Source organism: Panicum virgatum, chromosome 6N (genome assembly GCF_016808335.1).
Source record: "Panicum virgatum strain AP13 chromosome 6N, P.virgatum_v5, whole genome shotgun sequence".
NCBI classification, from domain to species: domain Eukaryota; kingdom Viridiplantae; phylum Streptophyta; class Magnoliopsida; order Poales; family Poaceae; genus Panicum; species Panicum virgatum.
This window is the reverse complement of record NC_053150.1, coordinates 48,373,536-48,441,944: the sequence shown is the minus strand read 5'-3', so window position 1 is coordinate 48,441,944 and position 68,409 is coordinate 48,373,536. Positions and strand designations below refer to the sequence as shown.

At 45.8% G+C, this 68,409-nt stretch overlaps 8 protein-coding genes and 1 long non-coding RNA gene across 13 annotated transcripts; 4 read left to right on the top strand and 5 right to left on the bottom strand.

The window, feature by feature from the left end:
* Nucleotides 1-3,642: 3,642 nt before the first annotated feature.
* LOC120679279 (histone H3.v1-like) lies at nt 3,643-5,349 on the top strand. Its single transcript, XM_039960823.1, has 2 exons — nt 3,643-4,294; nt 4,761-5,349. Exons 1-2 carry the CDS (start codon nt 3,879-3,881, stop codon nt 5,200-5,202), a joined length of 858 nt encoding a protein of 285 aa, XP_039816757.1. The 5' UTR covers nt 3,643-3,878; the 3' UTR covers nt 5,203-5,349.
* A 1,788-nt stretch (nt 5,350-7,137) lies between these two features.
* On the top strand, nt 7,138-7,868 carry LOC120678261 (LOB domain-containing protein 24-like). The gene is made up of 2 exons (XM_039959400.1): nt 7,138-7,371; nt 7,494-7,868. Exons 1-2 carry the CDS (start codon nt 7,138-7,140, stop codon nt 7,866-7,868), a joined length of 609 nt encoding a protein of 202 aa, XP_039815334.1.
* A 6,321-nt stretch (nt 7,869-14,189) lies between these two features.
* Nucleotides 14,190-16,034, top strand: LOC120678260 (putative cyclin-dependent kinase F-2). Its single transcript, XM_039959399.1, has 3 exons — nt 14,190-14,417; nt 15,292-15,537; nt 15,585-16,034. Exons 1-3 carry the CDS (start codon nt 14,190-14,192, stop codon nt 16,032-16,034), a joined length of 924 nt encoding a protein of 307 aa, XP_039815333.1.
* A 7,211-nt stretch (nt 16,035-23,245) lies between these two features.
* On the bottom strand, nt 23,246-35,393 carry LOC120679466 (calcium-transporting ATPase 5, plasma membrane-type-like). The gene is made up of 35 exons (XM_039961062.1): nt 35,231-35,393; nt 34,881-35,117; nt 33,987-34,103; nt 33,861-33,903; nt 33,115-33,230; nt 32,897-33,028; nt 32,317-32,406; nt 32,117-32,186; nt 31,961-32,031; nt 31,772-31,855; nt 31,615-31,692; nt 31,457-31,528; nt 31,209-31,292; nt 31,043-31,125; nt 30,861-30,969; nt 30,710-30,765; nt 30,602-30,644; nt 30,434-30,517; nt 30,057-30,194; nt 29,598-29,663; nt 29,422-29,517; nt 28,543-28,653; nt 28,276-28,440; nt 27,802-27,861; nt 27,150-27,314; nt 26,922-27,038; nt 26,719-26,817; nt 26,227-26,364; nt 25,548-25,648; nt 25,404-25,449; nt 25,192-25,326; nt 24,307-24,414; nt 24,132-24,223; nt 23,797-23,891; nt 23,246-23,711 (listed from the first exon to the last, which is right to left on the bottom strand). Exons 2-35 carry the CDS (start codon nt 35,034-35,036, stop codon nt 23,686-23,688), a joined length of 3,246 nt encoding a protein of 1,081 aa, XP_039816996.1. The 5' UTR covers nt 35,037-35,117; nt 35,231-35,393; the 3' UTR covers nt 23,246-23,685.
* A 1,769-nt stretch (nt 35,394-37,162) lies between these two features.
* On the bottom strand, nt 37,163-44,957 carry LOC120679467 (serrate RNA effector molecule-like). Its single transcript, XM_039961063.1, has 12 exons — nt 44,586-44,957; nt 43,279-43,346; nt 42,848-42,902; nt 42,661-42,735; nt 42,388-42,462; nt 42,257-42,304; nt 42,055-42,123; nt 41,120-41,908; nt 40,990-41,038; nt 40,692-40,909; nt 40,414-40,617; nt 37,163-37,491 (listed from the first exon to the last, which is right to left on the bottom strand). The coding sequence occupies exons 1-12, from the start codon at nt 44,792-44,794 to the stop codon at nt 37,431-37,433; spliced, it is 1,920 nt and encodes a 639-aa protein (XP_039816997.1). The 5' UTR covers nt 44,795-44,957; the 3' UTR covers nt 37,163-37,430.
* Nucleotides 44,958-46,529: 1,572 nt separating this feature from the next.
* On the bottom strand, nt 46,530-49,464 carry LOC120678711. Its single transcript, XM_039960016.1, has 9 exons — nt 49,159-49,464; nt 48,613-48,816; nt 48,421-48,523; nt 48,257-48,336; nt 48,097-48,174; nt 47,630-47,721; nt 47,343-47,454; nt 47,097-47,222; nt 46,530-46,990 (listed from the first exon to the last, which is right to left on the bottom strand). Exons 1-9 carry the CDS (start codon nt 49,345-49,347, stop codon nt 46,889-46,891), a joined length of 1,086 nt encoding a protein of 361 aa, XP_039815950.1. The 5' UTR covers nt 49,348-49,464; the 3' UTR covers nt 46,530-46,888.
* A 263-nt stretch (nt 49,465-49,727) lies between these two features.
* On the bottom strand, nt 49,728-52,826 carry LOC120678712 (eEF1A lysine and N-terminal methyltransferase-like). The gene is made up of 9 exons (XM_039960017.1): nt 52,505-52,826; nt 51,182-51,295; nt 51,015-51,083; nt 50,889-50,908; nt 50,764-50,816; nt 50,656-50,686; nt 50,494-50,572; nt 50,170-50,303; nt 49,728-50,066 (listed from the first exon to the last, which is right to left on the bottom strand). Exons 1-9 carry the CDS (start codon nt 52,680-52,682, stop codon nt 50,016-50,018), a joined length of 729 nt encoding a protein of 242 aa, XP_039815951.1. The 5' UTR covers nt 52,683-52,826; the 3' UTR covers nt 49,728-50,015.
* Nucleotides 52,827-53,891: 1,065 nt separating this feature from the next.
* On the bottom strand, nt 53,892-56,409 carry LOC120679427. 5 transcript variants are annotated; one of them, XM_039961011.1, is made up of 3 exons: nt 56,075-56,409; nt 55,877-55,991; nt 53,892-54,844 (listed from the first exon to the last, which is right to left on the bottom strand). In XM_039961011.1, exons 2-3 carry the CDS (start codon nt 55,947-55,949, stop codon nt 54,156-54,158), a joined length of 762 nt encoding a protein of 253 aa, XP_039816945.1. In that variant the 5' UTR covers nt 55,950-55,991; nt 56,075-56,409; the 3' UTR covers nt 53,892-54,155. The 5 variants fall into 5 exon arrangements, with proteins under 5 accessions (XP_039816945.1, XP_039816947.1, XP_039816946.1 ...); XM_039961013.1 differs by having other exon boundaries at nt 55,877-55,987; XM_039961012.1 differs by having other exon boundaries at nt 56,094-56,409.
* A 5,677-nt stretch (nt 56,410-62,086) lies between these two features.
* Nucleotides 62,087-62,455, top strand: LOC120679867. Its single transcript, XR_005677366.1, has 3 exons — nt 62,087-62,134; nt 62,200-62,310; nt 62,394-62,455. It is a non-coding gene; the product is annotated as an uncharacterized LOC120679867 (long non-coding RNA).
* Nucleotides 62,456-68,409: the final 5,954 nt, after the last annotated feature.

The following is a 68,409-nucleotide window of genomic DNA, read 5'->3' as shown; positions in this document are numbered from 1 at the left end:
CATCCGTCCGATCCGTCAAGTTGCGTACGTAGTACTCCCTCAGTATCAAAATAGATGACATCATTGATCTTTGTTTCTGAGTTTGACCACTCATTTTATTCAAAAAAATTATGCAAACACACGAAATATGAATCATGCTTAAAATAGTTTAGATGATGAACTAGGTCATACATAAGATTTCTGAAACTTATTAAAAATTTTAAATAAGACTTACTGTCAAATTTGGGATCAAAAGTCAACGACGTTATCTATTTTGATACGGAGGAAGTATATATGTAGACCTAGCTAAGCTAGCAGTCCAAAGCCTTAAGCCTACCGTGGATACATCTGTATATTCTGTATGGGCAGCAATGCCACGGTGTCTGCCGTCGCCGACGTGCCTTTATTTTTCGTCAGGTCTCCACCTTTTCACCCATGCAGGTGTTTACCAAACAAAATCTGGTTTTCTATATATTATGCAGGTGTGTATTTACACCGGATGTTTAAAAGATGGATAAGATGTTAGTTTGCAATACTACTTAATGGACATTAACAAAGTGGTTGACCCTTTCTAAGCGCCGGTTTGTTATTACATTGGAAGAACAAAGTTTTAATTTGTACCGATATGATGCCTTTTTTATGTAACAGCGTCATTACATTTTTCTAATTAACGGTCTATATAAACATATTGCGATATTGTCCATGCCTAATAGTAACTTGTAAATTGTCTGCCACTTTACTTTGTCCTAATCAGTTAAAACCTCTCTAACTTGACCGGGTTTATATTAGACAAAATAGTAACATCTACAATATAAATTAGTTCTTTTATATCAAATCCATCATGAAATATGTATTCACCGTATTCAGCGTTGTCTGCTTTCGGCTTATTTCAACTTATTCTCTCTCATAGAGCACTATTAAATCAGCCGGTTTTTTCACCAGCTAAATAGATACATTGATTGTGTATTTATTTATTTGGTATTTGAAAATTAATATTTTCTTCTAAAAATGTAGAGGTAACTTCAAATAAAATTAAAGTGACCAATATTTAGAATGAATTGAAGCGAGTAGAGTAGTAGTATATATGGAGTCGGTGAGCAGGAAACCCAGCTCGATCTGCGGCGCTGATGAAGATGCAAATGTCTCCATCTACATCATTCCAAGAACAGAGAAGGACAACAACGACAATAACATTGTTATATAACCCCTCCATATATATGATATGCCGCGCCAAGGACACGGCAATTATAATACTGTCTCGACGGGATTTTCTTCCAGATCTCCGTACGTGCCAACAACATTAGGCATGGCGCACCAACTAATTAATTAACCAGAGCATCATGTAATGCACGGCCGCGCCGGCTCACTGCAGCGTTATATTTTACCAGCTACTAGCAATCCAAAAGGGCTACGTCGATTTTGATTGGGAGCTTAATTAATTATTAGACGACCAAGACCTAAGCACTCTCGCAGAGATAATAATTCTAAGAACCAGCAGCTCGATCTGGTCAAACATAGACAACATACATGGTGCATGGAGATGCGAGGATTATTAGGCGCTTCCTGATCGGTCATTATCGCTAATGATCCATGACGATCTATGGATTCGATCTCCTAGTCATCATAGCTATAGTAGTCATACTATAAAATCTCCTAGTTATAGCTATAGTAGTCATACTATAAAATTGTAATTTTCTGGAACTACGCACTAGGGGTGCAAATTGGTGACTTTGGATGCACCTCAAACTCTTCTTAATTTAAATATTTGTGCTAATTTTTAAAATAAGATTCAATTTTGAAGAAGTAGCATAAATATTTGAACTAAATAGAATTTGAGTTGGACTAAGAGTCACCAATTTACAATTCTACCATGCACCGGGCCCGGTAATTGCCTAGGTGTTTCTTAATCTAGCTGCTAGTTGGTGTACTGCTTAGTATTTGCTTGCTAGTAGATAGCTATGCCAAAGTTTACTTTGAACTTTGACTAATTTCTATTAGGGCGGGCGGGTTTACTTTGAGCCTCACGCAGTGCGTTGGAGAGGGAAGGAAAGGAGGCCAAACGGTTCTTTGAATCCTTTTTCCTCCTCGGTTAGAGTATAAAAATTGATCCGCGTCGTTCACCGTTACCGGTAGTACCATGTTTACCATTTGTCCGTACAATGCCACGTGCTCTGTCCACGGGTTGCAATGCATACGAGATGGTACAACTATAGCGGCATATTTAGTGCATTAATAATATTGTATACTCCCTCCATATTGGTAAAGGAAGTCGTTTAGGACAGTGACACGGTTCCAAAACACAACTTTGACCTCTTATTTTTTAGAAAAAATATTTATAGAAAAATAATATACATAAAATTTTATGAAAGTATTTTTCAAGACAAATCTATTCATATAATTTTCACATTTGTAAACTTAACAATTTAAAAGTTATTGATGATTTATATTCCCAATGTTTGACTCAAACCTTGTCCAAAATGACTTCCTTTACCAATACGGAGGGAGTACTATGATAGTCTTCGCCATTCAGCAGACCCGCATTTCATTGGTTCAGATGATTCCCTTGCAGCCTAGTGGTTATAAGAGCACCTGAGGTTCTCAGTTCGACTTTCATTGGAAGCGAATATTTTGGGATTTAACGGCGTTGTGCATTCAGTGGTAGCCGACGTTTCCGTCGACAGCGAGGCGCCTGTGGTGACTTCATCAATCTCCAGGATTTGCCGGCTCGATCTTCGAAGATGCTCATAAGAGTAGGGTTTGTGTAAGTGTGTTCATAGGGGTGTGAGTGTGCGTGCGTTGTGAGTGTCTGAGTTGTACCGTATAATTTAAAAATATATATCATACTAGGCTCATACGATATCATGAAATTTCAGAGAAAACAGTGGCAAATTTACCAAATTTTAGAAGTTGGAACCCTTCGTACTCGTAGATTTTTTTGTTGTCCTACAATTCTAAGGATAGCATATATCTCGTATATATCGAAATGGAAAGCGCAGCCACCACACCTGCCGATACAAAAACCGGAAACCACCTTGCCTCGTGTAGTAGCCAGCGATACCGGGGGATCGCTCATTCCCCACGCCGGAGCAAACGGCGGCGATGGATGGAAACCGGGGAATCCGAGCGCCGGCCAGGCGTCCGGAAACCTGCCCCCGCCGTCGCTGTCTCCTCTCCTCCCTCCCTCGTCAGGTCGCACGCCACCACCGCACACGTCCTCCCGGGCTCGCCACAGCCACGGACGCAGTGGACCAGCCACGTCACGCGTACTGTACTCGAACCACGTACTGATACGGCGCGGCTCGTACTGTACATCGTATTCCTACTTGTCGTTTCGCGGGCGGGTGGGCCACACCGTGCCATATACGGAGCATGTGCCACAAGTAGAAAACTTTCGAATTTAATGCTGGCTCGGGCTCCACCTGGCGCACCGGTCCATCTCGCCTTTCCCCTGGGCCGAGCCCACGGGGCCGTGCCGGGCCGGTTCGCCCCGCCCACCACCGGTGCGGGGCCCGCGCGGCAGCGGCGGCGGGGCCGACAGGGACGCGCCACCTCATCGCCCCACCGCACGCAGCCGCGTCAGGCCCGCGCGACCGCCTGGACTAGGTGCATTGCACCTCACCGCCGGTCTCTCTCTCTCTCATCCGGCGAGTATAGAATTCACCTCGGTGGTCAGGTCCAGCTCCTTATCCTGTCCCCTTTCCCTTCCCTCCCCATCTCTCTCTCTCCCTCTCGCTCGCTCGCGCACCGAGATTTCTTGTCCTGTGCTACCAGCCTGGTTCCGCGCGGCGTCGCTTCTTCCTGCCGCCGATCGATCCGGGGCGCCGGAGTCCGAGATTCGCCGGACCCTTGGCGGGTGGGCTGGTTGGTTGATTTGATTACTGTGTTGGTTGGTTGCGGTTATGTCCACGGCGGTGGCGGCGGGGATCCCGCCGGCGCACGGCGGCTTCCGGGGCTCGGAGAAGGGGAAGCCGGATCCGGAGGACGCGGACAGGAGGAGGAGGAGGAATACTAATGGATTCTTTGCGGAGGATGAGGATGAGGAAGAGGAGGAGGAGGAGCAGGGGGTTGGTGAGGCGGCGGTGAGGAGGAGGGAGGAAGAAGAAGAAGAAGAAGAAGAAGAAGAAGAAGAGGAGGAGGTGGTACTGTCTGAGAGCTCGTCGATCGGGGCGGCGTCATCGGACAGCTCGTCCATCGGGGAGAACTCGGCGTCGGACAAGGAGGACGACGGGGACGAGGAGGTGGAGAGCAAGGCGGAGGGGCTCGGCATGATGGGCCTCGGCACGCTCGAGTCCTTGGAGGATGCCCTGCCCATCAAGTAAGCTGCTAATCCCCTTCCTCTTTCGTCTTGATCTACTCACTGATTCTGTTACCTTCACTAGTAGAGAAAGCTAGAAATGGCTGCTCCTACAGTTGCTGACGGATAAAATCGATTTTTTTATCTTAAAAGTCTATTTTGAGCGGTTACTGTTCTTCTAGTGGAATTATCAAGGTTTAGATCCCATTAATGATAGTGTTAGCCTGAAAAAAAGTGTTTTTTCCCCATCCTAGGTTGCACCATCCGTGGTCAAACTTAGCATCTTGTTGCTATGTTCGTACTGATAAAGCTTATGGATTTGGTGTGTCAGCTACAAATCCAATACTCCTTTTGTATTAGCAAGCAATGCATCGCTCCGAATTTTTGATGCCATGCCGAGCTACCTCGATCGACCGAATTCCTTTTGCTCGAACTGTGAACTGACCTGACTGAAGACTGAATCTGCGTGTGATGGGTGAACCCGCAGGCGTGGTCTCTCCAACTTCTACGCGGGCAAGTCCAAGTCGTTCACGAGCCTGGCGGAGGCCGCGGCGACGGCGGCCGCCAAGGAGATCGCCAAGCCGGAGAACCCGTTCAACAAGCGCCGCCGCGTGCTGGCGGCGTGGAACCGGCGGCGCGCGTCGTGCAGCGCGCTGGCCACGGCGTACCTCCCGCCGCTCCTCGCCCCCGACCACGCCGTCGTGGAGGAGGACGACGAGGAGGGCGCGGACGACGACGACGACGACGAGGGGGATCAGCTGCCGGGCACCGGGCTGAGGAGCAGGAGGCCGCCGACGTTCCCGTCCCCGCGGCTGAGCGTGCACGCCACCGGCGGCCAGATGGGGAGGAACCCGCACGCGAGCTCGTTTAGGTCCCCGAGGTCCTTCTCCATGACCGACCTCCAGAACGCGGGCTACGACTACAACTAGCAGCTAAGATTGGAGCAGCTTCTTCTTCCTCCTCCTCTCTTGATCTTTAGGCGTGAGAGATGTTGTTACTGCTACTGGTGCCACTGCCACTACTACTATAAAATCGAGATATATATATAAGAAGAAACTCCATTCCTTGTGCTTGTTTGTTGCCAGTCCGGCTGTTGAATGCCGATGAGCCCTCGTTGCTGATCGAATCTCGCATGAACATTGCTCTGAACCAGCACCAAGATTCTGCAGAACAAGCGGCATGATGTTTGCTTGCTCGCCTTGTCGTTAGGAGCGAGCAATCATGCTTGCTGAGCAAAACAGAATATTTCAAGGGATGATGGCGATGAGTGGTTCGCTCCTCTCCTGTAGCTGATGATGCTGTTGGTGCCTTGGTGGTGTGTGGGTTGTGTGGCCTTGTGGGAGCAGACAAACGGTGGGTGATGAGTCCTAGGCCTAATCTGATGGCCTGATCTCAGCCATCCGTATTAGTAGCACCAATGCACCATCCATCCAGTTGTTGGGAGGAAAAAAAAACTTTTTTCCCTTTATTATACCATAATAATTTAGCTAATCAGCTGAATTTAAACAAATGAAATGCACGAGGCAACGACGAAACTAAGCATGGAGCACGAGGAAAGCTGGAAAGGGTTCTTTTCTCAGGAGGTAGCTTTCGCTCGAAAAGAAGGCCCCAAGCTGCCAAGCATATACAGTAGTACCAATCAAACAAGCAAGCTTCATAAATGGAACATGGCAGGTAGCTTCATTTCCACAAAAGCAGAAGCTAAAAAAGAGATCGACCTCGCAACAGCGAGCCACCACGTAAAAGAGTTGTTTTTCCACAACGCGTGAGCGAAGGAAAGCCGGGAGGATCCCCCAGATCGCGGCCGCCGGCCTCGCTTCGTTTCCCGCGGCGAGCCTGCTGATGGAGGCATGGAGCATCCTATGCCTGTACGCCAAACTGTTTCTTTTTTGCTAATGGCGAGTGCTAATCTGGTGTGAGTTGTATATCTGGGTTTGGTGTGTGGGCAAGTGTGTGTGGATTAGATAAGAAATTTCTTTACAGTACGTAGCACTATGCATTTAGGGGAGAGAGAGAGTAGAGAGAGATGGGGATAAGGTGTGGGCCAGGAGAGAGAGAGTGAGAGGAAAGCAGCGTTGATAATCTATCTTATCTTGTTTGGCCAAAATATATATATTTTTAAACACTTAGGAACATTGGAGAGTCATATAAAAATTTTGGGTATCCATGCTGACCGGACTTCGCGTAGACGAGACTGACTGAGAAGTCTCAGAACGCGTCATACCAAGATTTACACATATCATCTCACACGCACACACACGCACCACCTCGGTACCCGGTGAGGCACGCACTATCCGGTGAGACACGCGGGTTGCGATTCCCAGGAATCAAACCCGCGCCCGGCCACACGCTCACCTGGCGAGCGAACCAAAATTCGGCATTCTTACGGCGGGCGAGCTGGGCGAGGAGGACTGACTGGCCGCACGCTCACCTGACTAGCAGCCTGGCTCGGGGGCCCACCTGCCAGCCTATCTTTCCAGCCACGGCGAGGAAAAAAAGAACAATCTGCAACCAAAGGTGGGATAAGTAAAAACAAGACTTACCGGGCCAACGATGTGCTCTTAATCTGACGTAGAAAAGCACCCGGGCCGAGGCCTAACCAATCTTTTAGGCCCATGTAATGGAGAGTCGTTTCGGTTTTCGAAGAGTTGGCCGTTGAGCTTTCCCATTTGAGCGCCCTCCTGAATTGGCAGCACGCGTAGCCGTTGAGCTTCCCATTCCCGGCCACGAGCCGGCCGGCGGCGAGCATATATAGCCGCGAGATCGCCCGTATCTCCTCCAAATCTTCACGTAGATCCGCAGAGATCTTAGCAACCCCTGGCGGCGAGATCCTTCGCGATCTGCGCTAGGTCCGATCCTCGATCATGTCGTCCTCCGCCGGCGGCAATATGGAAGAAGAAGCAGTGGAGCACCAGCAGCAGCAGCTGGACTACGGCGGCGGGAGCAACAACCCGCGGAGGTGCGCCGCGTGCAAGTACCTGCGGCGGCGGTGCGCCCCCGACTGCGTGCTCGCGCCCTACTTCCCGGCGTCGCAGCCCCGGCGGTACGCCGACGTGCACGCCGTCTTCGGCACCAGCAACGTCACCAGGCTGCTCCAGGTAGTCATTGGCTAGCTACTACTTGTCTACTTCTAGTTGATCATCGTGTCATGAGAGAGAGCTAGGTAGCTTAACGGAATGTGCGGGCGCCATTTCTGTGCGCTGCTGCTGTGCTTGTGCAGGGCCTGCCGGTGCAGGAGCGGCGGCGGGCGGCGGACACGATGGCGACGGAGGCGCGGTGGCGGGTGCAGGACCCGGTGTACGGCTGCACGGGGGTCATTGACCGCCTGCAGCAGGAGATCCGCGCCGTGCAGCACGAGCTCGCCACGACGCGGGCGCAGCTCGCCGTGTACGCGCGCGCCGCGCCGCCGGCGCAGGGAACGCAGCTGATGATGATGCCGTCTCTTTCTCCTCCTCCTCCACAGCAGCCTCTACTTGTACCAGCTGCTGCGGTGACGGGGAGTGCCGCCGTCCGTGGGGTAGCCGTGCACGATGACGACAACGGGGCGCCGTTGATGGACCCCGACGAGTTCCTCGACCTCGACGGCCGGCTCTGACTCTGAGCTGAGGATGATCGATCAGGAGTGCCCTAGCTTGTAGCTTCATTGCATTGGGTCGGTTTTTTTCTTTCAAATCAAATCGAAATACCAAATACGTGACAGCAATTGTCTGGAGGTGCATGCAGCCATGCAAGTCCATGTATAGCACGTCACTGAATTTGAATGGCTTGACATATATAAATAGTAGATGGAATGACTGCAGGGATCAAAATTTAAAAGTGGTTGTCGACACTTTCTACCTGATCAGCTAAAATTTCCACACAAAAAAATATGACAGCAGCCATCTCTTTCAGTATATGTCCTCTTTCCGTTCTTTTATTAATTACCATTCACAAAACTTAAAGAACACACGTCATGATCTAAGAATCCATTTTGCAAAAAAAGGAAACAAAAACTCTGTTCCAGCCACGATCAAACATAATTATTTTCATCTACAAATGTGTGGTTAAATGACTGTATCGACTTGGTCGAGTGAGCTTAATGGCCGCAATTTACACTTCCCTAAGGATGGCCTTACTTAAATATTTTTTTTTCAAATGAGTAAAATGCACCTGAGGTCATCACACTGCCTGAAGTTTGACGGACAGAGGCGTCGTTGCCCTCGCCCCTCCGACAACGCTCATCGCTAGTTTCGACGCCAGACGTCCACAGCCAACTCGGTCTCCCCTTCTTGCCCGCCCCTCCATTAGCGCTGCATGCCTTCACGGACGGAGAGCAGAAACATCAGACTTGATGATAAAGCAATCGTGAAGCGCTTACAAGCCTTGAAACATCGGAGGATGAATCATCCTCGGATAGCTCCCCGCACTCGGTGCTTGTACAGTATGTTCATCTAATCATCTACTTACCAATGCCTAATATTTCCATACAGTTGCGACTCATGAGCTGATATATTGTAAAGAGTAAAATGCACTGCGGGTCCTTAAACTAGTTGAGCCGTTCTATTCAGGTCCATGAACTTTGAAAATGCATTTTTAGGTCCAGAATCTATTTAAGTGAGTCACTTGAGATCCAAAACGCCTCCGACCGTCTACGTGGACGGCCAACTCGGATCCAAGATGGACTCAGATCCAACGTGGACCGCCTCTCTCTCTCTTCCTCCCCATCCCCTCCTCCGGTGTCCTTCCGTGCCACCACCCCTCCTCTGCTCCCTCCCTCCTCTGCCCCGCGTCGGCCTCCGTGCCCCGCGCCCATGCTCGGCTCGCTCGCCGCACTCCGCCGCCGCCCCGCCACACTCCGCCGCCACAGGGGAGGGAAGCACGTCCGCCGCGGCCGCTCTGCCTTGGCTCGCCACGGCCGCCCAGATTCGCCAGCGGGGGATGCAGGGGATAGGGCGACGCAGCTCGGCGATGGAGGGAGCAGGGGAAGCCGGCGGTGAGAAGGCAGCGGGCGGCGACGACCTCCAGGGGCACCCGCGAGGAGGAGGAGGGCCGCGCCGCCGCGCGCAGGCAGGCCGCACCACATGCAGGGGAGGGAGGAGGGGCAGCCGCCCTACACGCCAGTGCCGCCGCCGCAGCTGCGCGCCGCCGCCGCAGCCACAGCCGCAGATCCACGAGGACGCCGCGACAAGGCCCGCCATCCACGCCGCTCAGGGGCCGCTCTCCTCCGCCGCGTCGTGCGGAGCCGCAGGGCACGCTGCGCGAGGGCCGCCTAGAAGGGGCCTCTACCGCGGACTGGAACCCAGGGAGCTCCCCGCCGCCGCCTGCGACGTTGCCCCGCGCGCGGCCGACCGTCCTGGCCCGCTCCGCCGCTCCGACCTGCCGCGCGTCGGCCCGCCGCCGCCGAAGCACGCCGGCCGGAGAGGGGGAGCCGGATCCGACAGCGCGCCGATCCGCCATGGCCGGCCGAGCTCCGCCGCGCGCAGATCCGCCATGGCCTTGCTCGCCCGCCGCAGCTCCGCGCCGGCGAGGTAGAGGAGTACGTGGTCGCCGGGGCGTCGGGCAGGAGGGCCCCTCCGCCGCCAGCCTCACCTCGCCGGGGCTCCGGCCCCTCCGCCGCGGCTCACTTCGCCGGGGCTCCGGTCCCTCCGCCGCGGCTCGCCTCGCTGGCGGCGCAGGGGGGAGAGGAGCGCGGTGCAGGGGGAGAACGGGGAGAGAGAGAGAAAGAGAGAGAGAAAGAGAGAGAGCGCCTAGTCAGCATGCCACATCAGCGCTAGCTGCCCACATGGATGCGTATGGACCTACGGTGAACGACTTAAAAAGTTTAGGGACCCAGAAATGCACTTTCGGAGTTTATGGACCTAAACAGAACATGTCAACTAGTTTAAGGACCCCAGTGCATTTTACTCTATTGTAAATTTATGCATATTCGATGATTATGTTTTTTTAGGAAAAAAAATCCAATTTACTCCCTTCATGTATAGCCAAAATCTGAATAACCCCATAAACTATAACTTGGTTCAATTTACCCCCTAAAGTATGCCATTTAGTTCATTTTACCCCATAATACAATTTGTCTTTTTGTTTCTCCGTAGACAAGTCAAATTTTAATTTCAAATTTTGTAGGGTAGTAGTGGACATCACAATGCATATTAAAAAATTTGCTATACTTTTTCATCACTATTTTTAATATAATTTTGAACTTCAATGATTAATTTAATTAACATATTTAAATAATGATAAAAAATGATGATGTATTTTTTCTAACATGTGTTATGATATGTACTATCATCTTGTAAAATTTCAACTTAAAACTCCACCTATGTATGGAGAAATAAAAAAAAACAAATTGTATTAGACGGTAATTTGAACTAAATGACATAGTTTAGGCGTAAAATGAACCAAATGATAGTTTAGGGGATTATCCAGACTTTGACTATAGTTGGTGGAGTAATTTAGACTTTTTCTTTTTTTTAATACAAATGAGTAGTGGTAGGTTTGGAATAGCTAGGTAGATTTTAATCCTGGCTCCCCTACTGCACTTAGGCTACCAGTGGATTACTTTCAAAGGACTACAAATTCTCAAAGGAGCACCATGCAAAGATGGCAGCTAGCTTCGTGGTTAATTAGGACCTCAAACTATAGAACCAAGTATCAAAGTCCATGAAAATGTTTGAGGTAATATGCCTAGCTAACGTTAAACAGTCATCAAGAGCTGCATAAACATTAATTAGTTTATCTTTTCCGACATCATTTTTTATTTTAGACTTGAACTTGGCATCTATGCAAATACATCTCCCCATCACTACATGTCACTATTTTACGTTGCGCATGTGTAGATTAGCGCACGTCTTCCACAAAGCTTGCATCCTATCTCCCCCGGCCAATTTCTCTTAACTGCTCTGCAGATTGAATACTTCTGCCACAAGAAGATTCTCATTTTCAGGGGATGTTCAGCAGCCCAAATAATAATCTCCGCCGTTCATGTATTTGTATATCCAGGGAAGGTCAATTCTCTGTATAATGATGCTGTGGAGAACTCTCCAGTTTTTTCAAAGACCCACCAGACTGTATATGATCTTTTTCAGAGTTCTGCCTTCTATCATATTGGGAAGCTCTGTCAGGCCGGCCCTTCCCTTACAGAAGCCGAAGGTGGCCTCCAAAACAAAAACAAAAAACAAGGGGTAGCACAAATGCAAATTACTACACAATATCAAGAAGCTAAAGTGTTCATTAATTGGCAAAGGTAAACGGAGCATAACATTTGTCTCTAGAGATTTTGTTGCAAAATTCTGTTTATAGATATTCAGAAAATTCCCTTTTTCTAATACTTTTTTGTTCCTAAAAAAATAAAGTGAAACATTACCAACGGCCTTCGTGTGTCACCTCCGTCCTGACATCCTCCACCGTTGTTGGAACGGTTTCTGTCCCGCGATTTTCCGCGCATTTGATCCAAGCAGCCATACCCGTCGCCCCACTTCCCATGGTCAACTTTCACTTCCTCTGGCCGCCCCTCCCTTCCAGCCTTGAGCGCGGTCACATCAGTGCACAGTGTTTCCATGGTCAAATATGGACTCCGTAGAGGCGCTGCTGCTGTTGCACGGCTGGTCGCCGAGGAGGAGACGATCCGTTCGTAACGTGAACAACTACTTCTACTTCGATGATCGACTACGTTGGGTCGAGTCTACTCCAACGCATCTTCTACTGCACTGCGCGTCTAGTGGTAATGATATATGACCTCCTACTTCCCGCTGCACACACTCTCCCCTGCCAGCTGCCATAGACATCTAGATGAGGTTGCGAGCTGCAACAGCACGAAGCTGACCTTGTGTCCCCGGGCCGGCAGAGAAGATCCCTTCTCGCTATGAATATGAGACCCCCATCTCCACAAAAGGTGGATGTTGCAGATCTGGGAACACAACTCCTCCACGGAGGAGGTGGGGGATTGCGGCGGCGGCCTCCGCGGAGGAGGTGGGCGATTGCGGCGGCGGCAGTGGAGGCTGTGGAGGCGGGGATGCAGGATTTGCAGATGGAGAGTGCGACGGTAGTGGAGGGTGGTGGATTGGCACCGGCACTTTTGGAGGTCTCGTGCGCACGCGGTGGCGATTAGGGCTCGAGCCCGTGGTGGCGATTTGGGAGAGGCGAAGATCAATGGCGCGCTGCGGCGAGAATTGGGAGAGACGCAGAGGGAGGGAAGCATAAGCTAGGGTTTCTCCTCACCAGAGTCTGCTGACTGGTGGACCTATAGCCAAAATTTACGTCCGAGACTGGGCTGGCTGAGCATGGAGGCCCAGTACATATGTGCCGACTAATAGTTGGACCGAATCGCTAGGATATCCCGACGGACAGTTCAATGAAATATCTAAATTTCTATACCGACTGATATGCAGTCGGTACAACTTCAAATAGCGACTGACAGTTTGACGTGCACTTATACCGACTAATGGTCTGACGGTGATATACTACTTTTAGCGACCGACATCTGACGGCAATGTGGGGCTGTGGTATAGTGTTGCAAGTTTCTTAGATGAGCGCTATTGATAATTGTTACACTAGGCGTAGCCTATCGGCTTCCCGACATATATATGTAGTAATGTAGTGATGAACGAGACATGGAGTATCTTTCCAAGGGGCTCGGGGAGTGAAATTAAAGGAGGCCTTGAATTTTATTTTTAGCCAAGCAGTTAAATTGGTCTATGAGTCTAATTACTTATCAGAAGTGCAAATTAATATAATTAATGTACAACTTTATTTTTAAAAAGAGAAATTTTATTAATATCAAGTTGGGTCATGTTTTGTTGCTGATAGTACTACAAAATGTTTTTTTAGGAGAAGGTAAAAATGCATTTTTATGGGCGTGTCTAATCCCCGCCCCTAGTTGTCGTAGCTAAAACTAAATTTGTATGGACGATAACATGTCTGCTCCAACAAATGCATTAACCATAAGGCTCTTGGACCTCTTGTTTGGACTTGTGGCACTTGTACGGGTGCTATTAGCCCTCTTCGACTATTGGTATTCATGTGCAGTTCACAAAGTTTGATGTTAGAGAGGCACCTGCAATTGCATTCTTAGACCAATGTACCCTGGTATGTGCATGTTTCCTAATATCAATAGTACATATCAGCGCAATACAAAAATAGATCTTGGGCCCTGTCTAGATATTGTGTTGCATGTGGTGTGACTCAGTTACGAGTTGCGCCGAAGAGCTCGTCATGAAAAATGGATACTTTTTGGAAGTTTAGTTCAGGGTTGTTTAATTTAAAAAAATTAGGGTCACGTATAAGCACCACATTAGCATAAGATACTTCCGCTTTTATAACTTGAAAATGATAGTTTGGACTTCATGTGACACAATTAGTAAGTTTATAGAGCTGAATGTGCATTTTGAAAGTTTGAAGACCTAGATGACACTACGAGTCAAGTTCGAGAACTGGTAGTGCATTTTACTCCTCCCACTTATGCAATGCTATTAACTAAGAAGCTAAAATGTTACATCAATACTACAGTGCCTCGGGGATTCGAGAGAATTTTGTTGCAAAAATCTGTGATAGATATGTAGAAAATTCTCTTTTCTTATTACGTTTTGTTTCTATAATAATAAAGAAAAGAAAAGAAAGTGAAACATTACCAACGTGCCTTCGTGGTGTCAGCTCCGATCGGATCGTTTTTGTTTCCGTCCCGTGATTTTCCGCGCGTTGGATCCAAGCAGCCAATAACCGATAATCCGACGCCGTGGTCCCAGACCAAACCGGAACTGGCTCCCTGACCGTGCGCCATATATAATGCCGTGCCACCTCCGACTCTGCCACCGCTTCTTGGAATTCGTTCTTCCCCACGAGCTTCTACGTCTCGCCGCGCCGTCGCCGCCGCCAGTGCCTGCGGTGCTGCTGCCACTGCGCCGGCTGCACACGCGAAGCCTAGCTACTTCGCCTCTCCTCCATGGCCGTCTTCCAGAAGAGCCCTTCCTCGCGTGCTGAGGGAGGCTGCTTATGCTTAGCCGCCGAAAGGCGACGCTGCGCGGCAGCAACCACGCTCTTCGCCGGAGAAGATGCGCCAGCGCCGACGGATCGCCGGGGAAGTGACGACGACGGGGCGCGGCTCGGCAGCGTGGAATCCAACCAGAGGCTGAGGAAGATAGGCGAGGGGGCGTTCGGCGCCGTCTCGAAGGCGCGACCAAGGTTTTGGGATTCGGGCCGAATTTCACCGAAATTCGGCCATTTCGGTAAGACCCGAGATTAAATAAAACCGGCCAAAAAATTTCGGCCTAATTTAAATTTTTGGCCCGGCCCAAACTTCACACCAGCCCACTGCTACATATCCTCACTATAAAAACCTGAACTGCATCTTGAAACCCTAGCAAATTTATTTTCTTTCATGCCTCCTCTTCCTGCTGGCGGCGGCCAACAGGAGGCGGAGCTGCAGAGGCGCTGTCGCGTGGAAGCCAAGATCCCGTCATCCTCCTCCCAGATCCACCCCTCTCCTCTCTGGTTCAGGCAGAAGCACTCCACGCACACCCATTTCCGTCCATCTATCCACTTCATTCCGTAGCACGTAGTTGCTTCTTTGTTTTTAATCGTGCTCTGCACTTGTGCTGATCTCTCACTTCTTTGTTTTCAATCGTATCCCAAATCAGGTCGTCTTGCTTGGCTAGGCCCTCCTCATGGAGGCCTCATGCAGTCTGTTCGCTTGTGCAGAATATTAGTAGAAATCGAGATCAATGGGACATGGACTGTGTAATCTAAAGACTATTATAATGTTGTTACTGGACTATGGTGCATGTAGTATTATTGTTATTTCTTAGCTCTGATCATTTTTTCTTAAACAATCTCCCTCAGAATATCTGATTTTATGTTTTTGTCAAAATTTCGGTTCAAATTCGTCCAAATTCGGTAAGATTTCGGTCAAAGTTTAAATTATTTGACTGGTCAACTTAACTGAAATTCATTCCGAATTTTCCGAAATTCGCCCAGTTTGGTGGGCTCCGAAATTTTTTAACTTTTGAATCCCAAAACCTTGGGCGCGACACGTCGGCACCGGCGAGGTGGTCGCCATCAAATCCAGCCGCGACGGCGGCGGCGCGGCGCTTCTGCTGCGCGAGGCCACGCTGCTCGCGGCGTGCCGCGGGAACCCCGGCGTGGTGCGGCTCCTGGAGGTCGTGCGCGGTTCCGGGATGAACGACGACCTCCACCTCGTCCTGGAGTACGTCGGGCCAAGCCTCCATGATGTGATCGGCACGCGCCACCGCCGCGGGATCCCGTTCACCGAGTCGGAGGCGCGCCGCGCGATGGCGCAGCTGCTCGCCTGAAGCCCGGGAACGTGCTCGTCGGGGAGCAGGGCCGCCGGCTCAAGATCTGCGACCTCGGCCTCGCCAGGTCTGCCGCCGCGCCGCCGCCGGACGAGCAGCAGGTGGATGGCACGGTCGGGTACATCGCGCCCGAGGTGCTTCTGCGCGAGGACTGCGGCGCGCCCGTGGATATGTGGGCGCTCGGGTGCATCATGGCGGAGCTCGTCATGGGGCAGTCGCTGTTCCCGGAAGAGGACCTGTGCCAGCAGCTGATCGCCATCATCGACCTGCTAGGGATCCCTGACGACGTGTCGTTGATGCCGCTGGGCATTGACGCCCGGGCGCCGAGCAAGCTGCGGGAGAAGGTGCCCGAGGAGCGGCTGTCGGCGGCGGGCTTCGACGTCCTGCACGGTCTGCTGCAGTATGACCCCAAGGACAGGCTCACCGCTGCGGTGGCGCTGCAGATGCCAAGGTTTGCTGTTGCACCTATGGATGACTGACGACTGAGACGGTGCATGCATGCTCTAGCGAAGACGGCAGAGGCTGTTAGCGAAGCTGTGCGTTAGCCTGATGATTTAGTTTAGATTATTACTTGCTCCGTGACAGTTTTTCCCCGTAATGATGGAGTGAGCACAACGTAGGATTTGTAGCTGCAGATTTGTATGGATTCTTTGCGTCATGAAGCTGCAAAAATGTTTATCAGAATCTCCACATTGTGCTCGTTGTATGATCTGTTTGTAACTATTATACAAGAAGTGTGTTTCAGAAATATTTTCTTGCAGCTGAAAATTAGTGCAAATAAAGCCATTGTTTCTTCAAGTCTTATTGTATTGCAGAATCGGTGTGGATTGGTGGTGTTAGGGCAGCCACAATGTGCATGACAAGGAGTCAATCGTAAGCAATAAAACAGCATTGTTACTGTGCACACAATCTCAAATTCTCTATTATAATTTCTTTACAATGGTTGTAATTAGAATTTCTTTTAAAATGGCTGTAAAAAAGATAGCCGTCTATTTGACTCAATCATGGACCGTACCAATGTAAAAGTTTGGAAGTACCTAGATATAAAAATGAGGAATCAAGTACCTAAAATGAGGAACCAAGTACCTAAAATATATAATGGGGATCTGACTCCTAATTTAATTTAATTTTTCATCTTTAAGAAAGGGTATAAGTGTAATTGCACTTTGTTGTTTTCTTTTGCCGTGAGTCCTCCCTCAAGTGTTCATCCCCCAACTAGTCCCCTTATCCGCCTATCCCTCTCCTCTCGTTCGTCATCCCAATGCTCTTGCGTAGTGTTCGCCGGCACCTGCTGGTGGTGAATGCAGAAGTGGTTTGGATTGCAGCCTTGGAGGGTTGGGGCTTGGAGTGCCTCCACAGCAGTCTCTTCCTGGGGTTGGTCGCTGTAACAAATATGGCCCCATTTAAGACATTTTTTGTGATTTTGGTGATCAAGTGACAATGCAATCAATGGGGATGGGGCTTGGAGTCCCTCCACAACGGTCTCTTCCTGGGGTTGGTCGCTGTAACAAACATGACCCCATTTAGGACATTTCTTGTGATTTTGGTGATCAAATGACAATGCAATCAATGGGTCTAATGATTTTGTCAAGTGAATCCTTCAAGGTCCTAATAAGGATGAAGTAAAAAGCTCTAGAAAAGCAAAAGACGATGAAAGAACTCAAAGAAATGCGGAATTGGATGATTTCTGCATAAAATAGTAGCACCGGTTTAACCGACACTCAGGCACCGGTTAAAGCGACACATAAGCATCAGTGCATTGGAAAGTGCTTTTGAAGATCAAGTGAAGAATTCAGTAGCACCGGTTAAACTGACGGTGCATAGAAGGGTGTCGGTGCATTCACCATGCTATTGTCTAGAGAGCTTGTCAACAGGCAGGAGCAAATTTGTTGTGATAGAGGCGGGCCGCCAGCCAGCCTGCCTCTGAGCACTTTTTTAAGTGCCTTGCTTAATCCCAAATTGTAGTAGTGAAAGTCTTTAGCACCGGTTGAACCGATGGTGCAAGGCATCAGTGCAATGACATCAGCAGAAGAAGGCATGTCTGCTGTGACTGGTTAAACTGGTACCCAAGCATCGGTTTAACCTATTGCTATTCTGTCAGAAGCCCAACGACTACCTTATCGCTCAGTGTGACCGGTTGAACCGATGGGTCCCTCTCCAGTTAAACCGATGCTTTGTGCAAAAAGTGGTTAACGGCTAGTAACGGCTACTTCGAGTTGAAGGGCTTATAAGGGCTTCACCCCGGGAATTCGAAGGTTGCTGGATTCTAGAGAAACCACACACACATTGAAGAAACATCTCCAACCCATCCAAGAGTAAATTAATGAAATTCTTAGGCTTAGCACACCTTTTAGAGTGTTTGTGCTAAGCTAGCACGTGTGAGTGTTAGAGCAAGGTTGTGTGCCTTGTGTGCTATGCTTGAGAGTTGCTCAAGCTTGTATCTTGGTGTGCCGGCCCCTTGAAGTTTTGGTGGCTCGCCAGCAAGTCATCAACCCTCCGGCTTGGTGTGAGCGACGACGACCACTTTGTGCGGGGGACGTGGAGACCCCCATCCTTCGTGAAGAAGCTCCTTAGTGGAAAGCGGGGCCAAGGTGATCGGGAACTTGGAAAGCTTTTATGGCGTAGCCTTGGTGGCAAGTCAAGGTGTCCCCGGAAGAGACTTGTTGGCCGAGAAACGATACTCTTGAGTGAGTGCTTCATCAACATGGACTAGGGGTGGCTTAGTGCCTACCGATACCACATGATAAATCTAGGTGTTGAGAGTTTGCTACATCTCACCCTCTCTTTTTGTTTCTGCATTTCATACTTCCAACTGTTGTGCCTTTACATTCTTAGAGTAGCATCAAGCTAGAATTGGCTATAGGTTGCAAAACTCTTTTTGGGATGAGCGTTTCACACTAGTAGAACTATAGTTGTACATCTAGATAGATTGTTTTAGTTTAAATTTATATGCAAACTAGTTGGAGCCTTAGGTTAAGGTTTTAAGTTGCCTAATCCACCCCCTCCACTCATAGACTACAAGGAACCGATTTCTTTCAATCTCCGGCGTGGAGGTAGGGGGATTGGAGTCCCGAGCTTTAGGAGGGGCTGATTCAAGCTGGAGTTGCCGACTGTGCATTCTGCCTTCGCTGATGAAGTGGGTGATGGTGTTGCTACCCTACAAAACAAGAGGAGATGTGGTGTCGTTCATCCTCCTAATTTTGCTAGCGTGAAGGTACGATCTTATTCAAAATTTTCACCATCCAGCTATGATGAGGACATGACACCCAAGCATATGACTGTTGTTGGCATATGGCAATTCAAAGGAGTCCAGGAACGGTGTCCAACTAAAGATCAAGGCCTAAGGCTAATTCAGTTTTGAGTCGCCAAGGTGGAGGCCAAAGCAATTCAACTTTGAGCCCAAGCGCACTGAAAAACAACTACCATGTCGCATACAGAGTCAGTTTTGAACGTTCTTTATATGAATGGAAAGGAATTTTATAGAGCTTCCAATGACACTGGACCCACATCAAAATTCCATTTGAGTCAATAGGAATCATCGAAACAAGTGTACCTTCAGAATCTATCAGGGTGTTGTGCCACCGCTTCTGGGTTGTTGGCCCGTGTATCGCATTGGTGTCCAAGGGGGTCTCAGGTAACCTTTGGAGCATATATTGAAGTAGCCGCCGCCATATTTGGGTTTGTGTTTTGGTTAGTTCTAGTGTTTTATCAAGAAACATATATCTTTCATTATAACTGTGATGTCGAATTCTTTTACTGTGAATCAGGGTCCTCGTTCTTTTTCTACACCACTGTGGCGATTGGTCCTTTTGTGTTCAAATCTTAAACACCATATTCATCTTTGCTTCATACACATTCGCAATTTTGGATTGCGTATTTATCCATTGTTTTTTGTGTTCTTCTATTCATTTGCATGGAGAAGCCTTTTTTCACCCGCCCCTAAAAATAAGTGTCATTTTTAGAGGTAGGTGATGGGATCACCGGCCCCTAAAAAATTAAAAATGCAATGGCGCGTTCCATGGGCATCATCCCACACACACACACACTCTCTCTCTCCTTATCTCTTCCCTTAGAAGGCGTCATGTGGGCAGCAGCCAGCAGGCCTCTCTCTCCTTATCTCTCTCTCCTATATATTCCCCCGCTTTCTCATTATCTCTTCCCTCGATCCATCGACAGCCTCGTCGACTCTGAGGGCCACCACGTGCTTGTGGCTTGAGCCACTTGCCGCGATACTGCCAGATTCATCTCCAGCGTCTATGGAGCCACGGGCCCGCCGCTACATTTGCTCTAGCTGCAAGTTCCTCATGAGCCTCAATTTGTATATGTAGGCTCAAACTTTTTACTTGAGACTGCACCACCACACTGTTGTACCTGCAGCACTATGGGCTCTTCCCCTTCAAGGGTCGCCGGGGTGACGCGCACGGCGAGTATGGCGGCCTGTATGCGACAGCCGTAGTGCGGGCATTCGACATGCTCAGTGCCGAGGAGGAGGTCGGCAGGGGCATGCCGGCGGTGTCTGCGGCCGGAGGGGTGGTACTGTGATATTGTCACACATGATGGCATGGATCCTGGGTCACAGCCCCGCGGGGTCCGGCCATAGTGCGTCACCGACTCGTCATTCCCTGTAGTGCCAGAGGATAGGTGCAACAACGAGTGCATGGACGTTGAGGCAGACAACTTTATCCGCAAGTTCTATGAGCAATTGAGGATGCAGCCCTTCGCCGCCACGCCGGACTACGACCACCGGCACCGCGGCGGCTAGGTAGCTAGCACATGGTGTCAGACCCGGGGCAACTTGACTGTTCATAGGCATAGAATGTTCTAGAGTAAGGGATAGCTCATGAATGTACCTTACACCAACTTGTAAGGATGTGCCATTTAGGTCCACGAACTCCAAAAGTGCATTTTTAGGTCCACCAACTTGTAATTCTTTTCACTTAGGTCCATAAACTATGGAAGTGCATTTTTAGGTTCATAAACTTGTAATTGTTTCACTTTGGTCCATAAACGTCGAAAGTGCATTTTTAGGTTCATGAACTTCATCCATGAGCAATCGTGTGGCTATAGACCCTTAAAGGTCACCCCGATATAGATGTCCATGAATATGTTTCAACCCCTCGCCGAGAACCACTCTGGGTTGACCCAAGTCTAACGTCAGCACAAGATTTTGCACCACAACACCTTACACAACCATATCTGGCCACCCACACCACAGAGGATATAATATCCTCTACCACGGTACACATGATGTTGAGTCCCTCTATAACCTCATCCATCTTTCCAAAGCAATCACCCCTACTCTCCACCCATATTACGGGTTATATCTAGATCTAAGATCTAGTACTCACCAATGGCGGTCTGGTAGCCCCCTTTGAATCCCAATACATGTCAATAACCTCCAAAATAAATCTTTCATCCCCCCTCTCCTTTCTCTATGCATTTGATTTGAAATTGGGGCGCAAATTTCACCATTCTGACAAAACTCCAGCATTGTGTGGGAATCGTGTAGATTCATATTGGTGCGATATCAGTGCATGAAAAGCTAGGTGGAGTGGTATGGACTTAGATGACACGAATTACAAGTTTATGGACCTAGGAATGAATTTTCAAAGTTTGTGGACCTAAATGATACAAATTACAAGTTTATGGACCCAGAAATATAATTTTGAAGTTGATGGACCTAAGTGACACCCTCCTACAAGTTGATGGACCTCTGTTGCAATTTACTCTTTTCAAATCGAGACTTTACCCCTATTTCCATTTCACAATGGCAATACAAGAGTTCGGTATCGCCCAGCAAGGCACAGAAGAGGACGAGAAAAGAAAGAGAGGGGGGAAACCTCGTCATACCCCAGCCTAACCTGCTTCAAGCTAGACTATAAGTGGCTGAGCAGTATTATTCTCGAGATTCCCAAGAATGAGCCCAAACAGAGTACTAGTACGAACTTGGAAACAGAGTTGAAACCAAACACCAACTATCAGACTGTTAACCTACAAAAGAAAGTCGGGTTCAAAGCTGCAATAGGCCCAAGCTAACTTCACTGCTCATCATCACCCTCCTGATCACTTGGTTCCTCCTCATTCGACGGTAGCTAGCGTAGTTGGGCAGGACACGTCTGCCGCACTTGTACGCAATATGCACGCTGATCTCCAGACCCACGATCACTTGATTCAGCCACCCGCTAATGTAGTTGGTGCACCAGGTTTGCCAGAGCATGGTGCGCACATGAGAGGATGACCTTCACGCCATCGATCAACGTGCCCTGGAGCTCCGGGGTGTATAAACTTGCTCAAAAATCCATCAAAGCACAAGCATTAATTACAATTTCCGCTGGGTTCTTGATTAATTTTTTGTGGAAACACGTCTTATTCCGGTATTTCCAAATCGCCCAACAAATTGCAGCGAACCCCAAGGTGTGCACAGAAGCACCACCAGGGAGCCACAATCCAATCCAAGTTTTATATTGCTCCAGATTTCTTGGGGTGTTAATGACCTTGCTAAAACATGCATGAATAATTTCTTCCATTCCATATTTCTTCGGAGGGATTTTCATTATTCACTCCAATCCACATGGACTATAGAGGGAATGTCCAAACAAGCCCTAGATTGACTATATATGTAGGTGACTTGTTTTTTTAGTCACAAGTAGGTCAGTCCACGAAGCTCATCAAAGGATGAACCAAGTGTACCTATTAGTCAAGAATAAATGTGTAAATTTTTTATGAGCACGAGAAATATTTTTTGGAGCAAATAAAAATGTTCCATGATAAAAAAAATATTCGGTTCAAAAGTAGAAATTATTATAGAAGAAATAAAAACATTTCTAAAAATGGTTTGGATCAAATATAGAAATCATTCTCACAATCATAGAAAAAAGTTCGGAGCAAAAAAATCCCAATGCTCTATTTCTAGATTAAAAAGTATTGATTTTTTTTAAAAAAATCAAAGATGCATTCTTGTTTAATATTCTTTTGTTGCATCAATTGCAAATAATATCACGGTGAAAATGGTCTTTAATAAAGCACTAACGGTTCAAGAGAAAGATAGGATTAACATTTACATGCAAATTACTAATGCTTTTCTCTATCACCAACTGGTGTCGGCCTCGTGGACCAATCACACCCACACAAGCCTTCTCGCTGCTGCCAACTGCTGCAGCCCCGGCAGCAACGCCACAGGGCTTCACACCAACGTTCCTGGCCCTCGCCATGCATCTTCTTCCTCACCCTCGCCGGCTCCCCAGCTGTGCGTTTCCAGCTTTCATGTTCGCCGACCTTTCAACGGGAACTTTAGAAACGCTCAGCGGAAGACATCTCAATTCAGTCAGCTGTTGGCGTGTGTGTTTCCTCCCACACTTTCGAGTTCAAACTTTTCAATGTCCAAAGTTTTTTCTGGTGAGGGAATCACATAAGTCTTCAGAATTCAGAGCTCATCAGGGTTCAGAGTTCTCTGGTGCCAATGCCATGACACTCGGCGTTGGCGCAGGTCGGCCGGTGCCAAACTGACTTGCACCAAACACCAGCATGCCAGATTGCCATCTCGATCGCTGTTGCAGTAGTAATTTCTCTCTTACTTTCGACATCCAACACGAAAGGGCATGCAACTTCAACTTGGTCGCAGGACATCACGAGACGATGTCAGTCATGGCGTCAAACCAAACAACTACAGTACAAGCAGGGCACAGGCAGATTAGCTCCTTTTAAACCTGTTCTTTTGACTTTATTTTTGTAAGGTGCATAACAACAGAAGGATGGAAAACAACAGCATCTAGTAGCAGATAAGCATTTACAAATTTACAGTCAGGTTGCCAGAAAAAAATGGTTAGATCGCAAGCTAGAGCTGTTTTAGGTTATACCGTCGCAAGTCCATACAAAACTAGTAGCTCCGATTGTGCTCGCGCTTTCGCTGCCGCATAGCATAGCACATCACCTGGTAGGTTAGTAGCCTAGAACAGGAGTTTGGTTGCTGTACAGTTTACCACTGCATTTCCTGTCGAAGAAACTAGGAAACCTACCGGGCCGGCTTTGTTGGCAGCTTATACATTCTCCAAGCGGCAGTTCCTGTGGAACCAGTAGAATTTATCTTCTCTTCTTATGGCATTGCTATTTACACCGGCTACTCATTGCGCCCTACGTCTGTCCGCCTTCCTCCTCGTCTGCATTAATGATCAATTGAATTCCTCAGCTTTTTGGATCAGAATAAACGCAGAGAAAGGTCAGAAATAGTCCTGGAGTGCTTACCACGGCGGGCTTTACGGCAACAACGGGGTTTGAAATAGTCCTGGAGTGGTCTTACGGGCACCGGAATGAATTTTCCTAGATATGCTAGGGGCCAACTGGAAGCATCACATAGAAAGAATAACACCAAAATTATTCGTCGTGGAATTAGATCAACATTTAATTTCACAACAAAACTACTGTAGGTAATATGGATACAATGGATTTTATGTCATGCTTCTCAATGTTTATAAATGAATTCAGGATCATAAGTTCAAACTACTATGTGGTGCATTACACATTAAAAGGCTCGATAAACTTTGCAAAACCAAGAAGTTGTTATATTTTTAGCCGCATACCTTACAACGCCAATAGCAACTGAAACCAGCCATAGTCTCCAATCAAGTCTCACTGTTTTGAAGAACTTCCCCAGGAACTGAATTATCAGTATCTGCCAAAGGAGAGCAACTTCATAACTACCTCATGGACAAGAGTGCTTGGGAATACAGAGAATAGGTTCTACATCACCTGTACCTGAAATACTGTCGTTATACCGATTATTCCCATGAATAGGTGGTTCTTTGTTACACCTTTGAAGACATTCCTCTCCTCGGGCTTGCGTGCATTGAACTCATTGAAAATCTAGAGTCGAAAGCACATCCAAGTTAGCAAGAACATTTTTTTTTGCAGATGTACATAGAGTCATTTCCGAAAGTAAATTATCAAAATGATGTAAAATATTCACGGTAACTTCTCTCAGGTTAGTCTGACTATACAGGCAAAAGCATTGTCAGTCAAGGGTCTAAAGTCCAGGAGTTTCTAATCGGTCTCGTTAAATTACTGGCACAGACAGAAATGCAAAGAAGGATAGCAACTCGTTGAAAATTGATAAAAGAAAAACATTCCAGACTTCTCAGATCCTGATCCATTTTTGTCCGGGTATCAGGTCAAGATACATAGCTTAAAAACGATTTTCTTATGCCACACATGAAATTTGACTATGATCAAGCATAAATAGCCTATTAGAAGAGCTAATATGAAGTACAACATCCATGGAACTAATAATTTAATAAACTTAGTCAAGTTCAAATTGATTTATTTTTGTTTTTGAAAATAGCCTACCATTAGTAAATATTTCTCTAAAAGGCGAAACAAGACCTGTCACCAGTGTTCACCTTACCGCCGGTAAACCGGCGGTTACCGCCAAAATTTACCGATACCGCTACTAGGCGGCAACACTTACCGGTAGCGGTAACCGGTGTTTTCCGATTCAAAATTTTAAAATACAAAAGTCAAAAAACCGGTTACCGCTACAGTAAAAACGGTAAAATCTACAGTGTGAACGGTAAGGTGAACCCTGCCTGTCACCAGCTATGTTCTGCTATGATTCTTAAATGAACAATCAAACTCATAACCCACCTGGCAAAACACAAATGTATTAAAGATGAAGGTGTTCTTTATCCTCTCAGCATTATATCGGCTTTCATTCTGCAGCCGCAGAATTCTTACTCCAGCAAAATCGAAGATGAGAAGAACTGCTACTTGGTAAAGGGCCTGCATGAAATTCCAAACTATTAGAAAAAAGGAGGAAGATTAAGCAGAATCCAATTGTATAGCACAGGAATACTAACCTGGACAAACAAGTTTCTCCACATGATATTTGTAACAAGAGGTTCCCTGCAGTAGAATGTTTTAAACTCAAAATGCATTGTAATATGCACTGGAACACATTACACCCGATGTTGTCAACAATAAATTATGATAGTTTTACTTGCCTTCGACCAACAGGATTTCTCTTCATAAGGTTGTCAGTTGGTGGTTCGGTGGCTAATGCAAGAGCTCCCAATGTGTCCATGATAAGGTTCACCCAGAGAAGCTGAAAAGTGAAAGAAAGAAAGAATAAGTACGAAGAACATGAGAGGCACAGCCTGGATGCACAAGTGTCTCAGGGAAACTGGTGCACAAGTGTCCATGATAAGCTATATGTCTTGATCTGTATATTAAGGGCCAGTTTGGCAAAGCTCCACTACCTGATTCTTCAGCTCTAGCTCCCAAATTCTATGATACAAGTTATTCTAGTTGGGAGCAGATGAGAAGTGATTCTAGAGTGATTCTGGTGTAAAAGGGCAGCAGGGGGAGAGTTTTTTTTTAGTTCCCAGCTCATAGTGCAAATGGAGAAGTGCTTCTTGTTAGCTCCCCACCAGAATCAAGTTGTGTCTTAACCGTTTGGTACAGCTTCATAGAATCTGCTCCGAAGAAGCTGCGAGCGGAGCTCTACCAAAGAGGCCCTAATTGTTTACCAGGAAGGTTCAAATTTCCAATAATATGGGACATAATAGTAAAATTTTCTGCACATCTTTCATACAACATGACAAGTAACTAATTAATAGAAGCAGCAATTGCTGTAGTAGAGCAGTTGAGCAAATTGCACAAAACAAGGAAATGTGTCCCAACCTCAACAGCATTTAGGGGCACATCACCAGAGGACACAGCAGCAACCACATTAATCACAAGTGCAGCAACATTAACAGTAAGCTGGAACTGAATGAATTTCTGTATATTTGCATAGACAGACCTTCCCCAACGAACAACCTGAAAGATAAAGAACGAGGTTGAAATCCATAAATTCCAATCTCACAAAAACAGTGGTTATGCAACTAGAATTATTGCCTAGAAAATGCACTTTTGACCAAGGACTATACATGTGTCCATACTGCCATGTTCAAGACTTGATTGTCAACTGTGATAATTTAGTAAGAAGCACAATATAACATCCTTAAAGGTACATTTATCAACGCAGCTGGCTAGCTGTAAGTAAAATTATTTACAATGAAAAGAAATCACTGTTGATAGCAGTAAAGCCAGTTAAGTTCTCTCTTCTAGCTCTCCTGCGTATTCAAGAAAAAAAAAGGTTCTCTCTTCAATAATTCTATCTACTAAACAAACCTTGACAACTGATGTGAAGTCATCATCCAGGATTATAATGTCAGAGCTTTCTTTAGCAACTTCTGTCCCCGAAATGCCCATTGAAAGACCTATATCAGCCTAGACGATAAATCAAGCAGCAATTAGGAACAATGAACTCATCAATGTCAAAAGAAGTGACAATATGTAATGACTCCTAAATGTTTTTGAGATAAACATGTCACCTCGTGCAATGCAGGGGCATCATTTGTGCCATCACCAGTAACAGCTACAACATGCCCCTTTCTTTTTAAAGCTTGGACAAGCAAAAGTTTATCATTTGGAGATGATCTTCCCATCACCTGGAACAAGGTAATTAGATCTACAACATTAAAAAATTGAAAGAACTTAATAACTGCTCCTGTGGACAAAAGTTTATAATGACAATGCATTGGAGGGAGGGAGAGAGTTACAATTATCTTGTCAGCGGCATCTGCTCTTGCACTTTCAGACATCTCACGGAACACTTTTCCCTCAATTACAACTGGCTCCGAAATAAGACCATTTGCATCTAGTATTCCACACTCCAAAGCTATAGCCTTAGCAGTTTCGATATTATCTCCTGTAACCATGCGCACCTGAATTGCAAGCACAGCGGCTTATCTATCAGATAATAAGAGCAATATCATTTCCCAGGGGAAAACAGAAAGACTATCCACCTAGTAATAAAACGAGATGGATGGATGACTGGAAAGCTGAGTGTAATCTAGTGCACAATATTTGGTTAATGACCAGTTACAGTATTTAATAAGCTGTAAGTCACGTAGGAGAGGACAATGACTTAGGAAGGGATTGCCATAACTAACCACAGGGCAAAAGCTAGTATTTTTTTTCTTCATGCTCAAACATGGGTAGACAACATTGGTAATCCTTCTTTCTTTTGTCAATTTCTATATTATTATTATACAATTACAGTATGATCATCTCCTCCTGTTAATATTAGTTCCAATCCATTCCATTTTATTTGTTCTTTGAGTACTAAAACACAAACAAAAAGCCTAAGTGGTCCTAATAATGAAAGGTGAGTGATACAGAAGAATAAAAGACAATATAAGTAAAACAAACCTTTACACCAGCAGTAGTGCATAGTCGTACAGCATCCCTTACTCCTGGGCGACAGGGGTCCTACAGAACAATTAACTCTTTATAAAAAAGTTACTGTTGAATGCTACCACCAATTATGCATTTATGCTTAGAAACAGTTGCATGGAGTGACTGAAGAGGGGGTATTATTATGTAAGCTCATGGATACAGGAAGAAAATCATTTGAAGAATGACTTGGTGAATAATAATATCAGACTGAAGTACGGGATTGTGCTGAGTTGGCGAATCATGCATATTGTTTTTCTCTCTTTGTAAAAAACAAGACTAAGCCACGTTCATGACACAAGCAAGTACGGAACAGAAGAACTCAGACTGTACTGTCCTATACTCTTTTTTTAGAGTACTGTCTTGTACTCAAGTATTTGAACATAGGGCTTGACTCCCTCATATCTGTCAAACACAGACACATGAGTCAACATGATAACAGTAACCAACCTTTATTCCTACTATGCCAAGCAGAGTCAGGTCATCCTCAGGCAACTTCCAGTTTACTATGTCTTCCTTTGGAATCATTTCAATGTCAGAAGCACAATATGCAAAAGCAACACAGCGTAATGAATTCGCTGCCATGTGTTCAATCAATTTCTTGTATTCATCGTGCTGCAAATGGTTAAAAGTCCAAGTGAGTCTCACAGAAACCAGTACTTCAAAATTCAGGTGGGTTTCAGAGTAACCAACAAACAAGTTAGGAGAGGATATTACCTTCTCAGCACTCATTGGCTGAACTGAGCCGTCGACAGAAAGCCAGCTTTTGCAAGAAGATAACACTATTTCAGCTGCACCTTTCCAATGTACGTGACCACCTTCATCTGACTGCAATTCAAGGAATCAGACAGCACCACGATAACACAATCAGTATCAGAAATAGGATAAAACGAGGCATAGAAGATGTCATCAATACAAGTCGTGAACAAACATGCTATAAATCTTCGCACGAAGATAAGATTAAGCAAAAAAACTATCCTGATGCAAGGATGACAAGTAAATGGGCAATGGACCATAATGATTAAAACCCTGGAGGCAATTGACTGGTAAGCAGTCACCCACGCAGGGAGAGTGGTGTCTCCAGAACTGGCAGATTTAGAAATATATTACAATCCAAATTATGCTCGAAACACATCCTAAGGCAGTCCACAACTAGCAACAAGGTGTCCGGCAATAACGATTTGGCAAGTTTTTGCTAGTTTCAGCAGCAATCCACCCGGAAAACAATAACAGCCCGCTGACAAATATGAAATGTTACATACAAATGCTAAAATTTGCTGATCAACTGTCACTAGCAATGGTATTTAGCACTAATTAAAGATTACTTGAAACATAAAATATTGCAAAAAATGTAAAATCAATAGGAAAACTCAGGTGTACAATGTTCAATTGTTTGATGCCCCCATGAACAAGTGTTGCATATACTAAGATAAAGCAGTGGAAAAGGTGAGTCAAAAATTTAACACAAATATTCATTCAAACATTCTTTTTTTCCTCGAACAACGCAGGAGAAACCGAGAAACTGTGTGCCATTTCATTAAGAGACATAGGCACATTCTTCACGTTAAGGTCTGATATACATAACTTGCGTACTACCTGTACTGCAACAGCACCACGTTTCTTCTCCGAGTTAAATGGGAAAACATGAATAACTGCAGATTTTGACCTCATGTCATGGAAATCCATCCCTATCTGTGCAAGGTGGAAGATCAAGTCAACAAAAAAGGGGATGAAGAAATACTGAAGAGTGAAGCAGACTTTAGTAATAATACCTTAAGACCCCAAGAAAGAATGGCCTTTTCAGTTGGTGAACCCGTAATTTCTGCCTCTCCCCCATCCTGTACAAAGGAAAAGCATGGATGTAATTGTGTCAAACATGGCAGATTGGTATTTGCTATAGGCAAGTGCTATGGATGATACTTTAACAGTATCCCTAGACTGCCTCCAGGAGGCTGCCCAGTTCAAGTTTCCAACATTTTAAGGGCAAGAACCAGTAACATTAGACAAGCTGATTGTTTCAGATCTTAAACTAGTGATGAACTTGTTGCCTCCCAGTTTCACACTTTAAAAACCAGTGCTTGAAACTCATGCAATTTTCATTTAATTTGTCTAATTTACAAATCGTTAACTGCTGATAGTTCTGAACCTGTTATTTTCTGAACTATCAAAAATGCAGACAGCCAGGCATAAGTTCCATAAATGATCTCGATAACAAGGAGAGTTTTCTATACCTCTGGCAAAAATACAGTTCCTGTTGTGTTCTGTGCAATTCCTTCAATAATAAGTGCCACTGAATCCTCTGATATCTGGCTAATATCATCACAGGGATCCAACTTTGTGCCAGCAAAATATGCTTCCACAACTGTCATCTGCACGATCAATTTCATACAAGTTACCAAACAAATTGTGGTGCCATCGATTATGAAATTTCACAACTAAACACATCAGAGCATATGCGCATTGTTATAGATGACAGTGAACATATGCATGTTCAAGCATTTTAATTAAAGGGAAAGTCATGATCAAGCATTATGTCAGCACAGCATCTTGGGAAAATATCATGACAGAATTTTGAATGGGCAATGGACTGGTAAATGACTTCACAGACCTTATTCAGGGTAAGAGTTCCTGTCTTATCACTGCATATTGTAGTAGCTGATCCCATCGTTTCACATGATGAGAGCCGCCTCACCTATTTAGACAAAAGTAAAAAATCATGATCATTCTCTTGTCAAACTTTTTCATGAACATAGGCATAAAAGTGTTTTTTGTCTACCAGCGCTTTGTCTCGCATCATCTTTTTCATTGAATATGCAAGCCTGAAAAAAAATGCAGACAGTCAAAGCTCTGAAAAATCAATGTAATTCACACAAGGGATTCATACGTCAGAGTTACTGCCAATGGGAGTCCCTCAGGCACAGCAACAACTACAATAGTCACCTGTGGATAAAAAAGAGAAGAATCAGTGAAGTCTTTAAAAACTGTTCATGGTACTAGGTTTACACTGATGTTATTAAGAATTTAAGATTACATACAGCAATTGTCAAGATTCTAATTGCCCCCATAAATCCTTGTTTCAGACCAGTAGTCCCAGCAACAAATTGAGTAGTCCCATCAGGATTCTCGGTATGGCCAGTAAAATATCTGAACTTCAATTTAAAGTCAGTAAGAGCAAGAGACATTTGTGATAGTTGCAGTATAAAGTTAAATAAAATACCTTATCCAAAGCACAACAAGTACTGCACCAGCTACAGACAAGCCTACCAAACCAATAAAAGTTGCAACACCATTCAGGCGAACCTAATAGGTACGAAAGTGCGAATCAGAAAAGGCTGTCAATATTAGTCCATTCAAGAATATGGATTATCATTAAAGACAATAACCTGTAATGGTGTTTCTTCACCATTATCTTCTGAAAGGTTAGCCATCAACTGACCCCATTCAGTATTGATGCCCACGCCTGTTACCTTTTTATTGATAAGCAAAGTTACAGTTAGTTTAGCCATGACGAAATGGCAATATTAAAATTAAAATGAATAAAAAATAAGAAAAAATCCAGTGCACAGTGACATGGAAAATAGGCGTGCTCAATTCCAGATGTTGTCAAAATCCTTGAGCTTGCCAGACTCACCAGCATAGAACCATAGCCATCTGCAACCTTGCAACCAGACATCAAGAATGGTGCCTTTTGATCCTTGTGAACCTAAAATAGCAATGCATCATGAAAATCCAACAGAGGCAAATTTGCAAAAAAAAAAACAAAGCCACTAGCTCTTCCAATAGACTTACAATTTTGGACTCTCCAGTCATACTTGATTCATCTATTGCAAGAGAATGGCCAGATATCAGGACACCGTCAGCAGGTACCTGGAGGTGAAAAAACTGATAAGCAGATTCTACCCAAAAAATAAAAAAGCAGGTGAAAAAAAATAATATACCATCTTACTTGGTCACCGATTTTGAGTGGAACCACATCACCAACAACAAGGTCAAATATTGAAGCTGTAGATCTTTTACCACCTCTAACAACCTAACCAAAAGGGATAGCAAATCAGAAATACAATCAATGAATTGTTCACACTTGGCTACCTAGAGCTACAAACGAAAATGGTAGATGTGGTGTGGCTGTACTCACCTCCACTTGTATGTTCTGTTTCTCCTCATTAAGATGCCGAAACTGAAGAGATTGTCTATAATCACTGATTGCTGGAGAAATGACAATGATAAACATTAGAAAATAGCACACAGGTATGCTACTAAAAAAGATTAACTTGCAATCTAAATCCATTACCAGTAACAAGTATCACAAGGAAGACAGCTAAAAAGATACTTCCACCATCATACCATCCTTCATCAACACCCTAAATGAATAATGTTAAAGAAAAGCAAGTAAGGTAATATGTACAATAAAGGACAGCAGTTTTTTTTAGTTCAAAACTGCCAGGAGAGCGAGGAAAAATGAAAAAGTAGTCTTGTAGATGGTAATAATACCTCTGTGGTCATACCCAATGTCAGTGATATGGCAGCAGCTACCATTAGAATGACAAGAGTTAAATCTTGGCATGCTTCAAATACAAAACGCTGTGAAGGAACATGATAGGATTAAAATTTGAAACTGCAAACATTGGAGCTAAGAGATTCATGCAGTGTTACAAAAATAGCAAAGTTTAGTAGGACCCATGTCTAGTTTAATTTTACCATTAAAAAAACGTCTACCTTGATTTAAGGATCAAGTTCCCCTCTACCATTGCTTTTAAAATATATCTCCTTTCCAAAAAAAAAAATCCTCCTTTTTGCCACTGAGTGTCCCACGAAATGTGGTCCCATACCCCCTCAAGTGGCAAATAGGAGACATGTTTTCAATCAAACTAGATCAAAGTTTAAGCAGAGACACTATATTAAATATATGTAGGATAAAAGGCTAAAAAAGAAAATGAAAGAACAAAGGCAACATATGTAAAAGTAGGGACTTGCAACCACATGTGTTAATGGCAGGACATTGTAACTGTGTATGATTATTTAAAATGCTAGAAATAATAAACGAATCTTATATGATTTACTTATAGCATACCAGTATGTTTTTCCTTTTCTTGCGTGGATATGTATTTGCTCCATAGATATTTCTCCTTTGTAACAATTCATCCTCGTTTGGACTAGCTCCCTTGTCTAAATTACTCTTCAATAAATCTGACAGGCCCTTGACCTGCACAGTTTTTAGTGACACAAACGGAGTTTAAAATGAGATGTTAACCAAAAAAATTATGATAATCTAGCTCAGTATTAACTTACTCCTCCAACTTCTTGAAGAAGAACACTATCATGATCTCTGTTTAATGTGGTAAGCTTTTCCAGTTCAATTGGAAAACTGCGAGAGGCCGTTGCAAGATTTATACCACTATAAGCTTCTGCTTCGTGCAAGGACATTAAAAATAACACAAGAATATAAATAAATTGTATGTAAAACAAGCATATAAAGGAGCATACAAGCATTAAGCACAAGTATAAACAAACAGGGGAGCAATAAACTTTAGATAGTGTGAGGTCCAAGTAGATATATCATGAGGGAAAGACAATACAGCTGGAGGGAGGGAGGGAACCTGAATTTTCTGAACAAATTGGATGGATTTTAATGAACTAATGGATAGGTTAAATAACAAAATGATTTGAAGAAAAAATATTAAAATGGTAACATTAGTGAAATGAATTACTATGGCTGTTATTGCAATGCGAGGGAATTATTACATCTTAATTGATTAAATAGAATTGAACCTTTGCTACATTGCCAACAGAAAACTGCTATGGTATTTAATAAGGAAGCAGGAAAATGTAGGTCACCCCTTTTTATTACTAACGTTCAGTACAAGGATGGAATGATGACATGGTAACATGAAACATCCATCATGAATTTCACCAACAAAGCCCAACATATTAAAAGAATTAAAGTTACTCAACTTTAGAGTGATGTAATCATCCAGTTGGGTAATATGAGCAGTAAAACAAAGTTAAACATTGGTAATATGAAGTAGCAGCCATACCTCTAATATCTTTTTGGCCAGCTTCTTTGAAAAGAAATGCTGCCTGGAGAATACAAATTTAGAATACAAAAAAAGAAACAGGAAAAAGAGAGCATAGAATATCTCGGCAGGCAAAAGACACTGTACCCGTATAACTTGTGCATGGGACCGGATCTTCCTTCTTATAATCTCTTTCTCTTCCTCCTTTTTAAGGTCTAGAGTATATCGAAAGCGGCGTGAAGCATTGAGCACAAGAGCAGCTTGCTGAAATGTAGAGAATAACCATGTTTGTTAGAACTCAATACTAGGAGCTTGTGTTGATCCACAATACATGATTTACATCTCTATCCCAAAGGCCTCATCACCCATCTTCACCTTTACCATGACTAGTCCCCACATGAGCAACTTACCCTATTAAGTAAAACTAGTGTAGTCCCATTGTTGTAAAACAAATTGATGTTTCTTTTCATAATTTCCCAAGTGTAGTCCACTTTCAGTCACCAATTTAGTAAGACCTGTGGCTACACGAATATCCACAGCAACAGAGGGGACCAGGTACTGTGTTTGTCGTCACACAGACTACAATGCCTTTGTAGGAATCCAGAAAGAAAAAATATACAATATGCAAAACCCTTTCAGAATAGCAATGCATGAAGGCGTTTCACTGAAGTATAATTCTTCAATGAAATGCTAGAAGAAGAAGAAGAAAACATATTTCTTCCATGGCAAACTTGTTCATCACAAATCACATTCCCCCTGTCTCCATGTGGGGCAGAGATTCAGGTAAAATGCCCACGCCTCGAACCTCAGAATGACAGCTCCACACTCCAGTCCGCACTCCAGTCACGAGCATCCAGGCATTGCTTGTCCGATTCTCCGTGCATACGCAGACAATCAGAGCGCGGCACGCGCGCGAACCATTTCCAAATCCAAGGAGAAGGCACGCATCACGCAATCCAGATCCCCGACCTGCCCGGCCCGCCGAAGATCCAAATTCGAAGGAGACACAACCGGAGAAGGGCGAGTCGATCGCGCACGTACCCTCCACCGGCGCAGCCGGTCGTGCGGCGCGTTCTTATGCGGTATATCGAAGGCGTCGTCGAAGACCTCCTCCTCCTCCTCCCACTCCGCCTCCGCCCCCTCCTCCGCGGCGTCCGGCGAGCGGATCTCCGGCGGCGGCGACCTCCCCAGCGCCATCCCGCCCGATCACAGCAGCAGCCAGCACCTCCGCCGCGGCCTTCGCAGGAGAGACGACACCGGCGCTCGCAGCCGCAGCCCCTGCGCGCCACACAGACGAGACGAGAGCGCACCTGCCCGTGTCATCACGAGATCGCCATGGAGGCGGGAAAGCCACAGGAACGGGCCGGGGGACAACCAATCGACTCACTCACCTCGGCGTCGCGAAGCTTCCAGAAGGTTCCGCGGGCCTGCTCAACCCCCAGCTCGCCTCGCCTCTCCTCGCCGCTCTCTCTCTCTCTCCCCTCCCGTGCTCTGCTCTCTCTCTCTCTCTCTCTGTCTCTGGGAAAGCGTTCTGTTCCCTTCTTCCTCTGTCCGGTTCTGCGGTCGCGAATGAGAAGTTTGAGAACTCGTTCTCGAGGCGGTTGCGGGGGCGGCATGAAGCTTCCACGAAGCTTCTTGCGTGGCGTTACGCTGCCACGCGGGCCCGAGGCCAGAACCGGGAGCTCGCCCCCGCGTGGCGTGGGACCCACACGTCAGCGGGGGCCGCCGTATCTGGCGGGAAGCAACGACCGGATCGGGTGGACTACGCAGTTGAGCTTGGCGCGGCGGGTTTGAAATGGATGGATAACTGGATATTATTACTGCCAGAGTGTCAGTTGGGGGAATTTCGGTCGGTGCCTCACTGAGTTTTATAAATTGGGAAGAAGTACACGGGGCAATGGGAATCCGACGTGGGATCGTCGTGTGGTAAATATAGTAGTCCTCTTGGGGGAAAGAGTAATTTTCACATGATATTATCATCTTTTTTTTTTGCTATGGTACTGAGCAACATTATGGCAGTCCTTTTGTTGTGAGGTCAGTGGACCGTGTTTGCCAGGTACGTACTACATGTTACGCTTCTCATTCATTAGTGAAGTCGACATGCCAACGTGCAAAGGATTTCTTGGAAAGTTAACAATTGGTCTACGCGTTTTTAGATTGGCCTAAAAACTTAGTGGTATTATTATATACCTGAACTCGTACTCTTGGGAGAGCATCAGAGTCAGAGTGAACTCGTGTAAACACAGTTAAGCCACCAAGAAAAATGTTACTATGCTATCACCATCATGGACGGGAGCTAGCTATTAATGTATTTCATCATGCCATTACCATCACCAAGAAGGCAAGAAACCGGTCGCACCGGCAGCAACCACACATCTACGGTTGCCCAGGCGCGGCGACAGAAGGAATGCTGACGGCGCAGCATCGCATCATTGGTAACATTTTTCTTTTTTCTTTTTTGAAGAATTGGTAACATTATTCGATCCAGTTTGATCTGTCCAGGATAGATATCCCGCTGCAGAGTCAGTCCACGTTGCGTGCCTCCCACTTCGCCGCGAACCCGGGCTTCAGCTCACACGTGCTCCTACTGTAGTCCCGCAGCTCCCCGCTACCATCTCCCGCACCTTCCTTTCGGGCCCGGTCCACCTCACCGCTTGCTTGCGCGCCGGGCAGGAGAGCGAGAGCTCGCTCCGGCGATGCGTCAGGTGGCCAACAGCGACCGGCGGCGGCGGACGGGGCTCCTGCGTCCTGCCCTGCCGCCGCTAGCCGGCAAGGAAGCGTGCCGCGTCGCCGTCCATTCACCGAAACACACTCAGCTGCGTGGTTGGCTCACTCGATAGATCCCAGAATTTCGCCCCTGGCCCCATGCGATCACAGTCAGCACTGCTGAGTCAGCATTGCAATTAGTTCCACATGGTTTCCAGATCCGATCAGCAGATACAAACAGACTGGACGGGATCGGGGTCCATCAGGGGAAGACTAGCCTTTCCGAACAGCTTCTTCCATCCACGAGCTGGACCAGCACCAGACAGTATCTGCCCACTAGCTAAGACCAACATGCTTGCCAGCTCCGGCGGATCACAGAGAAAAGAATTCTGGGAACAGCTTCAGGCGCTGATAAGCTGCAAGCACAGGCCAATGGCGCCAGATCCCAACCCCACTTGTCATTTGCCCATTTGCATGTGCAGGTGAGTACAATTTTTTTTAAAAAAAAACTGCAGGTGGATTGGAGTACATACACGGCATACACAGTGACCCACAGGCCCTGTTTGGGCTTGGTTCCTAACTCAGGGCTGGCAGGGATCCAAGGGTAAAGATACTTGTACCTAAGAGAACATAAAATGAAAATCTTTCCCATTGTACAAAGTTACAGGTAGCACTGAAGTGATGTGGTGGTTCCTTGTTTCATGGCTAACGCGAGCGCGCAAATGTACTTCCCGTGTTCCATTTTACAGACAATGAGAAGAGACAGCTCGTGAGTCGAGACACAAATGCCTACTGGGGTTCCTCCACAGTAATTCTAGATGGCGAGGTGTTTCCCCACTGTAATGTTACCTACAAGTATCAGAAGGCACATGGAGCAGGAAAGTCCTACAAGCTTCGGTAGTCCATGACAGTCACTTCGTCTTCAGGAGCATCAAGGTCTTGGTAGCTGCAATCAGGGTAAGACGAAAACTGGTGAAAAGGTGTACCAAAAAGCCGAATAGAAAGTGCATGGGAAAAACATTTCTGAAATATCTATTGGTAGTTTCATCAATAAATATTCGAACCCATTGTGTAAGGCTTATACACAAGCAAGAAATTTGCATTGTTAGCATGCACAAGGGAAGAACAATATCTGGAAAGACACCTCCTAGCCAAGCATACATATCATAATATCTGGAAAGAAAAGTTGGCAACAAATAATCAAGAAAGTTTTTTTCTACTGTTCAGGATCTTCAGTTGGGTGCGACTAATGTAGGGTTCGAGCGAGTGCACGGGGGTTTTGGGTACGGTAGCAGGAGTCAAGAGGGGGAGGATGTGTTGAACTTCGCGTTAGCCTACGACTTGTTGATAGCGAATACCGTGTTTAAGAAGAGGGAATCCCATCTTGTGACGTTTCGTAGTGGACAACACTCGAGCCAGATCGACTTTATCCTTGCTAGGAGGGAGGATAGACGTGATTGCTTAGATTGTAAGGTGATACCTGGGGAGTGTGTTGCCCCTCAACACAAGCTTGTGGTGGCGGGCTTTCGTCTTCGGGTACGTGTCCACCGGGACAAACGTGCCAAGACTGCGAGAACAAAGTGGTGGAAGCTTAGAGGGGAAGCGGCACAAGCGTTTAAGGAAAGGATGCTAGGTGAGGGGCCTTGGGAAGAAGGAGAAGACGCAGATGACATGTGGCTAAAGATGGCAACATGTGTTCAGAAGGTGGCCTCAGAGGTGTTTGGCGTGAGTAGGGGAGGCAAACAGGAGGGGAAAGACACCTGGTGGTGGAATGACGAGGTACAAAGGGCTATTAAGGAGAAGAAGGAGTGTTTCAAGCGCCTCCACCTTGACAAGAGTGCAGCCAACATCGAGGGCTATAAATTAGCGAAGAGGGTTGCAAAGCGAGCTGTGAATGTAGCAAAGGGTAAGGCGTATGATGACCTGTATCAACGGCTAGGCACGAAAGAAGGGGAAAAGGACATTTATAGGATGGTTAGGATCCGCGAGCGCAAGACAAGGGACATCAACCAAATCAAATGCATTAAGGATGGGACAGATCGACTGCTAGTGAAGGATGAGATCATGGATAGATGGATAGAGTACTTCGACAAGTTGTTTAATGGGGAGAGTGAGGGCCTTACCCTTGAGTTAGATGACTCTTTTGACGATACCAACAGACGTTTTGTGAGGAGAATTCAGGAGGTAGAGATCGGGGAGGCTTTGAAGAGGATGAAGGGAGGTAAATCGATGGGCCCTGATGGTATCCCCATTGAGGTGTGGAGATGCCTAGGAGATAGAGCAATAGAATGGTTAACTAACCTTTTTAATCTCATTTTTCGGTCAAACAAGATGCCGGAAGAATGGAGAAGTATATTAGTACCTATCTTCAAAAACAAGGGTGATGTTTAAAGTTGTACTAACTACCGTGGGATTAAGCTGATGAGCCATACGATGAAACTTTGGGAGAGGGTTATCGAGCATCGCCTAAGAAGAGTGACAAGTGTGACTCAAAACCAATTTAGGTTCATGCCTGGAAGGTCAACCATGGAGGCGATTTTCTTAATACGACAATTGATGGAGAGATATAGGGAACGGAAGAAGGACTTGCACATGGTCTTCATTGATCTTGAGAAGACATATAACAAAGTACCGAGAAATGTCATGTGGTGGGCCTTGGAGAAGCACAAAGTCCCAACTAAGTACATTACCCTCAATAAGAATATGTACAAGGATGCGACGACGTTTGTCCGGACATGTGATGGCAACACCACTGACTTTCCTATTAACATAGGCCTACACCAGGGGTCAACATTGAGCCCTTATTTATTTGCTTTAGTGATGGATGAGGTCACAAGGGATATACAAGGTGAGATCCCTTGGTGTATGCTCTTTGCTGATGATGTGGTGCTAGTTGACGAGAGTAGGGCAGGGGTTAATAGGAAGTTAGAGCTGTGGAGGCGCACGTTAGAGTCGAAAGGGTTCAGACTTAGTAGGACCAAGACCGAGTACATGATGTGCGATTTCAGCGCGACTAGGCATGAGGGGGGAGACGTTAGTCTAGATGGACAAGTGGTGGTCCAGAAGGATACTTTTCGGTATTTAGGATCGGTGCTACAAAAGGATGGCGACATTGATGAAGATGTTAAGCATAGAATTTCAGCTGGCTGGTTGAAATGGCGGCAAGCTTCTGGCATCCTTTGTGACAAGAGGGTGCCACAAAAGCTAAAATGCAAATTCTATAGGACAACAATTCGTCCGGCGATGCTATACGGTGCTGAATGTTGGCCTACAAAAAGGCGACATGTCCAGCAACTGAGTGTAGCAGAGATGCGGATGTTGCGGTGGTTTTGCGGGCACACAAGGAGGGATAGAGTCCGGAACGAAGTTATTCGGGATAGGGTCGGAGTGGCACCAATTGAGGAGAAACTTACCCAGCATCGGCTGAGATGGTTTGGACATGTCCAACGAAGGCCTCCTGAGGCGCCGGTGCGTAATGGGGTTCTTGAGCGGGTCGATAATGTAAAGAGGGGTAGAGGTAGACCTAAACTGACGTGGGATGAGTCGATTAAGAGAGACCTTAAGGATTGGAATATCTCTAAAGAAATAGCTTTGGATAGGAGCGCTTGGAGACTAGCTATCAATGTGCCTGAACCTTGAACTTATTTTTTTCGGGTTTCATCTCTAGCCTACCCCAACTTGCTTGGGAAAAAAGGCTATGTTGTTGTTGTTGTTCAGGATCTTCAGTTGCTGTTGAACGCAATTCAAGAATGTTTTTTTTTAAGAATTGCAATTCAGAATGTTGGAAATGAATTGTTTACACTGAATAGTGATGACTTTAGGGAACACGAATGCAAACCGCAACAAATTTGAGATACAAAGTACTAACCTTCGTATTCTTCGAGGATCATGCATATGAGGAGGTGGCGGAGCACTGAACATTGGGGATGGACCACGCATTGGGGGGCCACCACCCCTTCCTGCTTTCCTAGGATGTGGACCTCCAGCTGGCTCAAAAGGTGGTGGCCCACCCTGATCCCTAAACATATGCATGGCAACTTCCGGGGGTGCAGGAATAAATGGTCCTAGGGGACTGCAATGGAGATGAACTGGCAATGAGTAAACCCGTCAAATTTCAAAATAAGAAAGCTGAAGTTGCAGACTTACCCAGCACCAGGCACGGGCATTAGAATCGGGGGAGCAGGAATATCTGGAGGGAAGGCACCATGCATAATTGGATCACCAAATGAATCATAAATAGCATCATCAGGGTTTTCACCAGACCCATCATGTGGTGGTGAATCAACATTTGTGTCAAACCTACGATTCCCACGCTCATCTCTCAGCCGACTCTCTATTGGTGGCCTTTGCCTGCCTTTTCCCCTCTGAACATGGATCAATACAAAGAATTACACAAGAAAGCCACCAATTTGTAAGCGAGTAAAAACTTAGTGATGAGGCTTACTGGAGCAGGTTGCTGCATGATAGGTGTTCCACCAGGAGCCTTTGGATCACTGCATTCAAGATAAATGCCTCATAATCATCTTGCAATTTTAAAAACTAGCTTAATCAAAAGGATGAGTGCAGAAACATACTTCATATAGTTCTCAAAGTAAATATCATCTCTCACTTTCGAAGTTAGCTCAACTACAACATCTGCATGCTTGAGTTTAAGATGCTTCTGGACAAACTCAGCAGCATGGAAAAGTTTAGTGCAACCCTTCGCTCCACAACCATACTTCCACCCATACTTCTCATCCCTTATTTTCCTCACATATGGATCCAAGACTTCAGTAGCAGCTGCATCAATCTTGTCCTTTGCTTTCAGTATTTCAAGTGGATCCTGACCATGAATCCTGTTTTGCCAGAATGAATCAAGTTTATTCTCCCATTCAGTTGCATTTGAGCTATCCCCATTATATGTCCTCGCATCAGCTTTCACATGCCTAAGGCCTTTAGGTTCGTTTGTCTCAGACATACCATAATAATCCACACCATGAATACGCCATAAATAAGTAACAAGAGTGTCCAGCAACTCAGCACCTTCAAGACCCTTCACAGTAGATGATCCCCGTATTATAACAATTGGCCCCATTGAACCGTGTGACTTATCCCTGTCTGGCTTGTCATGGTCACTACTTGAGAGAACATTGTTTTCAACACCCTTCTCAGAATCAAGTTTACAAATGAGAGCTTGAGCTTGCTCGATGTCAATTCGGATTCGCCGAGCCTCAGAACTAACTGGGTGAGCCTTGGGAGCAGAATAGTATAAATCCTCAGGGCCATTTCCATGTTTCCCTTTTTTACCATTTGATGAGTCCACAAGATTTTTGCTACTACTATTTCCTGATTTGCTCGCTGCCAAACCTGTTAACCCTGGGCCACTGCACAGTACCAAAAACGAATAATAACTAATACAAACTCTTGATATGTGTGTGTGTGCGCACTAGGTCAGGCGTGTGTACTGCACATTACAAAAAAAAATGTGTGTGTGTGTGTGTGTGTGAGAGAGAGAGAGAGAGAGTCTCACGTGTCCAGACTTCCGCTCTGTAAATCTTGGAAGAATTCATTTGCAGTAGTTCTTGCCAGTTCATTCCTTCTGTTTTGTAATAAAAGAAGATGATTACAGCTCAGATGGGCAAGAACATTAAAGAAACAATATTGCAAAAATGCAGAACATTAGCACAAGGGAGACTAGAGTATGGCTGAAATAGACTAAGAAAGTAGCAAACCTTTCTATGACAACTTCAAGGTTTGTAGGATGGTACTTGTTTCTTAACCTAAAAGAACAGGAGAAAAATTAATAAGATATTGAAGAGAATAAGATAGTAAATCACAATGCTGTGATATAAAGAACCGTTACCAATCTTCATCCTTATGGATGTCAAAGTATGCTTTCTTCTGAGTTGTGATGTACTCTGACTTGTACTCCTCGTATCTATAAGTATAATGAACTAAAATGTCAAACTTCCACACAGCAATACAGAAAGTGTACCACACACAGCATACATAAAGTGTACCATACACATAGCAGAAATGATTCTTTAGATGAAAAGGGACAAAGTCTGGTTTTAGTTGAAATATATGCCTGCCAGAAATTTGCACTAAAAAAAGGAGGAAGTCTAGCACAGTGCACCTGCTTTGAGCTTCGACTGGTGAAACATCATCCTCGAGCTCCTGAATGAACTGCTTGTATGACATCAGACCTTCCCTGTAGAAACATCAGTGTTGCTCACTCTGGTTGTTCCCCATATCGTGTTCATGTCAAAATAAAAGTAATACTAGTAGCCAACAAAACTAAGATAAAAGTGTCAATTAGGTACCTACGACCGTTCCCAGGGCCTTCATTCCACCCACCACGTCCAGAATCCGACCAATCTATACAATAAGATTACAATTAAAGGAACATCACAACCAATAAATTCTGTCCGTACATACTAAGTAGCTTGAACTGACAAGATACTTAGTAGCACATAAGCTTTAAGCAATGTCAAATTGTGTTTCTAATACCATATACATTTAAAGATTTTCTTCGAAAGAAACAGGTGGTATGAGTTATGATCCAGCCCAAAGTGTATATAGTGTGTTGTATGCTTGACAGACTTGGCGAAGATCACGAGAAATCATATCAATTACGGGTACAATGAACTCGATCAGCGCTACTTTTTCAATCTCCAGTTGAGCTTACAACTTAGTATCTGTATTAAATATGACAGCTAGCTGATAATGGTAAACCCAGCTCATTAATTCATACCTGGTGCACGATTCACATACCGACCATCACCACCTCTTCCTCCTACGCCACCATGGCCATTTCCATACCTAGGAGACAAAAGGCAACAAATTCTAAAACTGCCCCAAAACTCAAACCAATGTGCAATAAAAAAAAATTGGAGACTAAGATTAAAAAGAATCGTCACATGATTTCCTTCCTTTCTGCACATACCCAAATGGGAAAATTCCGTGCAGAGAAATCTGTAAAGAGTTACCAAAAATCTACAACAGTTGCAAAAAATCAAGAAATATAGTTGTTTCACATGAAAAAAGGAGCACCATAAGCATTTGAATACACATATTATTAATAGCACATTCAGTTGACTAGAAAGCATTGTCATTGCAGGAAGCTTCAGCAATTGATGGAACTGTAGCCATTCAGTATAGAAACCACAGAACAGTCTCCTAATGTAATGAAGTAAGGGCCATAGCCAGATAGCCTAGAAACCATAAACTGTAACGGTCATTTCTCTTACTTTACTCTAATTCTAACACCACTGTTACAACAAATAGCACGCACGGAAACCTCATGTCACAGTATCGTGCTGAGGCGTCCAATCGGCATAGCTAAACCAAACAAAACTTGCAATACCAGTACACACCAACCAATTTCAAGTGACAACAACATGCAATGCACCTAGAAAGCTCTGATCTGCTCATGTCAACTATCAAGCTAAACTCCCCATCCCCCCACTCTCTTCCTATGCCACCATGATCATTTCCATACCTAGGAGAGAAATCTCAACAACTACAAAAACTACCACAGTGCTCAAATCAATGTGCAAGGGAAGAAAAAAAAAAGACAACAAAAACATCCAATATTTTACTTCCTTTTTGCTTATAGCTACAGACCGCCTAGAGTTCTCAAATGGGAAAAACAAACCCATGCAGATAAGGTTGTGAAAAGCTATTACAGTTGCAACACATTATCAAATATGCTTGTGTGTGTGGGGGGGGGGGGGGGGGGGCATCATAAGACTTGGAATATACAAATTATTAATAACACATTCACTCCAACAGAAAGCAGTCACTGCAGGAAGCTCAGGTCACTGATGTTAAAGGGACACAGGAGCTAAACACAGGCACTACGAATCCCTAATGTGATGGAACCTCACATCCCAAACTGCAAAACCGCAACCTCTAATCAGCACAGCTAAACCAAGCTAAAACAGCGATTGCCAATAAGAACCGACAAACTACGACCGACCGCAACAAGCAGAGCACCTAGCAACATCTGATCTGCTCGTTCTCAGCTACCAGCTAAAACTCCCGAATCCGCCCACTCACCTCCTGTCGTCCTGCTCGTGCCCTCCTACGCCGACTGGCCCGAGCCGGCGCCGGTCGAACCCGCCGCCACCGCCATCCTCCCTCCGATGCCTCTTGTGCGGCCCCGGCGGCGGCGGCCCGGGGAGCGGCGGCGGGAGCACGGGCGAGGCGTGGCGGCGCTTGCGGTCGCTGCCGGTGGGGGGAGGGGACGCGTCCGCGTCCTCGGCCATGGCTGCGCGAGGCGGGATCCTAGCTAGGGCAGCCTCGCCTGCCTCGATCTGGAGGGCCTCCCGGGTCGGGTCGGCTCGGGAAGGGGAAGGGGAAGGGGGGAACCAACCGGAAGCGGAAACGAAGAGACCGGAAGAGGGTGGTGGGTGGGGGATCCGGGGACGCGTAGTGAAATGTCCCCTGACGTGTCCGCGCGTGGGGTCCGGATTGACTTGTCCCGGTGAGGCCTGGCAGTGGGCCCGTTCGTGTACTGGGTCCCGGTTGACAGAGGGATGCGAGTTGGTCTCATTCATGTCCTTCATGGTTTTGGTTGAAAGAAAAGAAAAGATCTTTCGCATAAAGTATGGAAATTTGATGCCTTTATCTTCATCTCACTCTGAAGTGTTTAAAGTGTCTTTACGACAAAGCATGTAGGAGTAAAAGGTTTTGCAAAGGTAGATAATTCAGAACCTAAAAGGTTCCATTTCAACTTGAGGTTTCGTTTGGAACATGTGAATTTTGTTGGGTTCTCGGCTTCTTTACAACCCAAGCAATATGCATACACGAAGGTGGCACCAAGTGAAGTGGCAGAGTTTCGCCCTCATATGTGCACGTGTTGAGTACAGATTGGTTAGGGGGTATTTATACCCCTAACCTTTGTTACATAATGACCATGATGCCCCTACTTGTCCGGAATATTCTGCGAATATTCCGGGATGTAGGTCATCTCATACAGGTTGGAGTGTACAAATTGTCTACCCTATCCGATTCGTAATCGAGATGCTCCCCCGAAGCTTCGAGTCAACCTTCGAATTAGCGGTTGACCTTCGGTGTCTTCCGGGGATCTTCGGCTGACGGGATCACCTTCGGTCATGTCCTTTGATCTTCGGGACAAAAGGTAACCTCCGTCCTTCAGCGACCTTCGGTCACCAGCGACCTTCGGCTCCCGTCTTGTAGCTTCGGGCAATCTCCGTTATCCGAGACGATGACCCCCAACAAATTTCATGACATTCTTTCAAGTTTCAAAATGTTGTTATTTTTGCTGCAAAACTTCATGGTCTCCTCCAAATGTTATTATCTGAAACTAAAATATTCGTGCATTCCAAACGGCAAAACATGAGCCGACTTTTCGGCGGACGGTGCACATTCAGGCCCCGTTCAGTTTGCCATTTTGGGATAAAAAGTTATTGTAGCACAGTTCGTTGTTACTTGACAAATAATGTCCAATCATGAATTAATTAGACTTAAAAGATTCATCTCGTGCTAATCAGTTAGACTGTGTAATTAGTTATTTTTTAACTACATTTAATACTCCATGCATGTGGCCGAAAATTCGATGTGACAGTCACTGTAGCAATTTTTTTGGAAGCGCACGGGCCTCAAATTTTGTGGCATTAGCGTGCACATTCTGGACATGCGGTACGGCAGACACGGCGATCTGGTAGCACTCGTACAAGGCAAGTTTCCAAATGCAGCAGTTCCATGGATCATTGGCTCATTGCAGGTGGGTAGCACCAACATGGCAACACTATCATTCTCATGGAGAAGAGACAGCGTTACCGGTGAACGAACTTGTTGCATACAGAGCTCACGGACAGTGTGTGCTTTGATGATGCTACCGTCCTGCTGAAAGATGCCCCCAGTTTGCATTATTGCGAGCCGGGTCCATTTCAGAAAGTACACATGCAGCAGTATTGCAAACTTGCAAAATTTTAGACATACGGAAATTGAAAATTATTGCCAATTTCACAGACATCAGAACAAAAGAGCATAATGACAACATCAAACATCTTTTCTTAAGGTTCACAAATCTATGCTGATAACCAGCCAGAAAGCCAGAAATAGATTATTTCCTCCATGCCAACAACAAGATTGTCCGATTTACTGAGCAGCAACCGCATAATCATCATTATTGATATAGCAACACGGGCATATATACAATCTTTGCCACATGTGGAGAGATATCATCTCATTATTAGCAACACAGCCGCCGTTTTCACTCTTCACCAATGCCTGCTTCTTGCGACACTACATAATTCCCAGTCATTATCCGATTGCACTGAAACCTTACAGCATTCAAAAAATGAGTGAAGTCAGCTTCTGCAACCTTGTTCACTCTATTTGCTGCTCGTCGCAATTATCTTGTGGAGTGCTCTCTTGGCTTCCTCTAGAGTCAGAACCTTGTCTGGTACATCAAATGCTAGCCTCTGAATATTGAACTGCACAGGAGAACAAATTTTAAGAATTTCAAGAAAAAAGAAATGTTTTTAATTGGGAAACAACAGCCTCATGGTTGGAAATAAGCAACTTTAGCATATATTTTACCTGAGCACCCTGGCGAACCCGTATATCTATGCCTTTGCTATCTACTGATATAACAGCAGCGTCATCAACCTCCCCTTCTGATGAAAAGAACTCTCGAAGTGGTTTAGAGAAAATCGCATTCAACTCCTACATAAAAGTTATGCATCAGAGTCACTTGAGATTTTACTGTGCTAACCTATGAGTGGCATGTAGCTAGCCAAATGAATAGGATAACTTCCTGTGATCATTATACCATAAATAAGGTACCTTTAAACTTTGCTCAGCCCCATTAACTGCTACCTTGTCAGGTTGAGTAGTTTCGTACTCCTTAACATCTACCCATGCAACAGTTCCAAAGCCTCCAATGAAGTATATATCACTGTAATTAGTGAGTATAACTAATAACTTAAACATGGCCAGCAAAAAAAATGATGAACAGGGAAACACATATCTCAAGATGTGTGTTATAGAAACTACAGCGCTGAACTCAAATGGTAAATGGGTAGGAAAACATGCAACAATAGATAACATAACCAGTCAGAAGTAGTCCCGACCTTATGTTGTGCATCCTGTAATAGTAAAAATTTCCCCACTGTTGTGATGCCCACTGCTGATGTTTTGCTACATATTGCTTATGGGCCCATTCCTAATGATCGTGAATAATCAGTCAGTTCATCAAAGTTCTAAAAAAAGAATGGAAGAATATGACCCAACACTTCGCATTAACTGTTTTGTGGACACATCGTACATTCCGAATTCAAATCTGTCTCAAGAAAGAGCATGGAAAAAGCAACTACTCCCCTTACATCCATCAGAAAGTGTTACCGAGATCAAATAACAGTAACTCAACAGGAGTTACCAATTAGGGGCATTCGACATTGGAAATCTCAGTCCAGTTGCTTCACAACAGGACTCAGAAGTCAGAAACCACTACCATATGACTAGAAATGCCAGTAATCAACGGAAAAGTAACATCTAGCTGATTGCAATATCAAACGACAAAATTCAGTTAAACAGAAACCTGTTGGTCAGCTGGCAAAGGGTAAACATCACCAAATATTGTGACTCGTGCATTCGACAGTCCACTCCATCCAGGCACCTGTGAAGAAGGTGCACACGGTGTTACGAAAATGGAAATTATACTCCACCGCTCCAATGGGAAACATTGATAATCTTCATACCTGGACAACAAGCGTGCATCTTGGATCTGACAGCAAGTTCCTCGTATGGATCGCTAAGGGTGACAGCGAAAATATTGGGTCTGCAAAGTACACCAAAAAGTTACCTACAGGGATCTAGCAGAGTGTACCATTATATCCAATAGTCAAGCAAGGAGCTAACTCACGGCCCATTGAATCATTAGCAAAGTCGACAAGTGACCCAAATGGATATCCAGTGCGGCGGTGATGCATGCCAGACATGACAGAGCACAGGTGAGCAAAGCGTGCCTGGTACACAAAATTCAAATAGATAAAGAGAAACATGAGACTTCATACGGCATACAGGAAAGCTCAAGAGGTTTACTAGCAGCAGCTACCTGTTCCATCAAATTGCGAACAGCCAAAGCCGGCGGAGGCAAACCATGTGCAAAAGTTGCGCTCTGCACACCACCTGATATAGGTGTTCTAAACAGGCCTGCTCTGGATCCGCTCGAGTCAGTACTGGTATTGGTTGATGAAGCCTTCTGCGACTTGTCAGCCGCGATCAGTATAACTCCATTTTGACTTGATTCGCTCTTCAGCTGTCAAGCACCAGCTAGTATAATCAGCAATGCATGGCAGACCAAAAGGTAAATCGAAATAGATATTGACTTTGTTGCATATGCTGCTCTTTTCGCGTCAGGACAAATATTTCTTGTAAAAAAGAAACTCCCCGCGGGTCATCTCATAAACCCCCACGAACCAGTTCCATTCACACCGAGCTATCCAGCATCTAACAAAACAGCCTAAACACAAGCTAATTTCTTCGAGATCCGTCCCATCCAGGCTACCACCCATCTACACCCGGGCAGAACCGCTGGCTCGTGTCAGAGGCTCATGGCCTCAGGGGAGACTACCATTCACAGGCTCAGACCAGCTATTACCTTGAGGACGGGTGACCCATTGGCGGCGGGGGCGCCCTGGGCTTCGTCCTTGCCGCCGCCGCCGCCGGCCGCGGCGCGGAGGGGAGCGCTGCGGCTAGGGCGGAGCGCGAGGGACTGCGGCGCCAGGCGGGCAGGCTGGTGGCGGACCGGGAGAATGGAGGAGGAGGCGGTGCCCGCGAGAGCCTCCATTGGGGGGGGGGGGGGGGGGTCAGGTAGGAACCTAGGAGGAGAGAGAACGAGGAACCAGAGTCCAGAAAGGCGGCGAGCGACGGAGGAGAGCGAAAGTTCGGCGAGGCAGCTAGAGAACGGGGAAAGGGGTTTTGGCTTTGGGATTTTTGGAGGTCAAGGTCGCGACGAAAAGGGTGACGTGTCCGGTCTGGGAGCGTTGGATCGGATGGCCGGATGGGAACCGTTCTTTCCAACGCTCATCGTATAGGGATTCTCACGTGACACCCATTCATCACGTTGGTGAACTGGGACGCCCACTGCCCATCAGGTCTTCTCAAATTATTCCTTCTACAAGAAATTGCATACAGTAGACTGTGAACTTGCAGGGATTCCACCAGAAGAGAGAGCATAGGCGATACAGCCAGGAAACATTCCATTTCCAAGGTGACCAGCGGAGACTCTATCCACACAGTTGACACAGGCAGGAAATCGCCGCATCTGTTCCCTTGGGATTCGATGGGTGCACAACACTACAACAGGAACAATGAAACATCTGGTACAGCTAATCTACAACTTCACTGAACGTGAAGTGGGTTCTCATCAAGCAACAACAATTAGAGGTACAGCACCTGTTCTACATTATTCGCTACACTAGTTATGCACGCCGGTTCGGAGGGTTATTGGCGAAATCAATTGGCAGCTTCTCCAGCTTTAGTATCCGCCCTTGCACTATCGTTGCCCTGCGACCATTCATCCGTTAGCAAATACAGGTGAATTAAACGGAATTACGAAGAGTTTTGGAGATGAGTTTGGAGCATTCTGGGAAGATAATTGGAGGCTAACCTTTACACAGACATATATGTAGTGAACATCAGGTTTCGGTCCGAGAAGCGCAACTACCGATGTGCTATCGTCGTCTAAGGGCAATGGTTTTGTCAGTTCCCATTTATTCAGATTCAGACTTTTCTCCCATCTTTCTGCAATAATCCTAATGTACTTAACACAAGACTTTTATAACGACTAAAAATGGAAACAGAGCAACAAGGTTACAGTACTTGGAGAAGACAAGAAATGCATTCATGAGTCAAAGTCTAAAAACTACTTTGTATATGAAAAAGGTTAGTGTACAGTTAAGTTGATCTGGTGGAGCATATAAGTAAAACTAACCTATGACATGGAGCTTTATTGTCCAATTTTCCATGTCCTTCAGGAGACGCAATCGGTAACTTGGATCCCCATAAGTGATCTATGGCATTATGGGACTCAGAAGGTTACATATACCAGAGTATGAAATAGTTGCATATTTCAGAATCAAATAGTTCATGTTACCAGCATGTAGACACCCTTTTCCTTGAGGATTCTACATTTGGGAGGAATAAACAGAAGCTATAGTCAATTTAAGAAATATGTATCACAAATAAATAAAGTACTACTCACCTGTTGACCTCCTCTAGCATTTTCGTTGCATTCTCTTGTGAATTTTGGCCACACTGAAATACAAGACACGTTGTTGAGTATCAAACTGGGAGAATATCAAGTGTCCTGGCAAAAGCTTGACTCACCATAATAGAATCTAGTGTTCCTGCAATAACAAATGGGGTTAGAACACAATGCCATATTGCCTATGCATATGCAGATGTTAACAATTTCTTCCATAATGCTGTCAAGTACTACAATAACAATGATACCTTTGTCAATAACAGCGTCGAATGAACCGGACTCAAAATATGACATGTCCTTTACATCCATCTTCATGTCTGTGCCAATAAAGTGAAAAAAATAAATGATATCAGATCATGTGGGACATGCTGCAGAGGCATTCAAGAACAGAAGGCTGCAAACAAAAAAATTATACATTTAAGTTGAGGCTTATCATGGTATTTCTTCTTCATTTGCTCAATTACCACTGAAGATATATCGATGTTGACAACATCTTGATAACCATCATCAACCATATTTTCACCAAAGACTGCGGCAATCAAAAGAAGCTAAATCATATAAGTAATGTCCACTAGACCTTGAAGTAATGTAGTAGAAATCTTGTGGTTGGTATATGTGGTAAATTAATTAAAATAACAATAAATGAAAGTGATTTGTAATCTGATAGCAAAGCAAGAAATGATACACATATGATCATGCATTGCAACTTCAAAAGGAGCAAGGATGACATTTCATTTTGTTTGAATAACCTATGGTCAACTAAAAAAACAGATTTCAACCATTTCAATAACTAAGAGGGTGAGCTTGGAGAAAAAAAAAGGAGATCACAGTGGCTGAACATGAATGATTCTCAGATGGTTTGAGTCAACAAATCAATCACGGATCCCTAGCTTTAAGTCCAATGATATAATTTAAATTCTAGTGAAATTTTGGTTGAGTAATTTAGTACCGTTCAGAACTCCACTGTAGCTCTACAACAGCACCACTTTATAGTAGCGAAGTTCAGTTTTCGGTTTCAAGTGCACTAAAAGGTTCAAACAAATAGAATTAATTGATGTTCTCAATGGACGTATAAAATTATAGGCAAATCTTGCAACAACATGTGGGTGAAAACCATAAGTTCATAACTTCTTCGACACGTGAAGTCATACACACTAGCCGCCTCTCCAGTTTGCTAAATTTACCAGACACCAGATATTGCCAAATTTCATAACCGTCATGGCAGATTATTGCTATGTGACTCGCTGAAACATGAGTGCATTCATTGATTCCTCAATTAAAGAATTGCCGTGGTGCATGATCCTTATCGCAGTATCGCGCACACTGAAATGCCCTGCTATTTTGCTGTTTTCACTTTTAATTACAGCAGAACATTAGTACAAGCCACGCTGAACCAGTTCCTTAAAAAGCTCTTCTGTGGTGCAATCGGAAGGATTATGCAGGTCGTACGAGAGAATTAGGCAGCTCATTGTATTACTTTGATTAAGACATATACAGTGGTGGTCAAAGGACGACTCTTTCGATAAAATTGATTGAAGCGCTACGTTGCAGAAGTTATTATCCAGGAACGGCTGCATTGCGCGGCACGCTGGTCTAACCAACAGCCTCCAGCCTCGAATCGCGACAGGAACAATGGATGAGCAAGCGATCGCTGACCGCCTCAGGCACGGCCAGCCAAGCCAGCGACTCCTCCCCAATCAATCCCAGCCCCGCCGACCCGCCAAGGCACCCGACTCACCGGAGTTCCCGCATCCGACGAGGAGGAGGCGGTGGTGCGGCGCGAGGTAGAGGCGGAGCAGCGGCGCGAGGGCCGGGTACTTCTGGTACCAGTCGAAGGGCCCGGCCTCCTTGCGGTAGCGCTCGTCCCAGTACCACGCCTCCCCGTACGCCTGCGACGCCGCCGCGCCCCCCGTCATCTCGCCGCCGTCGCCCTCGTCGGATCTGAGCCGGGGATGGCGGGCTCGGTGGCGCTCGGAGAGAGGAGGAGAGGAGAGGAGAGCGAGGCCTAGAGGATTCCGGATCGGTGGGGGTGCTGGCTCGGCTCATCGCGATTCGTGCGAGTGCGACGCGACGGGGTGCCGGGCCACGTGAACGGCGGAGGCAGGCCCTTCACCTTCACCCTTGAGTTGCGGTAGTGGCGAACTGGCGATAGGATGAAAGATATTCTGCTCTTTTCCGCGGCAAACATTCTGTTTCAAATGAAGGACTTGAACAAATTTCATCCAAAAAGTACCACATTTGAAGTAAATCTCGTATTTCAACTAGACCTAAAAATTTGTTTGACTGAATATATCTGACGTTTACACATCTTAGCGCCACAAATTATTTTCGTTCATTTGCTTTCTCGCTCGTAGATACCGGTACCTTTAGTCTTTTACTTTGGTATCTTTGGCACTTTCTCGGTGGTAAAACTTTTCGTTTGAGTCGCCACGCCCATATCAGGTTACCCTTGCAAAGTAAAAACAAATTTTGATATATTTTTTTGAAAGATAAATAAAGTTCGATATCATTTACATGGCGAGCCAGAAAAACCGCTTCCTTCTCTCCCTCTTATTTTTCTCCCCGTTTGTCTCCCAGCCGAATGACCATTGAGCACCGCCGAGTGATTGGCTGGAAGAGCCTGTTTGGATTGCTACCAAAATTTTGGCTAGCCAAATATTGGACAAAAAAACTTGCTCACATTTTAGTAGGGTAAATGTGAGAAGTAGATAAATTTTGGTACTCAACCAAATAGTGGCCAAAATTTTAGTAGCAATCCAAGCAGGCTTGAAATCCACTTGCTCTGCCAATCCCAGTGTGGCAGTGTCCATTCTTGCTCGCGGCAACGAGAGGATCTCGCGGGTGAAGGTGTACAACCTTCCGCTAAATATTAGACCACGGGTGGTACATGCAGCCTTGAATTTTAACCATCAGTATATCAAGTATTCTAAATTTGGCGGTTTGGAGCCTACACTTCTGCCTCACAAGTCAAGGACTGACTTCAGTTTTTTTTTTTGATGAAACAGGAGGGGTTGCCCCCTACTGGTTATGTAATAAAAGGACTGACTTCAGTTAACATAACCTTCAGAACGAAGCCTTCAGTAGCGGAAATAGCATTATCAGACGAGAGCACCGATCAAACACTATACTAGAGAAACTCATAACTTTCGTAAGTGGTTCAGTATTGCTGTAATTTGCCTATCCGTGGCGCATTCTGCACAATATCACGAGTTGCATGCGCACTTTTCTATATATACAGTAGCCAAACACACGAATTACGACTTACAAAGAAGAATTATACCTCTTCTATGTAACCTTACAAAACGATGCTAAACATTCAGCCAAGTATAACACAACAATCTAATTGTTTCCATGCTCCAGTATAACACAGCACACTTCGATTTGCAGTTTCAGAACAATCCAAACCATTTTGACTCTTCCTGTTTCTCCTCCAATGTTTCATAGTAAGTTGACTCCTCCCTTTCATGGCTTGTATAACTATCTATGTATTCTGAACCATCTTCTGAAGCATATGATGATTCATTCTGAGGTTGGATAGATTGAAGCATATATTTCAGGCCACTTATGATATCATAAATCATCAGTCCAATTCTTCCCCTGCCCCAGCTTCCTAGTTGGCTTCCCACGAGGTATCCCAGTTTTCCAAACCTCTCCTCACCGTGGAAACCGCCCGCATAAGTTCCAAACAAGGTGCCACTGCCCCGGAGAAAACCTTCTGTCATGCTTCCACCAAAGTACATTGCTTCAAAGAAGTCCCAACCAGAAGAAATTATTGGCCCCAATATTCGTTTGGCTTGACGAGCAGCCACTTTTGCCGCTTTTGTACTGACCTTCTGAGCTTGCTTGGCTGCTTCCGCAGGAGTTAGGCCTTCTGTCATTGCATCGGCTAATGCTCTCTCCATGGCATGTTGCCGCACCCTTTCCAGCTGTGCAGTTCGAAGGTTATTGACATACAACTTGACACCCTCCTTCACTGAGCATGCAAGGCTGCCAGAACCCATGTCAAAGCAGTTCATGAAGCTGAACTGACCACTCTTTGATGCAGCCTCCTTTCCAACAAGTTCCCTGAACTTCTCAGCTGTAAATAAGAAGTGAATGTCATTCTGGGAGATAACTTTGCTTTTTATTTGAATCCATGAATATCTACAAGAAGTTAAGTTTAGAGAATTAAAAAGGAACCAATAGCTTGCAATATTGGACTATCAAACTGTCATATTCAACTGTGGCTATGGGAACATAGGAGTGTTGCTTGCAGAACATCAATCTGACTACTTAGCAAGAATTATCTTTAAATAGACCTGTTGGACCGGTAATGGGAGTGTGGCGAAACTTGTGCGACTAACCACTCAGTCATATCCAATATTTGCAATCGAGCCAATCATCAATCATTAATGACTCAGTTAAAACACAATGTATTGTCACTCATAGTTCTTCAGGAAAGTGTAGGCATGCTACCGCCAATACTAAGGCTTTCTGTTTGTTTTGTTTGGCATATGCTATAAAATGAGTGCTTGTGGGTTCATTAGCTAATGCTAGTCAATGAGCACACACTGCTTTCTTATTATTGATTCACTTGAAAACCCATTTGAACAGGTAGAAGTTGTGGGTTTTGCCCTGTAGAACTCCGCTTGTCTGAATCAAAAGCAGAGCTAGTGGAGTGTTTCATACAGCTATGGCTACAACTTCTGCACTTCTATAGTTTCCGTTGTTCCAACTTTACATTTTTATCCTTGCAAATCAGATATTCAGATGTATAAAACTATAAATAATTACGGTAATGCTAGCATCAGGGCGTTCGACTCTAGAAAAGGAAATAGAACGCCCTTACCCCCAGCATATTGATGTTGTGGTGGGAATTTTTCGCACATAATTTTGGTATACCTATGACTTGATGTTGCAGCGGAAAAAGCACTCCAACCTCAACGACGAATCTAAATGCGTCACTACTCAAAATTAAAATCAGGTAAATTCGCGTTTCCTCACCAAAAAACAACTACTTCACAACAATCGACTAAGCTAACCGGAAACCAGCCCCCCACAGATCTTCGCCTCAGAAACTAACCGGTGAAATTGCACAGGAAAGGAAAGATTCTGCCACCGGAAAACTAACCAGTCATGCTGAGAGCAAGGACGCCCATGATGAAGAGCATCAGCCGCACGCGCCGCTTCTGTATGTCCAACATCTTCGCCCGCCACCGTCCGGATCGAACGCCTTAAGGACCTGCCTACGATTAGCACCGGGCATTCGGGTAATTTGGGAAAATCGGGTTAGGTAATTCGGGTAATCAAAACTCTACCCAAAATTTACCCGAAAATTCCCCATTTACCCGATGTTGCCGCGGGGGCAAGAACGGGTGGCCGGACTGGGAACCTGGGACGCGGCCCGCGAGGCGAGGGCCGAGGAGCGCCGGCGTGCTGCGCCGCCGCTTGCCGCGCTGGGAGAGGAGCCGAGCGCTGTCGCCTCCCGCGCTGGGCGAGCCGGCAAGGACGAGGCGTGAGGCCGCGAGGGGCGCGGCCGGCCCACCACGCAGGCGCACCGGCGCTAGACCAGGGCGGCGAGGGGCGCTGGACGAGCAGCCGGCGGGCGGCGGCGCGCGGGGTGCTGGGTCGTGCGGGTGGGGTGAGGTGGGCTTGTGCGAAACGGACCGGAGCCACCGAACTTTTTTCATTTTTATATTTTTTAAAAATTAAAATTTCAAAAATATATGTCCGTTTTGAAATATTTCAAAAATATACCCCGGTCGCCCTCCCATAGGGCGACAGGCCCAATGTGTAATTTTTTTTTCAAATTTGCAACGAAGTCCCAGGAGAAAAAAAAACAAGCCCTGTCGCCCGGCCCACGGGCGACCGCCGCTGGGCCCGGCCCACAGTCGCGGCAGGGGCCTGTCGCCCCCCCCCCCCCCCCGCGGGCGACAGGGGGGCCTGTCGCCCCCCCCCGGGCGACCGGGGTCTCCCCCTTATAAAAGCCCCAGCCCTCCCCTTCCCTCCTCATTTGAGCCCGAAAATTCCACCAAAAATCAAAAAAAAAGAGGAGTGAGGAGAAGGAAAAGCGGCGAAGCCCTGCCTGATTCAGCACTTGTGATTCTGCAGGTTAGTACATTTAGTTTAAATATTGTTATATATAAGTACTACGTATTTAAATATGAGTAATTTAATTTAATTAGTGCTATAGTAGATCCATTTAAGTAGGAGTTCAATGATACTTTAGTTTGTAGTTACGTAGTATTAAATTAGTTTAGAAAATTAGTTCTACGCATTTATTATTACAATTGCAGTGCTATTAGAGACATGTTTATAAATTAATTATGATTTAGAATAGAATTTGGCATATGCAGTATAGAATTCGAGAGTCATCACGTAGTTATGAATACTTATGCGTTGTAGTTGAATTCCATACTTAGTTTTTACGGATTATTGAATAAGGTAGTGAAGTAAAGAGTATAACTCGATAAGTATTATGTGATATACAGATATGTCGAGCAAAATGCAGTTTCAAGTATTTTATGGTGAATACAATGTTATGTATGGGCCAAATGGAGTAGATCTTTCTGCCTTTAAGCGCACATCTAGCGGCATAGATAAACCTCTGGAAAGGAGTTTTGGTTCTATATGTAAGTGGCTGCAGCGTGGGTTCCATGTTGATCCGTTGACACATGTGATCACTGTCCAGTCTCTTATTAATTGGGAGGTAGAAAGTGAATTATGGGAATTAATGATGATACACAGCACTGATGACTGGCAGAAGTACATGCAAGCAGCTTTAGAGCGTGGGTGGCCTTTGGCCATTCTTGTTCAAATCCGGGAGATGACACAAAATGAAATCCAACATTGTGCAGATCAAGGAACTCCGAGTATTCGAAGAGAGACCAATTATGTTGTGCAAGATGAGTTAGAAGAGACAGAGAACCAAAACATGGGACCACAGAGCCTTGCTGGTGAGGGAGAGAGGATACATAGCATTGTGGACGAGATGGAGGCAGAAGACCAAACCGCAATAGAGATGGAAGAATATGAGGACTCATCTGATGACGAGCAGTACTCATTGCCAAAAGAGTGGAAAGAGCATGGTTTTGACAGTCATATCGCAGAAGATGTACGAAATCAGGAGTGGGAGTACAGAGGGAATGAGGTAGTGCAAGGTGCAACATATCCAAACATTGAAGCCGTAAAAGATATTGTGAGACTATGGGCAATCTCATTGAAACGAGAATTCAGAGTCGTGAAGTCTGGCAATAAAGAATATGAGGTGAAGTGTGTGAATGCTGGATGTCCATGGCGAGTACGTGCATTCAAGGGAAAATGGAAGTCAAACTGGAAATGTTCCATTGTCACAGAGCACACTTGTTTGCTGTCAGAAGTTATTCCCTCGCATCGCAATATATCATGCGACTTTTTTGCAAAACAAATGTATGGGTTTATTATGGACAACCTAAATTATGAGCCAAAAATGATTATTTGACACATTGAGCAGATTTACCAGTACACCATCAGTTATTTGAAGGCATGGCGGGCTAAACAAAGGGTGTTCGAGATGCGGTTCGGCACATACGAGGCATCATATGATAACATATCTCGTATGTTATCTCAGGTTGCTGCTAGAAATCCTGGAAGTTTTTATGACACATACCTTTTACCAGCCGTGACTAGGGGACAAAGAATTATGCAACGAGCCTTCTTTTGCATAGGTGCTTCTGTTAGAGCATTTCAGTTTTGTCTTCCGGTGATCTGCATTGATGGCACATTTTTGATTGGAAGGTATAAAGGTCAGATACTCACCGCAATCGGTGTAGATTGCAACAACCAAATTGTTCTGCTCGCATTTGCATTTGTTGAGAATGAGAACATAGACAGTTGGTATTGGTTCCTTGAACGAGTGAAGAATCATGTTGTTGCTGCACGTCCAAATGTGTGCCTTATTAGTGATAGGCATGCAGGTATCCTGCAATCAATACTGAAATTGCAACGTGGAACTGCGACAACGCCTCCATTATGGCCTGATGTCCAAAACAGGTGGTGCATTAGGCATATGGGTGCAAACTTCTATGAACACTTCAAGAACAAGGATCTTAAGAACCTGTTTAAGAGGTTGTGCACCCAAAATCAACAGAGAAAATTCAATGCATTATGGCAGATGCTTGATCAGTTGACTGCAGAGCTAGTGAAGGTAATGGCGTCAAGAGCAGGCACGAGTCAGGCTGCAGAGGCTAGGGATTCAATTGAGAAGCCATTTTCACACTGGATTCGAGGTGCACCTAAGGAGAAATTGTCATTCCTTTATGATACCAACGGAATACGGTATGGTATTCAGACAACGAACCATGCAGAGTGTTTCAATATGGTTATGCGTTCTTGTCGTGCCTTTCCACTTGTGGGAATTGTTGAGTTCATCATGTATGGGTGCATGAAGTATTTCAGAGAGCGTTACACGGCTGCAAGCATAAACATCAGCAACCCCCAAATTCAGTTTTGCAAAAGAGTGACACAATATATGCAAGAGAAGATTGAAAAGGCAAAACTGCACCGCGTCATATCCACAGGTACAATGGAGCGTAGATTTGAGGTTCTATGTAAGGATAGAAGTGGTCGTGGTATCCGTAGAGATAGATTGGTACAGGTGAGTTTGATTACAGTTGATGGCAAAGCATTCTGCTCCGGCATGAAGCCTAAGTTATTGCATATGCCATGCTCCCATCTCATTGCGGCATGTGCAGAGTCTGCGTTACAGCCAGGACTATTTGTTTCACCGTACTTCAGCAAGGAAGCAGCTGTATCCACATGGGGACATGAGGTATACGGGATTGGAATTGTGGGACCTTTCACTCAGGATAATGAGAATAAGATGTTTATTCCTGATCCAGCCACTAAGAAAGGCAAAGGCCGCCGTCACGTCAGACACGTCGTATTCGGAATGGTATGGACGAGTCGGAAGCAAGCAAGGCACAAAAACGTTGCAGCCAATGTGGATCATTGAGTCACAACTACAAGAAGTGTCCTCAGAATGTACTTGACGATGCTGCTGACGTCGGTCCTTCCGGAAATCCCAGAGATGGAGCACCTCCAACGTTCAGACGAGCATCGGCGAGAATTGCTCGTGGAAGGCATTCGGTGTCATGATCCACAATTGTATTTCATTATTTGTAATATGTAGTAATGAAATATGGCAGGTATGTAATGAAGTATTATTGTATTTATGTGTCTAGTTTGTATGAAATATATATTTACATATGTGTTCTCATATATTTTTGAATACAGGTATGGAGATGGACTCCTTGCTAGACCCAGTGATCGACTCGAGCCACAGGTCTTACTTTGCAGCTGTTGAGCACCGAGCCCTAGAGGTGCTACGTCCTCGTCCACCCGACGAGGCGATCTCTATACACCACGATTGGTGTGACCGGTATGTAATGAAATATTATTGTTTATGACTTATGTATTCGCCGGTATTCCTTTGTTTCGACATTTTTTGTTTTTTTGCAGGTTACGTGAGGCCGGCCTGCTGACTATGAGTCGTCTTGTCGAGATTGGGCCTATTCAGCTCGACCGATCCCTCCTGACGGCGCTCGTTGACAGATGGAGGCCGGAGACACACACGTTCCACCTCCCGTGTGGGGAGATGACTCCTACGCTGCAGGACGTGGCCTACCTCCTCGGCCTGCCTATCGTCGGGGAGGCTGTAGGTCCGCGTGTGGTGGCGACCTCATGGAAGGATGAGCTGGAGGCCCGTTTTGCCCTGGTTGACCGCGTGGATGAAGCAGGTCCGATCAACCCGCACCCGCGAGCAGCAGGTCCTTCGAAGACCTGGTTCCTACAGTTTACAGTACGTATTCATTCCAAATATAAATTTAATTGTTACAATTCACATGTTCCATTGATAGTTGAAACTATTTATCTTAATTGTTTATGCAGCCTGCCCTTTTGGCTGCGGATGCCGACGAGTACAGTGTGACCAGATCGCTGGAGGCGTACCTACTTTGGTTGTTTGGTTACATCATGTTCAACAACACTCATGGCAACTCGGTCGATAGGATTCTCCTTCCGTATGCATGGGAGATTGCGGATGGGGACGAGGACGTACCGCCCTACAGCTGGGGTGAGGCGGTACTTGCAGCCACTTACCGTGGACTCTGTGACGGCTGCATGAAGACACATGGGAACGCTATCCTGTCAGGGTGCCCACTACTGCTACAGCTTTGGTCGTACGAGAGGCTAGCCGTTGGTCGGCCCTTTGTCAGCCACGAGCCTTACCACGGAGGCATGTACGGCGACGAGGAGGACGAGAGGCCCACTATGGGAACTATCTGGATCTGGCGTCAGGTACGTTCGTATCAAATCTAATTTTGTTATTCATTGTTACATGATGTATTAGCGCAATTTTAATTTTACTTATTCGGAATGAAGAGGTCCTGGGCACATGCGCGGGTTAGATGCGTATATCCTGAGTTTGTTTTGGAGCTCGATATGCTGACGCCCGAGGACATTATCTGGGAGCCTTACAGCCCAGAGGCTGTGGCTAGACGTGCACCAGCAGGCCTGTCTTCGCACTACTCCGCGAATGCGAGCCTGTGGCTTACTTCCGCCGTCCTGGTTTATGACATCGCGATTGAGGCATATTGCCCCTGGAGAGTCAGGAGACAGTTTGGGCAGCGCCAGGAGTTTCCGGTGACCACCGCGTTGGAGCGTGTCAGTCACCAGGACCACATGTAATTATGAATTAAGTTGGCTCATACATTCGTGTCGAATCTAACGATTCTTCATACTCCACTTTGTAGGTTTTCAAGGAGTGGTTTGCCGTGCTCTGATGATTGGCTCACCAAGATCCAGCCGTGGGTGGACCAATGGGAACAGGCAGACGAGCTCTTGGTCCAACCAATAGGACCACACACAGACAGTTCCTTCAGGGCTTACCTCTCCTGGTACTTACCCCGGACTCGGGCTCGTCTGGTTTTTGTTGACACTCACCCGCAGCCACACCAGGCGAGGCCTCAGGATGGCTATGGCCGGCACCACGTGGAGGCACTAGCTGGCGCGGTGAGTCTCTTGATCATATTTGCATATATATATATATAATCATATTCATAAGATAATTCATGTGTTTGTAACTTTACTGAATTGATGCAGTTTCACCTTTGCAACATGATGGAGACGGACTGCTCGACTTACCTGACGAGGGTACGTGCCGGATCCCCAATGACCCAGTTTGAGCAGATAGAGGCATGGTCGAGGCAGCGTGATCAGTTGCGTCAGGTAACGCACAACTTCGGAAGCCGTGTGCAGTACGAAGACAGCCACGGGTCGTCTCAGGCGTCGTCGTCGTTCCCGTGTCCGTCGACCATACACGGGCCGACGTCGCAGTTCTTCCCAAGTGCAGGTAACGTACATATCTCTTTAAAATTACATCAAGTGTTCCTTCATATTTACTAATATCACATACAGGATACGATCTAGCTACTGCGTTCGGCCATACTGGAATGTTTAGAGGGACAGCACCAGTTGGCGGACCGTATCCAGGGATGGTACCGGGGTCACAGATACCGGCGTACACAGGTTAATTTATGTTTCGTATTTCGGTTTCTACATGTCATTACGAAATATACGAGCGTACGCTAACATCCATATTTTTTGCGTAGGATTCTACCCCGATGCGGGCGCCGGACTTTCTTCTTCCTCCTTTCGACCTGATAACGAGACATTCACCTTAGACGACTTCGACAGCTTGAGTCCAGAAGAGCCTGCCGCGCAAGGTGACCCCGATGTCTTGGGGTATTCACAGCTAGGAGGAGCACCACTTGGGATCTCTCAGCAGCAGACACCGCAGCCCCTTGCGCGTCCTGAGCGACAGGTGAGGTCTCCGGATGTTCTCACCTACTCCGAGGGACATGTCTGTGCCCAGCAGAGGGCTAAGAGGGTCCGACGCCCTAGGGGTGGTTAGATGTATATGATGTTTATTTGTAATGAGATAGCTGTGGACCGCTTATTTGTATCCGATGTTTATGATTGTGGTATGTTACTTGTCATTTGTTTTTATAGATATTATTTATGTGAACTTATTATGTTTGTGGGTTCCATAATGCTCGTGAAATAAGAGAAGTTCTTGCGATTTTTTTCCGTGATTTAATGAAGGACAAGTTACGTGCGGTAGGAGTTAGCGGCCGAGATCTTGCCGACGATGATGACGAATACACGCTCGAATAGCTCAAAATAGGTCCCTGCAAAAATAAAAGTCCGCGAAAAAAAGGGGGGGCTGTCCCCCCCCAACGGGCGACAGGGCCCTGTCGCCCGAGGGGTGGGCGACAGGCCCCTGTCGCCCGTTGGGGGGCGACAGGTCCCCCTTTTTTTTCTCCAGGGACTTCGTTGCAAATTTGAAAAAAAAAAATTACACATTAGGCCTGTCGCCCTATGGGAGGGCGACCGGGGTATATTTTTGAAATATTTCAAAACGGACATATATTTTTGAAATTTTAATTTTTAAAAATATAAAAATGAAAAAAAGTTCGGAGCCACCCCGATACGGACGGGAGGGGCGCACGGCCCACCTCAGCCCATCAATCCTGCAACATACCAATCCAGCATCATGTGGCCCATCGCGATCGACTATCTTAGGTCATCCATATCATCACAAGTGCTGCGCAATTCAGATAGCGCGAGGTAATCGATCGTTCGACCGCCATACACGTACGTATTTGATGGGAAAATATCACAACTTCTAACTTGTGACGTACACATGTGCGGATCTCTTCTCGGATTTAATATATTTTTCAATTAAAAATGCTTTGGTACCTTTATTACCAACCCGTAACAAACCACCCACTACCAAAGATCTCTTCTCATATTTAATGTTTTTTTGACATAAATGCTTTGGAATCGGATGGACCCTATATCCCAATACCTGATACTAAAGAGGGCCATACACCCAGTACTAAAGAGCACCTTTAGGGCAGGTACAACGGGTCGGCGAGACCCGTAGACTAGACCTGGGCATCCTCCGGGCCGGGTCGGGTTCGGGTCGGGCCAAAAAAAGCCCGGTGTTTTTTCTAGCGGCCCGTGCCCGACCCGACCCGGTGGCCGGGCCGTAAAATTGAGCCCGCACCCGACCCGACAGCCAGTCGGGTCGGGTCGGGTTCGGGTCGGGTCGGGCCGGGCCTATGTAAAATGTCGGGTTCCTTCGGGTTTTTCGGGTTTCGGGTCAAAACTTTTAGCCCGTGCCCGGCCCGTCAGTCATACCGGGTCAAAAATTTTGACCCGAGCCCGCCCATCAAACTCTTCGGGTCGGGTCGGGTCGGGCTATTTTCGGGCGGGTTGGGTCGGGTCCGTCGGGTCGGGCAGCCCATGCCCAGGTCTACCGTAGACATGCAGTGCAAATTTGCAGAACCCCCCTTGCGCAAGCGGAGTTCCTGCAGCCTCGGCGTCTCGTTCATCTACGAGCCGAGCGCGTGCTCCCAGGCCAGAGCAACAACTCGCCGCCCGTTGGAGGAAACGCTGCGGGGAGGCGCCGGAGACCAGGATCTGTTGCGCGCGGGAGGATTGCCAAATAAAGGAAGATGCACAGTACAAGCTAGCAAGCATGGATGCTTAGTAATACTTGTATGTTTATGATTTTGTGAAATCCATAATAAAATAAATATAGGTCCAAATGATCTCAAACTTGTTATGAATACCCATGCAAAAATCTTTTTTCTTTGTGTTTAAATACCCTAGACAAAACTTGTTGGATCTGTTTTGTGATGCTTTAAATTTTAAAAAATATGAATACACATGCTATTGTCCTGTGTTTTTATCTATAGATTTATTTGTGCTATGGTGTTTAAATACATATTAAATTATGTATTGATCCAACAAAATGTGAAACAAAGTGTCGGTACCTCAGGATTGGGGTACCCCCTCTTGCCATGTCAAGACTCGTGTGTAGTTATCAGTAACTACGCCATAAGGAGTTGGGCAGTCAGGACCCCTGGGGTCCGGTTCCATCTCACCAGACCAACGGCACCGAACCCACTTCCCTCTCGAGACAGGTCCGGTGTCGCCACGTAACCCAGAGAAGAAAGCGCTCAGGGCTAAACAGCTGGGGGCCCCGGACCCCCCACAGGGTCCCGGACCCCCACATACTATCCGGATCCCTCAGCAGGGAGAGAACAGACACCCCGCCCGGGGGTCCGGAGCCGCCACGTGCCCGCAGGTGGCGGCACGCGCGCGCGCGGCCGCGACGCTTCCCCGGGAAGGCTCGCCCACCTACCACATTCAATGCGGTAGACGAAGGCACGCTCTGCTGAAGAGCCCGAGGTGACTTTAGCCAGGCTGTACTGTTGACCGCACGTTACCAAGGCGCACAGTGCAACTGGTGCCACCCACGCCACGCTCGTCAGTCTGCGATGGAGTCTCATGGCTCCTACGCGGTAGACCCGCAGTCTACGCCGCAACCTACACTGCCTCAACAGACGTCTCGCCGATGGGACAAGACCCCCTCGGTCAGAGAGTCTACAGGACGAAGAAGCGTATCTAGCAAGAGATCTTCCAGCACTGTAACACCATTAGAATCTATCTAGTATAATATACGTCCTGGTTGGGCCCACTTGTCGGGGCCCAATGCCTGTGTACGCGTCCTCCTTGCTCTATAAAAGGGAGACGCCCGTTAGGGGGCGACTCAGGTCGAAAAGGAGACATGAGGGCAGAGGATAGACTCAACCTTAAACCCAAGAGCAATACAACACGCAGTGGACGTAGGGTATTATGCTCCGGCAGTCCGAACCACTCTAACTCCTGGTGTGTTCTTGTGTTCTTGCTCCATGTGTAGATCTGAAGAATAGCTTGCACCTCCCCGGGCAACCACCCTCTGAGGTTAGGCGGGTGCCTTCCGCCACCCGGCTGTGGCCCCTATCCAGAGCCAGGACACAAAGTTTGTTAGACTCCTTTTTAGATTTACATTCCAAAATTGTAACCATTACTCTCAAGAAGTGTTTATTTTCTACTTTTTTAAATGTCTTTCTTACTTACTGCTTGAAAAATGAGAAATGTCTAGTAAATTACAGAAAATAATAAAATTGCAAAAATAACTTTTTCATCTTTTTTCTTTGTGTAGAGTATGAGAAAAATAAGTTTACTATGTTTTCTGTTAGTTTATATGCCTTTTATGATTTAATGTGTTATAGGTGGCTTAAAATTTGCTACAAAAGCCATGCGAATTAATATTTATATACATATTATGATTTAATATGTTATATATAAGATTCATGTGAATTATTTGAATGTATTGTGCATTCTCTCATCTATGCAACAAAATGGCTACACAGATCAATTATGTAGTAGATCACTATAAGTTTGTGTGTCAAAAGATGAATTAATCACTCTACAGACAGTCAAACAGACAACTCATTGGACAATTTGTCTGTTCAGCAGTCTGTTTGTAACAAAAAGACAGCAACTGTCTGAACTGTTGTTGTACTTGCCCTTAGTACCTGTTGTTTTACCGGTATCTAAAGTTGTTACCAATCTGTGCTAATTGTTAGCTCTTTTTGTAGTAGTGTGAGTACAAGTCCATTGAGGAAGCCACGCAGGTCACTGGCTCACATGAGCACTACGTTCCTTTGCTCCACTTCCACACCACCTTGTTATTCGGTAGCAGTACCGCATGTAGGAAAAGCATGCGAGTTGGATGAGAAAGGGAACGTCACCTCGAAGATCTGTCGGGACAAGACTGTGTTTAGTTGGTGAAAATTAGTATATTTCGTTGTGTTGGCAGTCAAAATTGGCATTGCCGAAGGCCGACCGGTCTGGTCCTGTGTAATCCGAATCATGTTAGATTTGATTTGTAGAGTCCGTTTGTAACCCGATTTGGAAGGGGTACGTCCTCCCCGGCCTATAAATATAAAGGCCATAGCCGATTGAGGTCCTACTACCCAATCGAATCAATCAATCTACTATTTTCCTATTTTTCCTAAACTCTAGCTTTTCCAATCTTGTGATGTTCTTTGTTCGTCTCTACGGCATTCAAGGGCGTCTTGAGTGGCCTGCCGACCTCAAGACAACCCTAGATCTGCGAGCTCCGACGGGGTCCCTCTCCAGCTCGTGGTTTTAGGTCTTCGCGAAGCCTCTCTGCGTTCGACCGGTCTGACCGGTCGCCGGCGAGCTTCGTCAGGTTCTGATCGTTGCGATCCTACGCATTCTAGCGCTTGTGTGTTGGCCAATTCTGCGTCAACATACTATTTGGCGACTCCGCCAGGGAAAGATCTGAGTTCATCGGGCGCAATGGCCGGTGAAAAGGTTGATCCTAAGGTAGATGCGACTCCTATCGACGTCAAGTACGAAGACATACCTGAGGAGACACGCAAGCAATTCGAGGCTGCTTTCCAGAAGGAACAGGAGGATGCCAAGAATAGATTGCTTGCATGCTTCGGAAAGACTCGGCAAGGCATGTTCAATAAGGAGGAATTCAGCATGCCCACATTTGCACCGCCACCGCCGAACCCATCTACTACGGCTACAGCTGTTGCTTCATCTGCTTCCACTCCAAGTGAGGTAAGTTTTACCTTCGATTCGATTAAGCAGTTCGCTGATGTCTTTTTGAGTAGATTCGAACAGTCTAAAAAACTTACGCAAGATATACTTATTGACTTGAGTATGCAAAACAAGGATAAAAAGCCTGTCAATGAATATTCTAATTTTACCCCTAACCCTAGTCTTTCGGCCGCACCGTCAGAGAATTATCAGTATGGGATGCCGCCGAATTACTTCGCGGGACAAACGCCCCCGCCGGGCTCAGGTCGGCCGTCCAGGGCCGAACCGGTCAGATCGGTCGCACCGACCGGTCAGACCGGTGCCCCGGCGGGCGGACCGGTCAGACCGGTCACTTAGACCGGTCAGACCGGTGCCATGGTGCTCAGTTCTGCATCACAGCCACAAGTCACGTCTCCTCCTGCTTCGGCTGATTATAGCCTGGAGCGAGAATTGGCGGATTTTGTGCCGCCGTATATGACAAAGTCATACGGTGAACCCCCTTTTCCTCCACTGTTGCCCAAGGATGTTTGGGATGATTGGCTTAGGGCCAATTCGCAATATGCCGCACAAACGATGTCCACTACTAATCCTGCGACACATCGTTTTGGCAAAACATCTGCCGGTAACTATGAGGCCGATCTTGCTAGGATGAGAGAAGATCTGGCTGACATGTTTAAAGAAAAACTTGGTTTTGTTGCGGGTAGGAGTCGGCTATATTGTAGACCGTATGTTGATGCTTTTGATTTGATTCCTTACCCCACTGGTTGGCGTGTTTCCGATTTTGTCAAGTTTAGCAGTGATGATAACCGATCTACTTGGGAGCATATTAGCAAATATATTGCTCAACTTGGAGAAGTCAGTTCTAGCAAATCTTTGCGCGTTCGCATGTTTTCTTTGTCTTTGACTAAAATGGCTTTTTCTTGGTTTTCGTCATTAGCTCCTAACTCGATTCGTTCTTGGGACGAATTAGAGCAAAAGTTTCATGATCATTTTTATAGTGGGGATAACGAAACTAAGTTGACGGATTTAACATCGGTTAGACAAGGTAGAGATGAATCTATCCAAGAGTACTTTAAAAAGTTTAAAGATATTAAGAACCGATGCTTTAATTTGTCGCTTTCTGAAAAGGATTTGGTTGACTTGGCTCTTGCGGGT

Coding starts and splice junctions, on each gene's coding strand:
- LOC120679279 (XM_039960823.1), top strand. CDS start 3,879: ATGTCCACGGCGGTGGCGGCGGGGATCCCGCCGGCGCACGGCGGCTTC. Junction 4,295..4,760: donor GAGGATGCCCTGCCCATCAA/GTAAGCTGCTAA, acceptor GTGAACCCGCAG/GCGTGGTCTCTCCAACTTCT.
- LOC120678261 (XM_039959400.1), top strand. CDS start 7,138: ATGTCGTCCTCCGCCGGCGGCAATATGGAAGAAGAAGCAGTGGAGCAC. Junction 7,372..7,493: donor ACGTCACCAGGCTGCTCCAG/GTAGTCATTGGC, acceptor GTGCTTGTGCAG/GGCCTGCCGGTGCAGGAGCG.
- LOC120678260 (XM_039959399.1), top strand. CDS start 14,190: ATGGCCGTCTTCCAGAAGAGCCCTTCCTCGCGTGCTGAGGGAGGCTGC. Junction 14,418..15,291: donor CGTTCGGCGCCGTCTCGAAG/GCGCGACCAAGG, acceptor GGCACCGGCGAG/GTGGTCGCCATCAAATCCAG. Junction 15,538..15,584: donor CGGAGGCGCGCCGCGCGATG/GCGCAGCTGCTC, acceptor GTCGGGGAGCAG/GGCCGCCGGCTCAAGATCTG.
- LOC120679466 (XM_039961062.1), bottom strand. CDS start 35,036: ATGGCGCTGGGGAGGTCGCCGCCGCCGGAGATCCGCTCGCCGGACGCC. Junction 29,518..29,597: donor TTCTTTCTTGGGGTCTTAAG/GTATTATTACTA, acceptor CACCTTGCACAG/ATAGGGATGGATTTCCATGA. Junction 24,415..25,191: donor ATACATTTGTGTTTTGCCAG/GTGGGTTATGAG, acceptor TTTCGACTCTAG/ATTTTCAATGAGTTCAATGC.
- LOC120679467 (XM_039961063.1), bottom strand. CDS start 44,794: ATGGCCGAGGACGCGGACGCGTCCCCTCCCCCCACCGGCAGCGACCGC. Junction 42,903..43,278: donor GTATGTGAATCGTGCACCAG/GTATGAATTAAT, acceptor CTTATTGTATAG/ATTGGTCGGATTCTGGACGT. Junction 42,736..42,847: donor GGCCCTGGGAACGGTCGTAG/GTACCTAATTGA, acceptor ATGTTTCTACAG/GGAAGGTCTGATGTCATACA.
- LOC120678711 (XM_039960016.1), bottom strand. CDS start 49,347: ATGGAGGCTCTCGCGGGCACCGCCTCCTCCTCCATTCTCCCGGTCCGC. Junction 48,817..49,158: donor ATGGGTCACCCGTCCTCAAG/GTAATAGCTGGT, acceptor GGTGCTTGACAG/CTGAAGAGCGAATCAAGTCA. Junction 48,524..48,612: donor TTCGCAATTTGATGGAACAG/GTAGCTGCTGCT, acceptor TTTGTGTACCAG/GCACGCTTTGCTCACCTGTG.
- LOC120678712 (XM_039960017.1), bottom strand. CDS start 52,682: ATGACGGGGGGCGCGGCGGCGTCGCAGGCGTACGGGGAGGCGTGGTAC. Junction 50,909..51,014: donor CGACGCTGTTATTGACAAAG/GTATCATTGTTA, acceptor TTGTTATTGCAG/GAACACTAGATTCTATTATG. Junction 50,304..50,493: donor AATAAAGCTCCATGTCATAG/GTTAGTTTTACT, acceptor GGATTATTGCAG/AAAGATGGGAGAAAAGTCTG.
- LOC120679427 (XM_039961010.1), bottom strand. CDS start 55,949: ATGTTGGACATACAGAAGCGGCGCGTGCGGCTGATGCTCTTCATCATG. Junction 54,845..55,876: donor CCTTGCTCTCAGCATGACTG/GTTAGTTTTCCG, acceptor TCTTATTTACAG/CTGAGAAGTTCAGGGAACTT.